The sequence below is a fragment of the Cibotium barometz genome, chromosome 20 (assembly GCF_041138505.1).
Source record: "Cibotium barometz isolate CiBa-2024 chromosome 20, ASM4113850v1, whole genome shotgun sequence".
In the NCBI taxonomy this organism is placed as follows: domain Eukaryota; kingdom Viridiplantae; phylum Streptophyta; class Polypodiopsida; order Cyatheales; family Cibotiaceae; genus Cibotium; species Cibotium barometz.
In genome coordinates, this window is record NC_141065.1 from 7,448,302 (window position 1) to 7,520,390 (window position 72,089).

Genomic DNA, 72,089 nt, shown 5'->3' on the forward strand with positions numbered 1-72,089 from the left:
TTATAATTAAAAAAAATCCTTTATGCATCTTTCTATGCATAAAAATCAATTTTAATAAGAATAACACTTTTATAATAAAAAATTCTTTATGTATCTTTCTATGCATAAAAATCAAATTTAATAAGAATAACACTTTTGTAATTAAAAAAATCAATTATGCATCTTTCTATGCATAGAAATCAATTTTAATAATTAATATCAGTGATATCCATGCATATTCATAGGTGAATATGTACATGGAGTAATTAGAATATTTCTTTTAGATGCAAAAACGGTGGGAATTACTCTTTTGGAATAACATAAAAACAAACTTTCTTTTTCACAAAATTCTGGAAATTTTTGCCATAACCTCTTTTGTATGGCTGACCATTTCTCATTTTTATCTTTCTTTATTTAACTTAATTAACCCAATTTAGAATTATAGAACTCTAATCTACACAATTTTCTAAATTCAAGAGAGTAAACAATAAGAAGAGTTTAATTAATCACTTAGTTAATCTTTTTAGGATTAAGAAAGGTTGGAATGTAAAGAAGAGAAGGGGGTGGCCTTTTCATCAAAGGCATAGCATTTGAATTTAATTCAACCATTTGCAAAACATAAAAAATCAAGAAAACCATACATTTTTCATTACAATTCATAAACAAATTAAGAAAATTAGCTTACATGGAGCTTGTAAGCTCTCCTTTGGCTTGAGGGATTGAGGGTTCTACTATTGTTTGAAGCAATAGTGGCCACCAATTCACTTTGGAGAGGATTAGGCCAAAAACAATTGAATTATTAAAAAATTCAATGTAGATGGCCAAGAGAGAGGAGTAGAGTAACAGTGCATAAACACCATTAAGCTTTTACAAAGGGAGAGGCTTCTATTTATAGGAAAAAGTGAGCCTCTAACCAAGCAAACTGATTCTAGAATTTTCCAGATCAATTTGGTCAATTTTAGACCATTTTTGGGTCAGTTCAGCTTACTTTTTGGATCTAGTTTTGAAATAGGAGAGAGGAGAGATGAAAATATCTCATTTTATTGATTAAAAATTGGGAGTAATGATGAGAAAAAGGTACCTACTTCATGAGGGGAGATCCCCACACTGAGGTGTCAAAATTCAGTTTTTTAATTCTTTTCTTTGGTCCTTAGTCCACTCTTCATCTTATGTGAGCATTTACTCATTTTTGGGGGGGTTTTCTTTTATTCTTCAATTTATCTACTCCCTACACTTGGATTGATCCTATTGGCCCATAGGAACCTTAATTAGACCATAATCTAAAAATTTCTGAAAATCTAGACCCTTAGGCTAAGGTCCTTTATACCTATTTTCAATTAATTGCAATTGCACATTGGAAAGTTCTTTTTGAATTTTTGCTTCAAGGGAAACCATTTTAGACACTAGGAGGATTTTTATATCCAAAAATATCTCAATTTTTAATTACCTCCCTCTAGACATTTTCTCTCTCTAGGCTAAAACAGGGTAAAACAGGATCTTTCTTTTATTTCACAGAGGTAAATAATTATAAGATTAGAAGGGGAGGTTCTTACACCTGCATAACTCAAAAGTTGGAGGGAGGAATCTTACACGACAGGTCATCTTGAGTCCTTGCCAGTGAGTCCTTGCCAGCTACCGACGAGACCAAGTGTATGGTTCTATAGGGTTTGCCCAGTCTGTAGAGGCTGGAAGGCCGAATTCTAGATCATCGGCAGTATAAAGGAAAAGAATAAGAGAGCTGGTTTGGCTTGTATGGAATTGATTCTTGTATAAATTTTTTGTTTTATATATCTTGTCTTGAGCATTATTATGTTGTGGAAAGAGGGTGTTTTAAAATGAACCTTGTGAAAGGGCCCTAATAAAGGAACATGTTTATTTATGTCAAACAGTGTGGTAGGATTAATTAGAAAAGAAATTGATGTGTGAGTAGGGTGGAAAGAGGATGGAATGCCCCGACGGCACCATTCTACGGACGGGTGGACTTAATTAGTCGGGTAGCTTTCCAACCGATTAAGTGAAAGCCCTACGCTAGATAAACAGGTTCTCGGGCAACTCTATTCTAGAAGACTAGGCCATTGTGGTACGATAGATGAAGTAAATCCCGGATAAAAATTGCTCTATGGAAAAGAATCAACGGCTGTGCCTCTCCATGAGGGAAAAAGCATTGGTCTCTATGATCCAAGTGCAATCTTTTCCCTAATCTGACTATGGGACTTACGAGTTTAGTCAAATCAGTTCAGTTAGTTTTAAGGCTTTTGACTACATTAGAGAAAATTTATCTTGGAGGAATTGCCCGTGCTTTCCAGGCAAGGGAAGTTTTTCCGGGTTTGTTTTTGGAAGAACCGATGGATTAGTCTCTTGTCCGGATATCCGTGGGCGAGGCCCCGAGTGAGGGACCCTGCCCCGCGCAAGAAGTGCTACTTTCGTTGCTAGCACCCTTGAATTCATTGCGCGGTAGGGATAGGGATCTTTCATGGCCGACCCGAGTTCTCCAATGTTGGGTCATGCAGTGGCAGCCAACTACTTAACTTGATGTCCACTTGTGGACTCCTTGCTTTTTTTGTCAAATTTTGTACCTGTGGTCTTGAAAGAGGCTTCATATGTGCCCTCGTGAAGTTTGTGAGAGCATGTTCCCTTGAAATTGTCTTCAAAGTCCATAGCACTCCTACAACATTGCTTGAAGGAGGTATGGGCCATGGCATATAATGAATTGTGCAAAGGTACATCATCCAGACCTTCCAGGAATCTCCATTCGATTCTTTCATCAGAGAACTTGTCTTTGGCTTTACACCAAGAATGGAGATATCTGAAACTATTAATATAATCTCGGATGGTTTCACCACCATCCCTTTGTCTAACATTATGCAACTGCTCCACCGGACTGCATCTAGTGCATTGGCGAGAATATCCTACCTTGAAAGCCTCTTTTAAGGCTTCAAAGGTGACCTTGTCCAAGGACCTAAACCATTGGCCTAGCTTTACCATCAAGGGTGAGGCCGAAGTTACTCACCTTAACCTGATCTTCTACATGGCCCAAGGCTTCACAACTTGATTAAACATCTCCAAATGTGGGATGGGATCTCCAATCCCATCAACTTAGTGAGATAAGGTTTGAGATGTTGGCAGGTTTGTTCCACTCTAATCTTGGTGGAGGTGCAGGTTGCACTGGAGCCAGGGGCATGATGCCTGCAGGTTTGTTCCACTCTAATCTTGGTGGAGGTGCAGGTTGCACTGGAGCTAGGGGCGTGATGCCCGCAGCCACCCCCTCCCTATTTCCATGGCTAACATTTCTGGGGTTAGCCCTGCCATGGCTGGAGAAGGTGTAGGTTGAGGAAAGGTTGGAGGAGGAGTGGGGCTAGGAGGATACTATACCATTGGAGGCCCTTGTCTCATAGGTGGGTTAGATTGTGCCCCTTCTGGTCCCATGATGGTACCTAGGGTATGCTCCTTGTGGGGTACTGTTGGTATACAGACAGACTGGGTTGATGTGATGGACCTAGGTAGAACCTTTCTCTTTGGTAGGACATTTTTTGGTCCTTGAGAAGATGGACCTGGCCCTAGGTTTTATACAGGTCTTTGGGCTGTAAGAATAGCCACTCCTAAAACAGGCATGGCCCTCTAGACTGGTGGTTCAGTCTGGGTCTGATGACTTTTGCTCTACCCTACTTCCGCTCTAGGATCTCAAGATGTCATGGGCTCACTTTCTTGTGGATGGTCCATACCTCTCACCCTAGGTTGCGATTCTTCCAACTGTGTGTTTCCCAGGATAAAATCGTGGAGCCTCAAAGCAAGGCTTCTTTGTGAATGTGTGGGAGAGGTAGGAACTTGCTCTTGGACACGTGATCTATCCTCTCTATCTCTCTCCTCTACCATCTCTTTCTCTCCCTCTCCCACCCTCTTCTCTCTCTACGTCCATCTCTATGTCTCTCCCTCTCTTCTCTATCTCCTACCATCTCTTTCTCTCTCTCTCCCTTGTCTCTCTTCTCTCTTGTCTCACTCTCCCTTCTCTCTCTCTCTCTCTCTCTCTCTCTCTCTCTCTCTCTCTCTCTCTCTTTATCTCTCTCGTCTCACTCTCCTTGCACTCTTCTCAAGCCCATGGATCTTTAAGAGCTTTGACACCTCTTGGACATTAGTGGGGACAACAAGTTTTCCTAGTTAAGCTCAACCCTCTTTGATTTCCCAAAAGAATCTATTCACCTCACTGCCACAAAACTTGGCCCTTAGAAAATTCACATCAGTCTCGCATTAAAGTCCATCCATTTGGTTTCAACTATTCATGTGTAAGCTCTCTCTTAATGACAGCTCCAGCTCCATCGTGTTCTCCTTTCCCATGGCTTGAAGTTGGAAATCTCCATAACATTTCTATACCAGTTAGGCTAAAGTGCCTAGCAACAAAGTAGAAAGGGCGCTTGGCTTTGAACTGGGCTGCACATCCGTCGGACCACACCCAATGACGCTTTAGTGTGCAAGACCCTGATGTTTAAGCCATTGGTCACGTCAGAGAAAGCAATGTTGCACAAAGAGGGTGTCATGTGTCTTGCCATTTGAAATATAGAAATGGAGAGTTTTCCTAACATCACCTGAATTAGTGCGCACATATGTTATGTGCACGAAGATCGTAACTTGATTACAGTACCAATGCATGGACTATATTTCATTGTGCTCTTTAAAGGAATAATTCTCAGCAAAGTCAATTACTGAGACCACAACATCATTTGTAAAGTTCTCAATACAATCTCTGTATTATTGAGCCTGCCACACCTGCAAATGAAGTTATGCTGAATGAAACTCTTGATCTGCTATGTAAACAAGGATAAAAAATCAATGCATTTCATTTGTTGCACCACAAGATCCTTTCTCTTTTTCTTTCCACCGTCTTCATCAAGTTTTTTTGTATCTATATCTTGAAAGACCTTCACAAGGAGGAGCAAGTTATTATCTGTCTGTTGTCTCGTAAAAGGACATAGCACCATTCTTCTTGTGCCACATTCACCACACAGCCCCATCATGCATTTATAGTTGTGGAACAATGAGTCTACTAGCTTTGGGCATAGAAAGGATTCCCAAAGAGTTGTGACATTGTTGTAACCAGACTGTGTAGCTTCACACATAAAATTGCTCATGTCCTGAACACAAATAGAGCAGGCACATGTGCATGTTGTCCCCCCATGAAGCCTGAACTGTTTATGCTGCATATAATTGAATGATTCCTTCAAAAACATCATTTTCACATGTGAAATACATCAGCAAGTGTATCTATCCTTCAACTTGCACACAAAAAAGGGCTTGAGGCCTTCAAAGCATCTTTGAGAAATCTTGAGCTGCGGATAATGGGCCTTGAATCTTTTCAAGAACTCCACCTACCATAAAACAAGGTCGTTGTTGATAATGCACAGGTTGTTTTTAAGTCTTAAAGTACTTTTGTACCACTTAATGGTACTTTTGCATCACTTAATAGTACTTATGGACCACTTAGAAGTACTTAAGGACCACTTAATAGTACTTATGGACCACTCAATAGTACTTAAGGACCACTTAATAGTACTTATGGACCACTTAGAAGTACTTAAGGACCACTTAATAGTACTTCTGGACCACTTAGTAGGACCACTTAATAGTACTTTTGGACCACTTAGTAGTACTTAGTAGGACCACTTTATAGTACTTCTAGACCACTTAGAAGTACCTAAGGACCACTTAATAGTACTTCTAGACACTTAGTAGTAGTACTTAAGGACCACTTAATAGTACTTTTAGACCACTTAGAAGTACTTAAGGACCACTTAGTAGTAGTACTTAAGGACCACTTAATAGTACTTTTAGACCACTTAGAAGTACTTAAGGACCACTTAATATGTAAGATTCCTCCCTCTAGCTTTTGAGGTGTAAAGGTGTAAGAACCTCCCCTTCTGTTCTTGTAATTATTCCTCTCTCTGAAATAGAAGAAAGATCTTGTTTTATCGTGTTTTGGCCTAGAGAGAGAAAATATCTAGAGAGAGATAATCCAAAATTAAGATATGCTTGGATATAAAAATTAAGATATGCTTGGATATAAAAATTAAGATATGCTTGGATATAAAAATCCTCCTAGTGTCTAAAATGAATTCCCCTGAATTAGAAATTCAAAATGAACTTTCCAATGTGCATTTGGAATTAATTGAAAATGTGTATAAGGGACCTTAGCCTAAGGGTCTACATTTTGAGAAATTTTTGGATTATGGTCCAATTAAGATTCCAATGGACCAATTGGATTAATCCAAGTGTGGGGATGAGATAAATCCAAAAGAATAAAAAAAATACCTAAAAATGAGTAAATGCTCACATAAGATGAAGAATTGACTGAGTACAAGGTTTATTAGTTAATCTCTACATGGTCAAGGTGTCGATGAATAGGAAATTTTCTCCAAGTTAAGACTTAGTGGACTATCTTAAGTGTTTCCCCTATTTTAGAAGGGGGAATCTTACAATTGGTATCAAAGCCGATCTTAGCTCCTAGGAATTGCCATTTAAGGACTGTTTTGCAATGAATGTTTAACCTAACATAATGCTAATTAAAAACAACAAGTTGAATTGATGTTTGAGATGCCTACTCAAAGTTTTTAGTTTTCCAATGCATCTTCGAGACTGCTCGTCACTCCTCATCCTACAAAAAAAAAACAACAAGTTGAATTGATGTTTGAATGATTGTAGGAAGAGGAAGATGCCTACTCAAAGTTTCTAGTTTTCCAATGCATCTTCGAGACTGCTAGTCACTCCTCAAATTTTGAGTTCCGTGACACCATGGTGCAGATACTAGAGAAGATGTCCCTCCCTCATTTCTCTCGTATTGAAAGAGGATGGGGTAGAGATTTCTAGAGTCGTGGGCTGAGATATTTCTTCATCCGAGCAGATCAAATTGGGAACCTTACCACACCGACCTAAAGCGGATTCATTGGATTGAAAAGTTGAAGATGATCTGTTTATTTTGGTTCGTCGGTACCCCCAGGGCTGACACCTCTGTGACTATAGATGGGATTCGCATACCTCAGGATCGGTGGGTGTATGACCAAGTGATGCAAATCTTACCTGCTGATAGAGTAGCTGTGTTGGGACCTACCCCAATCCAGAGTCTACCACCCTTACCATCAGTTTTTAGAGTCTTATAGAAACTACAGCGGAACCCCCATATTTCACCTATGTGGACCGCTCTACCCTTATGTCATAGTCAAGCTTAGGAATTTCCCTTGATGGAAAGTAAGACTAATTATATTAGTCTCAGATCTTTGTAATAAAACTCATCCTTGTAAATATTTGGAAATAAAATGATTTCAGTGTTTTACTCTCCAAAATAAGCGTTGTGCAAGTATGAATCTTGTAATCTTAAAATTGTTTTTACAAATGATGGCCAAGATGATCACCCTCCACTTCCCAATGCGCTTTACACTGATATCCAGGAGAAGAAGCTCTTGCTCAAGAAAATGCAACCTCCCTCCTTTAAAGGAGAAGGTTCAAAAATTGAGAAGGATGCTGAAGTCTTGATTGAAGCGATGGACGATTATTTCTCTGCCGCCGGTACTGGAGTAGCAAATCAATCTATGCTTGCACGGTTTCGCCTCATCGGGGATGCTAAACTCTAGTGGAAACAGTGGTGCCGTGACAAGGGAGTCACCGAGCATTCTCAAACGTGGGAAGACATCAAGCAAGCCGTGAAGGAAAGACATCATCCCCCATCCCATGAATCCATAAAGATGAATGAGTTTTTTAGTCTTAGGCAGTGCAGCTTAACTCTTAAGGACTACTATTCCAAATTTGTCACTCTTCGGAAGTATGCCCCAGCTTTGACTACTTCCCAGCAAGTGGCTCATTTCTGCCAAGGGTTAAATGAACCGTTAGATTCCCACCTTGAAGCAATGAAGCCAAGCACATTACAGGATGCTCTCATACGAGCAAAGTCCCCCTATGAAAGAAATGAGGACTGACAAACCTAAGCCTCAAAAGAGATCTTACCCTGAGGCAAATCCTAAAGATCAACCCTACAAGAAACCCCAACAGAATTTCCCCTACTACAACAGAGGGTGACAAAGCAACTCTTTTGTCCCCCGCTCGTATGCTGCTTCTTCCAGAGAAGGCCCTCTGTGTTTTGAGTGCAATGAGCCGGGACACTTTAGGGCCAACTGTCCCAAGATGGCAACATCATTTCCCCAAGGTGGCAGAGGAAATCAAGGCCGTGGAACCCCTATCCACCAAGGTGCAAGAGGTGGTGGGCGTGGTAGAGGCCCCGGAGGAGAAGTTGCTAGGACCACCTATATTATAAGTGAAGAACTGACCTTGGAAGTGGCTGAAGAAGAGCGCGCCATCGTCCATGCGGCAGTAGAACACCAAGGTCCGAATAAACAATTTGGTGCAATCCAAACCCCAGCCACTCATCATGGTAAGCCATTCCAGCTTTTGATTGATTTTGGTAGTACCCATTCATTTCTTTCTCCTAGGTGTTTGCAAAAATTAAACTTGGGTCCAAAAACAGCTAGAAGAATGACTGTAGAGCTAGCCAGTGGGAAAGAAGTAGTATCTCACCACTCTATAGGAAACCTTGCTTTTGAGCGGGGTAATGAGTAAACTCATGGCCACTTTAGAGTCTTGCCATTAGGAATTTATGATGGAATCCTTGGGATGGATTGGTTAATTGTTGCAAACAAAGCTAGCATTCATTGTAGCCAGGGGAGTATCAATTTTGAAAATGAGCATGGCCAAGTAATATCCGTTCAGGGGATAACAGGAAAACCTAAATCTAGGGTAGTCAAGGAAAAACATCTTCTCAAGGGAACACGTAAGGGTCAACAAGTTTTCTTAGTCAAGCTCAACAAAGCCATTGAACCTAGTAAGGAGACAAAACCCTCTTGGCTCCAAGAATTCTCTAACATCTTCCCTAACGAGCTTACAGAGCTACCGCCTCCTCGAGAAGTCGATCATGAAATTGAGGTGATCCCTGGGGCTCAACCCATCTCAAAAACGCTCTATAAAATGTCCCTTCCTGAAGCCATTGAACTTAAAGAGCAACTTTCCCAACTCATTGAGCAAGGATTCGTACGTCCCAGTAGCTCTCCTTGGGGGGCACCTGTCCTTTTCCACAAAAAAAGGACGGAACTCTCCACTTCTGCATAGATTATCGAGGGCTGAATCAAGTCACTGTCAAGAATAAGTATCCTATCCCTCGCATCGACGAACTTCTTGATAGGCTTCATGGGGCCAAAGTCTTCTCAAAAATAGATTTGAGGTCTGGTTACTATCAGATCAAAGTCAAGGAAGCAGATATACCCAAGATAGCCTTCAATACCCATTATGAGTTTACTGTAATGTCATTCGGGTTAACCAATGCTCCTGCAAGCTTCAACCGCCTAATGCAAGATATATTCCGGCCTTACTTGGATGAATTTGTGCTTGTTTTCTTTGATGACATCTTAATCTACTCCAAATCAATGGAAGAGCATGAGGAGCATGTGCGTAGAGTTCTGCAATTATTGCGCAGACACAAACTCTATGCCAAGAAGAGCAAATGTACCTTCTTTACTCATCAAATTGAGTATCTTGGGTTCATCGTCTCCAAAGATGGCATTTCAGTAGACCCCGCCAAGGTCAAAGATATTCTGGATTGGCCATCCCCTAAATCAGTTCATGAAGTTCATGGGTTTTTGGGAATCACCGGATGGTATAGGATTTTTATCAAAGATTATGCCTTGGTAGCTGCACCTTTGACGGATCTTCTTAAGAAGGATTGCAAAATAGTGTGGCTGTCAATCCATCAAAACAGTTTTGATCAGCTCAAGGTCATTATTACTTCTGTCCCAGTCCTGAAACTTCCTGATTTCACCAAGGAATTTGAAGTGGTAAACTGATGCTAGTAGTCTAGCACTTGGTGGTGTCTTAGGCCAAGAAGGAAGACCAGTCGCTTATACTTCTCGTCGCAAGCTGAAGCAATATGAAGCAAATTATGCCACCCATGATTTGGAGCTCTTAGCAGTTGTTCATTGCCTCAAATTATGGAGACATTATCTCTTGGGGGCAAATTCCAGCTTGTGTGACTGACCACAAAAGTCTAAAGTGGATCTTCACCCCTAGCCTAACCTCAACATGCGGCAAAGGAGATGTATTGAAATTCTACAAGAATATGACTTCGACATCAAATTTCGCCCTGGGAAAGATAATGTGTTAGCAGATGCACTTAGCCGCAAATCTTTCTTGAGTGCAATTTCAATCCCAAATAATCCCATACTGGTCAAGGTGGAAGAAGTCTCATCTCATGATCCAGATTATCAGAGGATGATGAAGTTAGTAGAAGAAGGGGAAAATTCAGAGAAAGAGAAGAATCTAATCAAGGGATACTCCACTCATGAAGGAAGCCTCTACTTCAATCACAAGCTATGTATCCCTAAGGATCCTGCTTTAAAGAAACTAATCCTCCATGAAGCTCATGATAGTCCTGCTCTGCAGGACACCCAAGCTATGCAAAAACATTAAATGCTGTAAGAAGGAGATTTCATTGGGCAGGCTTGAAAAATGATGTCCTTCGATACTTGAAGCAATGTCTCTCATGCCAAAGGATCAAAGCTGAAAGGGTCAAGATGCCTGGGAAACTTCAACCCTTGGATATTCCCCAAATGAAGTGGGAGTGCATTAGTATGGATTTTGTCACAAGTCTCCCCACTGTTCAAGGAGGATATGACTCCATTCTGGTAGTAGTGGGGACTTACTTACCAAAGTAGCTCACCTTATACTAAACAAAGAAGACCTTCAAAGCTTCTGATGTTGCTCAAATATTTATCAAGGAAGTCCTCAAACTTCATGGTCTCCCAAAAAGGATAGTAAGTGACCGAGATTCTGACTTCACTTCAAAGTTCTGGCAGTCCTTATTTCAAGCCCTGGGAACTCAACTTTGCTTTAGCACAGCTTATCATCCAGAGACCGATAGCTAGACTGAGAGAGTCAATCAAGTAATTGAAGACATTCTCAGAGCATATTGTGGACGAGAACCAAGAAGGTGGATTCAATACCTTCCTCTGGTAGAATTTGCCTACAATGCATCTTATCATCAGAGCATAGGAATGTCACCATTCAAAGCACTCTATGGACAAGAATGCTTGTCCCCTCTAAATTTCTCTGATCCGACCATAAGAGTTGAGGCATCCAGGAAAATGCTTGAAGAGATGGAGGAACAAACCAAAGCAATCCAAAAGGATATTAAAGCTGCCCAAGATTGACAAGAACATTATGCTGACACCAAGAGGTCTGAAAGGATCTTCAAGGAAGGAGACAAAGTTCTTCTATGAGTGCGACCCAAACGAAGTTCTCTATCACTTGGGAAATATAAGAAGCTTAGCCCTAGGTATTGTGGCCCCTATACAGTTATCAAGTGTCTAGGTAAAAAACCCTATAAACTCCAACTCCCAGCCCATATCAAAGTCCACAATGTATTTCATGTAAGTTTGTTAAAACCTTATGTACCCAGTCTCGATCATATTCTTGATGATGAACAAGTTGTAATCCCTACTCAAGGAGTCCTTGAATTACAGCCCAGTAGCATCATAGATTCTAGGGAAAGGCAACTCCGAAATAGAACTCTTGTAGAACATCTAGTACAATGGAAAGATTACCCTGAAGAGGATGCAACTTGGGAAGATGAAGCTACACTCTTAAAGGATTATCCCGAATTCATGACGACATGAGGACATCTCGATATCTTGGAGGGAAGGATGTAACATACCCATCTTCACTAATAAAGAAATATCCATGTAATAGATAAATTTATGAGTTTTTACGATATAAAAATCAATGATTTTATTAAATGAGTCATTTCTACTTAGAATCTTTAAATTTTGAGCCCAAATTTGGAATTTGCGTGCGATTTTACCCTAATATAGGATTTTACAGCATCCAAAACGGACACCAGATCAAGCTTATACGTAAATTTCAGTCATTTTTAGTTAAAAAGCGACGACCTTTAAACCTTAATAAATGCATGACCGGGCATCCGATTGACGAACGGTCTGCACCCCAACGACCAAGAGAACCTCCTGGACAAAAAAAAAATCGTCCCCCGGGGCGGTCTAACATGCAAATCGAGACCGACGCCCCAAATTTGGGGACCCCGCCCCAAAATTTGGATCGTACACACTTACCAGGGTGCCCGTACGATGGCCGCACAAGAACCAAAGATGGCCGCCCACTGTGTGGTCCACACGTACCACTACGTGGACACCCATGCTGCCCCTGACCAAATAAGGTACATGCGTACCACTCCTTTCCCTGTTAACCAACATCGTACCTTTCCTCTAGACCCATGCAGGCCACTGATCTATAGCCTTTGCTGGTACACCATCCTTTTGTCCTTGCTTTGCGTAGTGCCCGTACCCGTACCCCACAGTTATATAAACCCCCGGGGTGCTCCATGGGCAACACGCAATTCTGCTATGCTCTACTGTGCCACCGTCCGTACCGCCGTCCATCCCTGTGCAGTGTACTTGTCGTAGTATAGCCGCCCCTTGCAGCCACCCCTCTCACACCCCCTCATTTGCTCCTTTTCAAATAAGGTAATTTTCCTCTATCCCCCTCTTGCTAGGAGGCAGTGTCCTTAACTCTTCTCCCCCCCTGTGAAGAGACTTACAGCAGCCCTCATCCCTTCTCCCCCTTAGCAAAACGTTTTTGTGTTAAGGACATCTCACAAGCCCCCCCATTTGCGTGGACTTTAGTAAGAGGTTTTAGCCTTAAGGGAGGGTTCATGCGCTGTGGTCTTTTGCTCATATGGTGAGCAAACGATCTCAGAATTGAGATCTGACTGGAGCGTTTCGACCGCGACAGTGAGCCCTATAAGAGGACGTCCAAGATGGCCCCTTCCCCGGAAATGTCAAAATATTACCTCGGGAGAAGCACGCAACAAAGAGATTAGAGAAGATGCTCCTGATGCGGCTTCAACCTTCCCTTTAGAAGATCCTCAAGGAAATGGTGGCCAGGTTAGCTTGGTTATCTTATAAAGAAGAGTTTTTTTTATATTAGTGTTAATAAATGTGTATCTTTTCCTTTTAAAATAATGACATAAAATTGTATGAAGTTACAAATTGTGTGATGCTGTATTCAATAAATTGCATTGAAATTGTTATCTTTAAGAGTGCAAGTTTTTCCTGGCTTCGACGCTAACTCCATTTCGTGCTTGTGTAGCCAAGCAGCATCGTTAGCAAAGCTTGAGAATGGCCCAAGGTATCCCTCATACCATTGGGAGAATAAGGTTCGTCGATTGAGGCAAAGAGATTATGATACTACCTAGTTCTGAGGGCCCAGGCTAGTGCAGTGAATAAGCCCACCCTAGTGTGCAGACATCCCTCTTAGGGGCGGGAGGATCGAGCGATGGAGCCTGAGAGGGCAATAGGCCGCCGGCTTAAGTCCTCGCCAGCGGACCAACGATGAGGTGTATGGTCCCGTAGGGTTTTGCCCAGCATGTAGAGGCTGAAAGGCCGAATTCTAGATCATCGGTAGTATAAAGGAAAAGAATAAGAGAGCCGGTTTGGCTTGTACGGAATTGAGTCATGTATAATTTTTTTAAAAATAAATTTTATCTTTGGCATTATTGTATTGTGGAAAAATATTGTTTTAACAAACCTTGTGGGCCTTAATTAAGGAACATGTTTATTTATGTCAAATAGTGTGGTAGGATTAATTAGAAAATAAATTGATGCGTGAGTAGGGTGGAAAGTGGGAGGATGGAATGCCCCGACAGTACCATCCTACGGATGGGTGGACCTGATTAGTCGGGTAGCTTTCCAACAGATTAAGTGCAACAGATTAAGTGAAAGCCCTACGCTAGATAAATAGGTTCTTGGGCAACTCTATTCTAGGAGATTAGGAAAGTGGTTGTGCCTTGCATGGATGAGGAAAAAAGCGTTGCCTCTAGAAATCAAGTCTAGTAGTTGCCCAATTTATGATCAATTACCCTATGGGTGATTTGATTTTTAGAAGATCACGCTCCCCCTGTGGGATAGGACTAGGTCTTACCTATGAATCGTATCCTTGAATCTCTACATGGTCAAGGTGTCGATGAATAGGAAATTTTCTCTAAGTTAAGACTTAGTGGACTATCTTAAGTGTTTCCCCTATTTTAGAAGGGTCCCGGGAACCTTACAATTCATGCACATATGACTACTCATCCATGCTAGCATCATCATCACTTGTGCCATCATACAAAGGTAGTTCTGACAAACCCTCTACCTCACACTCTACCACATCACAAAATAAACCTATAGACTCCACATGGGCATCCTCTGATGAAGTAATCCCCTATTTTAGAAGGGGGGAACCTTACAATTCATGCACATATGACTACTCATCCATGCTAGCATCATCATCACTTGTGCCATCATACAAAGGTAGTTCTGAGACAAACCCTCTACCTCACACTCTACCACATCACAAAACAAACCTGTAGACTCCACATGGGCATCCTGTGATGAAGTAATCCTTAACTTAGGTTCGCGTAATATCTCCAACACACTAGGGATCACTTGCCCTTGCATAGTACATTCACCAACCTTTGAGCAAACATACATATCTTTGCCAAAATCTGCTACCTCCAATTTTGGGTCTGCAGTTATACAACCTACACTCACTGTAGCCTCACAAACACATTGATCCATTGCCTTTGTGTACATTGACACATCACTCACACAGTGATCCACAACATGCACACTGCTTCTAGCATGACACACATCAAGCAAATCAAATGTAGCAACTCTACATGGTCTAGTGGGTGGCATACACAAAGCAGCCTTCCACCTCATCTTCCTTTCCTGGTACACAACAATCTTCACTGCTTCTACAAAAGTGAGTGGGTCCTTCACTGCCACCTTCTCCTTAATCTCCTCCCATGTAGAGCTTCAATGAATTTCTCTTTTTTTAGAAAATCAGGTGGCACCTGATTCTCTCCTAAAGCTTTCAGAATCTTTCTCCAAATAGCTCTTCAAACCTGCCAACAAAAATTGACATTTCTTCATCCTCTCCCTAATTCAACCTACAAAGCTCTATCCACAAGTCTTTTGGGCTGTCAGCTTTCCCATATCTTCTCTTTAGAGCTACCTTCAACCTATCCCAGCTTCCTCTTTCATCCTCTAAAGCTATATCTTCAAACCATTCTCTGGCTACACCTTCTAATAATAAATCTGCCATCCTCAACTTGTAGGCATCATCATCCCTATTATTGCTCAAAGCTGCCAACTCAATCCTCCTCCACCAAAAACTGAGTGACATCTTCACCCTTCTCGCCTTTGAACACATCATACCCAAATCTAGCCATAGGTCCTGAGTTGATCAACAAGTGGATTCTAGCATATTATCAACACCCTAAACAAAAACTTTTTGATCCTCAGTGGGGGAAACAAAGCATGTGAGGTTGTTGAGTGATGGCCTCTATAACACCACCCCAGCAAGCACACAAGAACAAAATGTAATAGGATTAGAACTAGGGGACACTAAGATCCCAGCTCCAAGGACACCAATCAACTTTGAACTTATCCTCAATCCTCAATCCTTTAGTTGACACAATTGGATGCCTCCACACCTTCCAATTCAACTCACCTGACTCCTCTAGCTATCCTCCCAAGTCAGTTTTGACCTCCAACACCTTTGACCTTTAGCCAAAATTCCCCAGCTGACCTCCTCTGACCACCAGCTGACCACCAGCTGACCAAATCCTCCCCAGCTAACACATAACTGATTGTAAAATGAATCCAATGTGGCTAATGCTGATACATGTCTGCCCGACTCTCCTAGAATGTTCTCCAATATCAGAAAACTTTAAAACCTTGCTTCAGAGCTTCAATGAACCCAACAACACTCCTTTACTAACTCTATAGTACTAACTCAAGTCTAACCTAGTTGACCCAACTGATATGCAGCTGACTCAAAACTAACTCACAAATCTTTCGCTTGTCCCCAGTTATATAAATGTCCTTCAGGCTCTCCAACCTTCCTCTAATATCAACTAACCTCAAGTTCTTACCCTTAGAGCCTCTCTAAACTTGATTGATTCAACTAACTGAGATATGATACAACTAACTGAGATAGACCTGAACTGATTCAACTAACTCATAGTTGGATCAGATACTTTCACTTATGTGTCCTCTGGCACTCTTAGATTCTCAAAACACTCAAATCACACAAGGATCAAACCCTATAGACTCTCAACTGACACTAGCTATCACACACCTAACTTTGAATCACTTTTTAACCCACTAACCTGTATGGCTGCTACTACTGACTACTAACAATCCTCTAACTATCAGATCAGACTCACAAACACTTCCCTCAAACCCATAGAAGCCAAACCAAGCCCTCTATACCTTCAGATGATCGTATCTGATGCTCAGCTGACCTTATCCGACTCTGAACCTTCTCATCTGATTTTGACCGAGTCAGCATCAGCTCACCAAACACCAGACTAACACACACAAGTGCTCCATTTCCATAAACTCAATCAAAACAACATCTTCATCACAATAGAAACTACAAAACAAAAGACTTTGCAATCATTCACAGCAGCAGAGCTGACACAAACCAAACTCTCTGTCTGTATAAAATAGATTAAAAACATTCCAATGTCTCAACATCCCTGAGACATGGGCATGAACATAAGAAGAAAACACCAAAAAACTCTCTCTATCTGTATGAAATAGATTAAAAACACTCCAATGTTTCAACATCCCTGAGACATGGGCACGAACATAAGAAGAAAACACCAAAAAACTCAAGGATCCCCCATAGATAGACCCCGACAATTGACTTTAACAGCTACAATTGAGGATGTATTAAGTTGAGCCAAGTCTCTAACAGAGATGCTACACAGAGAACCTAGGGACACACCTCCTAGCCAACTCTCTGGACTTTAGCACACCCTCTTCTTTGACTCATCCAATGTTCTCACACTGCACTGGTCTTCTCATTGCAATCTTGAAAATTAGCAGGTCCATCAGCCCTGTAAGCTTCAACCAAACAAAACTATCCTGCAGGAGTCCACTCCACTGCACTCACTCTCTCTGATGATCTCTCTAGCCACACACTTGATGAACCACACTAAAAACTTCCCCAATTCTCCTTCTTCAACTCTATCACCACCTCGCTTTCTTCCACAACGTTGCGTCACTCGGTTTACTCGATCGCCCATACTGTTTCTTCTTTCATTTTGCACTTGTGACTTTACACCGGGCCACACGTCACTTTTATAATCAAGGATCTACTACACACACCTTATATACATTTCATCTACCTTATACACCATGTTTGGTTTGGGCTTGGGATTTCCCTCATGATCACTGATGTAGGTGGTTACAAAGCTTCCATCCTCTCTTAAGAAATTATTGGCAAGCACACATGCAACCTCAACAAGATCTTTCTTCTAAATGTTCCAATGAGGGACTAGCAGAGTGTCCTTATCTATAGGCAACCCCATTGGAAAATCTACCCACACCATTGAACATTCTCCCAAAGATGAGGGTTGGCTTCTTATATTTCCAGACTTGTTTAAGCCCCCAACAAACTTGTCCAATCTAGTGTAATGCCTTGGAGTCAAGTTAATATTAGAACCAACTAGGAACTACTTGTAGTTATGTTCAAAATACAAGTTGGGGTTTTCATTCACTTACTGTGAGATATTTTAACACAACCACCTCTAATGCTTGAAATAGAAGAGGACGATCCGGAGGCTACACCTATTGACGAAGATGCAGATGGAGAGTTATTTTCTGGAAATAGATGTATTTGGAGCCATGGATCTAGCTGAGGATGAGAGAGTCGATGATGAGCTATAACATTTTATCTCAATTTTATTTACCAAAGAAGTACTTGGTTTTTGTCAATGTTTTCCTTTTTTGCACAATTAATTTTTTAAGAATTTATTTTTTTAAATAAATAAATTTCAATGTCTATTTAGACGCTTATTCCGACTCTCATTTCGACACAGATTTTGACACTCATTTCCACGTATATTTCGATGTTTATATCAACACATATATCGACGGCGCATAAACTGTCGATACCAAGCGTCGAAAATGGGTCATCCTGTAGTAGTGAAAATGTCTTATATACATGAGCTCATATTTACAATGTCCGACCGCCCAATTACACCAATTACAAGTGGGGGCCCAAAACTAGTCATCCTAGTTTTACTAGCTCTATGTACATCAAATCCTCATGACCGACGTTACACATGCCATAAGCTTACAATTAGCGCATTGCATGGTTACAAAAAGATGAGTTACAAAAGGGCATAGTAGCCACGCGAAGGTCATGTTAACCAGAGTGGTTAACAAACGGTTCATTGGTTCAAAGATTAATTTGTTTGAAAGGGGAAAAGGTGTAGATGAACATTGGTCAAAAATTTATGGTTATTATGGGCACATTTGGGGCCACATGTTTAGAATATTTGAACCATGAAGCTTATTGGAGCTATAAGTAGTTGTACCTTGGCTCCTGAATGAATGAGAAGTATAATGTCTAGCCTTGATTAGTGTTTGTTGCTTAAGCTTATTGTAATCTTATTTTAATAGAATTAATCTATTTATCATGAGACTTAATCTATTTATCATGAAGATTATCAATAGCTTTGATCCTCCCTAGCCCCCATTCTTTGTAAAAATTATCACATAACTCATGATAAATGTGCACATATTAGACTTTAAATGAGATATATAACTCATGATGCATGCCACATGTCATAAAAGGGAAGGGTCTATTTTTATGAATTATATAACTTTGAGAGGAAGCACACTAAATACCTTCCACATGCTTCTATATTTTTTGTTTTGAGGTGTGTGTGAGCGCATATGCAATCATGTGTGTGTGTGTGTGTGTGTGTGTGTGTGTGTGTGTGTGAGAGAGAGAGAGAGAGAGAGAGAGAGAGAGAGAGAGAGAGAGAGAGAGAGAGAGAGAGCACAATACATGACTCACACGTGATGTATGACCTACATTAGACATGGACATGATCGCATAACATATTACACTAAGGTAGAGATTGTTTTCATGTTGGTTTAAATTTATTAACCACAAAGCTCAATGTTAATTTGTGTAAATTTAATAATTGCATGTGTTGATTTCATCCATGTACATGTGTAATACCAAAATATTTGATGGCAAGAAAACAATAGCTAAATCATATCATCAGGTGTTAGTTAATCCCAAGAAAAGGGGAAAGCCAAGGGCAAAAAGGAAACAAGTAGACTCTTGGGTTGTGTTTTTGTGATTGTTTAGAAAAAAGACATTAGGACTACCTCACTCAGGCAAAAAGTTTGGTTTTGAGGAGGCATGGCAAGTGCAACTACGATGAAAATGTTGTGACAATACATCATTTCATATTCTTGTGAGAGGTTTGGTTTGAGGAAAGCATACTAGTTGTGAAGCATTTGGTATTTTGGAAGTAGTCCACAATGACAACCAGCCCCTTGTTTTGGTAGAAGGTTCATTCCTAGGAGGGCATACCAATATTACTAGTTTGTAGTGTGCAGTGTGATCAAAATTTTATGAAAATATGACATTTCGTATCCTTGAGAAATTTGGTCCAATGGAGGCACATCAATTGTGAAGCACTTTATGTTGGCACTTTGGGTTGGAAGCAGTCTACAAGGGATATTCAAAGGCCAATCCATTGATTTGGCAAGACATCACTATCATGTATTTAAAAGTATATCACTTTTGAAGTTAGCTATCCACTCCACAAACTCGATTGCATCATCTTTGAAAATCTTGCATATCTTGGTTGAATGTAAGTCTATACCTAACCCGTACGTGTTCAATCCTAACCACGCATCCTACGATAATAGTAAGCTAGGCAACTTCTAAGGGACTATTCTCATGGGAGTGCCGTGCCATCTCCTTCAATGTCTCTCAAAAATAATTGTCATTATGGAGATTAAACCTATGCTGGACCTATTCACTCCTTGGAAATTTGACCTCGCTCATACGAAAGACGATTCAATCTTGTAAATGGTAAAAACTTTTGTGATATATATGAAACCTCATTTACATGAAATAACCCTTCAACTTATGGGTTAACTTGTGGGCCCTATGATAGATTTATGTCTACATAGCTTTCATAACTTGTAGAGATTTAACCATGGTGGAGGCTAGCAAGATTGCCCCATAGATCAATACTTGATGTTATCCAATATGCTTACACATCTCTCTTAGGCTCTCACGCCTTAGGGTTTTATCTTTGGTGATTGCTTGAATCTTGCCACCTTAGTTTTCATGTGACCCATCTGGTAATCCTCGTGAATGCACATTGACGATGACATTCTACCTGTGTGTTTGTTGGGTCGCTTCAACCCCTTCACAATCTTCCTTTTGATGTTTTTTATAGCAATTTTATTCACAAGTCATCTTACTTGGTTTGAAGCGATGATTTATAGATTTGTGTTGGACATCATAGCGTGAAACCACTTACTATGGACAATAAAGAGTGAAAGAAAGAGTAATGCAACACACCTATACTACCACTAACAAGGGAAAAATTGGTCCATTTGTGATGCTTCATGTGGCTAGAGGTGCATTTGACTTTCTAGAAGCACCACTCGTGTTGCCACCACTGCCTTCAAAAAGCTTGTATATTCTCAAAGGAAAGCTTACCAATTCTATTACATCACTCATTTTCAGACTATAGTTTTCACCTTTCCATATAGTCAAGGTTAATTGAATGCATAAAGAGGAGGTTGTTTTTTTCTAAAATGAGGTTGGCATTTGATTGCACTCCCACTTTTGTGTTATCCCTACTTTACCAAAGACCATATGTGGGGTCGTGTAATGGAGCTACAAGAATTCTCGGGAAAAAAAATGGAGCTCCAAGAACTCACGATGTGGGCACTTGACTAACAAATATGCATCCAATTGGTGAGGAGGTTAATTCGATGAAATTTTCAAAAGGGGCCTGCCAAGAGTGGCTAAAAATAGAACTCGTTTAATGTTGAATACTCGATCAAATTGAAGTCATTCAATAGTTAGCAACATTGCTCAAAAAAGATGTTTTTTTCTAGTTAGACAAATATATGCAGTCCTTAGGATTTCATTAATGAAAACTACCCAAATTCATAAACTAATTTGCAATTATAGATATCTTAAATATTTTACTTTTCCTTTCCTTCACGCTTAAGGCAAGGCCAAATTTTAGCTAGGATCTCTAAATTATTTCGAAGGAATGAACTAAGTTTAGAGTTTTTCTTGAATTGGCTAGCACTCGCCTCTTGGTTTTGCATTGACACACAAATGTTTCAATTTTTTTCTAGCGTGAACTTTCAACTTTGCACACAATCACTTGGGTAAGGTAGCATTACAAGCACAAGCGCACGCGCACGTGCACGCACACGTACACGTACACGTGCACGTGCATGCACGTGCACACACACACACACACATGCACACGCATGCACAATGACACACCCTTTCTTCAAAGAGGCAACCCCACCAAATGACGCTGAATGGAAAACGTCAATGATTGAGAAATGCGCACGTGAGGAGGCCAATAAAATAATGCAGGGGACCGATTTAAAGTGGGATATAAAACAAAGGGGTCGTTGAATTTTTGGGAGCATGGTCGTCCACTTTAGGAAATCGAGGGAGAGCTTGCGTGAGCGAGTGGGCAATCGTCCAAATTCAACTGAGATTATTATTACCAAACAACAAAAGCCCACGATGCTTTTAGCCCTCCCCACAAAAACCCACATTCCTGTTTGCCCTTCTCCCCTCTTCCAAGCTCACATTTGGGGAGAGAGAGAGAGAGAGAGAGAGAGAGAGAGAGAGGGGGGACTAGCTCTATTCAGGGCATGGTCGCCCATTTGTGTGTGTGTGTGTTATGGCGGACTGAGGCTGCCAGTTTGGTGGTGGTGGGCAGGGCTAACTTGCTACTTGACACAGAGAGGACTGCTGCACAGCATACACAGCTCTTTGTCAGGAATCTCTTCCAATAGTGTAAGTTTCTTCATACTCAGCATTTCTTTTCTGTAGCAAACATTCAAACAAGCCTGCATAAGAAGTGAACCAGTTTTTTTTCTTCATTCAATCTATTTAGGGTAATTTATTGCATTTCAAACCTTATGTAAGGGCTGAAAGCTTGGGAAGCCAGCTCTTGACTTTTCAGAGCATGAGACGCAAGGTTCTGGCTCTAGATTTATGACATGTAGAAGTGAACCAGTTTGTTTTCTTCATTCAATTTATTCAGGGTAATTTCTTGCATTTCAAACCTTATGTAAGGGCTGAAAGCTTGGGAAGCCAGCTCTTGACTTTAAAGAGCATGAGACAGAGGGCATGCCTTAGAGTGATCGTAAACTTGACACACTTTACTAGATGACGCTTTTGAGAGACACATGAGGACACGGCCGGCAAATCACTAGACCAAGTCACAGCTTGGATATCAGTAGTCATGGTTATTTGATGTTTCATACTCTGCAATGTCTTGTGGAGCCAGTTTTGTATCAGTCTCAGTGCATAAATGCGGCTGTCAAGAATGAATTATTTGCCCTTTCTTTGTGGGCTTTTGCCTATATTCTATTTCTCGCGGTACGCTTTGTAATTGCCCTCTTGTAGATGCCAATTGTATTCCATATTATATCACATCTCTCTATGCACAACCCTTAAGAAGGCACCTTACCATTTCTTCCTTTGTGTGAAAGAGATCCTTCTATTAGTAAGAAAAAACAGATCAGGCTGTAAGCACTACAACAATAGTTCTTCACTGAACAGGTCACACAAGGCTGGCTGCTTTGGACGGAAACTACGTATTGAAGAGAGTAAGAAAGTGTATACTGGTAGCGAATTGTGAAGTTCTTTTGGCAATCATGAAAGAATAGAACCATGTTGTAGGTCTCAAGGAAGCCTTTTAGGGATACTGGGCTGCTCTAAGCCACAGTACAGGGGTGTTTCATGCCACCAGTGGGCGTGGAACAAGCTCAGTCCAAATTGTACTGGCCAGCTTCATTGGTGGGGTGCAGACTTCCTCCGTGTCCTCTGCTAGTCAAGCACACCTGCTGAGCATCCACTGGGAATCCAAGCAGGTTGGAGGAGCCTCCTGTCTGTTTGCAAACATTTTGGTGTTTGTGGGATGTATTTGGTTGTACCAATTAAGAAATGTCAGCTCGCTGTAATGTGCCATGACATGGTTGAGGAAATAGATTCCCAAGTGATGATGGTGGGGCTGTGCTGAGTTGTAGGGCTAAGACATAGACAAAGCCTCTGCATCTTTAGTGTGGTTGAATAAGAGATGCTAGGTTGTGCAACAAGGTTTAGCAGAAGGACCAGCCCGTGTTGTGAGCCTCATCCTATAAAGGGAGAAAAGAGGCTAAATGAGTGTGAGAGGCAGTCGTCAAGAACAGGCAACCAAATTGATGCAAGTGTAAATGCAGTGAATGCAAACCGGGCAAATTTATGCAAATAACAAAAAACTCACGTAAATATGTTTAGCTTTTTGGAGGTCTATATGTAGAATCCCCTCTCTCCCCTTCCTACGCATTATCTTGAAGAGTGGCAGATTCAGCCTGAACAAAAGCAATTATCCCAGATCAGTTATGGCTGCAGAGTTTGGCAGATAGGACTACCCAGGGTCATTTAGTTACCATTTTTGGGGGTCCGTGTGTAGAACACTTGTGCCTATGTGCTAGGTTTTTCCAGAGATAGAAAGGAGAGTGCGGCAAAATCACACATATGGCACACAAGAGTCCTAAATTACTGCCTTGTATTATGTACAAGAAAGAAGTAATACAACTCAAATTCAAGTACAAGATGTGGCTGAGAATGAAGATGTCAAATCACAGCCCTGTGACCTATTGTACACTCGTGGCTAGCACTTCGCGTACAGAGAAACGCTTTGTGAAGTCACCGAGGCAAGCAAATGAATATGATGATTTGGCTACCCATGTATATATATGCACCAATGCTCCTAGTCGGCTAGTAGCACTACTGCTGTCGGCCAGGTGTACTTGATTGCCACGTCATCAATACCTCCTCACCACCGCCAGGTCATCACCACTGCCAGTGTCGCCTGCGATGTTTGACTATCTATTGGTTGCTGCTTGATGTTTGGCTCTGCCCTGCACACTCTTAAGTGTGCCACATTCTCCCCTACTTGCATCGCAGTTGTCTTGAGATGCATTGTGTCCATATACAGTGCCCTTTCATGAAAGGAAAAGATCCAAGCGAAGCTCATCCAAGATACCCAAGATCCCGAACGCTGCGAGACCACTTTATGTCCACTGCGAAGGCTCACATTCCGTCCTCGCCACGTCAGCATGAAGACCTGTAGAGAAACTTGTGAATGACCAACTTCCACCCGATAAAGAACTTTCCGTTTGTCCAACCATCCATGAAAAAACATTGCAAACCTGTGAACATTCTAGAAAATGGTTGAGCAAAACTCTGCTATCCAAACTCTAGACACTAATTGTGAGGATTACTGGTATTACTTAGTATTTCATCCACTATCTGTGTATTTAAGACTGAAACTGAAAGTAGACTTGAACACAGATGTTTGATTGATTGATTGAAATTGTGATACAACAGGCTCCTTATATAGGAGTTCAAGAGACACGAATGAAAAGACACATCCCATGACCAATAGTCATGACTCTAGGCGAAGAGACACATCCTTTGGACGAGTAGCTGCAACCATTGGGTGAAGAGTTGCAACCCTAGAGCGAAGGGGTGTGACCAGTCGTCGAAGGAGTGTGGCTCTTGATGAAGAGGCATGTCTCTAGAGCGAATAGTCGTGACCATCCAAGTGTAGGGGTCCTCTGTAATCATGTCACTTCAGTATCTGTAATCATAAGGAGACTGTGTATAATGAACTAAGTCACAATCGTGACATTCCCTCCCATTTAAAATAAAACCCAGGGGTAGTTGTTGAGACTCTGGAAGAAGGGAAATGATTGAATTGCTTCTGCATCCAAAGCTCTAGCTGCTAGATCCCATGTCATGGCATTATTGTTGACCATAACAATCTTGCATATACCAAACTGAATATTAACTGCATCTGCAACTTGTCTCATCTTTACCAAAAGCATGAGAATCATATCTGTAACTTGAATAGAACTTTTGTTAATATCATTGGTAACTTCGAGCTTTGTCCAAGAAAAGATTGAATCTTTATCTGCTTCAAGTGAAACTATTGGTAAATTATCTGATTGTGTCACCACGCTTTCCGGCTGAGAGGCGACAACCACCTGGTGGATGTCTGAAAGGGATTCCACTGATTTTTCTAGAACACAAAAGTCTTCAAGTGTTGTCGTAGGTTGAGAAGAAATATCTTCCATATGCTTTTCTATGCTCAGAAAGTTATTCTCGGGACAAGTTATGTCCAAAGATTCATTTGCACCACTGAAGGTAAGGACTGGAGTCTTCATTTTTGAAGAATCATCATTCACCACGGCGTCCGGTATCTGGTCAGAGGCAAAGACTCCGTTTTGCACAGGCGGTGACGAGGCTATTGCTTCTGCCTGGGTCACGGCAAGAAAAGGGGTTGTGGACATTGTATTTGTCACACATGTACCAGAATCTTCTGAATCTTCAGCTTTCTTAGCAGGTATTAAGGCTTCCAATGTAGAAGGGGGAGGTTGAGGTTTTTTGCGCCTCTTAGACCTCTCAAGGATCCTCTTGTACAACATGAGAATGAGTAAGTCTTCAACACTGCCACCAAGAGCTTGCAAGGACTTGAATGTAGGGCATTGCTCGCGAGGGGAAACTTGTCCAACGTCGCGGCGTTCACGACCGAGTACTCGACTAGGGTCGGACACACGTGCCACTAAGTAAGCCCATCTTGATATGGCTGATTTCTTTCCGAGATGTGATCCTTTGGAAGCTTCATGTTGCTGCTTCTGTTGCTGATGATTCCAATGAGAAGTTGGTTGCTTAGAACTGTAACATTTCCAAGAATATCCATGCTGAGGCTTGCGTTGCTCGCACGAAGATACTTTGTGTCTGGTTGTCTCTGAAGAACCATGCTTAGGGTGAGAGAATTTTTGTTGAGAAACATGTTGAAGCTCATCGATACGAGCTTTTGGTTGTTGATGGAACATGGCTTCAAACCGCTGGAATGCAGCTTGTTGCTGTGAATGTCATAATAAATAGTTTTGCTGGAGAAGAAGCACCAAGGTCGTAGTCGTCAAGCCGCGGAAAACACCATCATAGACCGCAAGAGCCTAGCAATGAAGAAGGCTGCTTTTGAGGAAGGGAGGCGGCAGCAAGTTGGCGCACAGAAGACCAAGGTAGGCGCCATTTCGTAGGAACCCGTAAGTGTATGGGTTTTTTTTTTGAAAAGACGCTGGTCGGCTATGTTCGCTTCCTCTTTTTTTTTTTTTTTAATGTGCTGGTCGGCTGGCGGGCTTCCTTGCGCCGGCGCTGGCCGTTAGGTGTTGGCTGCTTTACGTGGTTGGTAGAGCCACGTGTAATAAGGCTTAATTGTAAGCCTTTAGTTATAAGGCGTTGTTATTATTTTTTTTGTGTAAAGGTGACGGGCACGTCGCCGTGAATCGATGCGCCGCTTCGAAGAGTCTCGCCGACTGGATTGCGCCGCGTTGAAGAGCACCGGCAGCGACTAAACGAGGAGAAGGTGCTCGTCGGCAGTGAGGGCTCCAGGCCGACAACTGGCAGCGAACGAGGCGAAGAGGGGGGGGCTCCATATTCAGCAGCGAAGGGCGCCATTTGTGAACGCTTATCACCACCAGTCAGCAGGGAGGGAGGGTAGTCCGGAAATACAGCAGGGGTTCCTCTCTGCTATACACACAATGCGTGTGTATGGGTGTGAGACCTTGTGTTCTTGTCTACATTACTTTGAGCAAGGATTCACGCCAAGTCCACCATCGCTCTGCTTCTTCTATACAACACCGGGTAGGGGAGTAGAGCGGAGAGGGTGAGAGGCTCACAACCGTAGGCCCGGGAAAAATTTTTGCTCTGATACCACTGTGAGGATTACTGTTATTACTTAGTATTTCATCCACTATCTGTTAAGACTAAAACTGAAAGTAGACTTGAACACAGATGTTTGATTGATTGATTGAAATTGTGATACAACAGGCTCCTTATATAGGAGTTCAAGAGACAAGAATGAAAAGACACATCCCATGACCAATAGTCATGACTCTAGGCGAAGAGACACATCCTTTGGACGAGTAGCTGCAACCATTGGGTGAAGAGTTGCAGCCCTAGAGCGAAGGGGTGTGACCAGTCGTCGAAGGAGTGTGGCTCTTGATGAAGAGGCATGTCTCTAGAGCGAATAGTCGTGACCATCCAAGTGTAGGGGTCCTCTGTAATCATGTCACTTCAGTATCTGTAATCATAAGGAGACTGTGTATAATGAACTAAGTCACAATCGTGACACTAATACATCGGTTTAGATGGAGTACAAGAACTGCTTGCATCGGCTCCAAAAAGCAAAACCAAGAACAATACTCCTTAGACACACTGCACCAAATCTGTATCCATTGGTATTACTCGGCACTTGTACTTCTAAATCATGCATGCCCTGTGGAGCATACTTACATCCGTTGATACACCGAAGTCAAAACCTCAATTGTTGTCGATACAGTCTCCAAGAAATTTGTGTGTTGTGAAGATACACCAACTGGGCCATGCTCCCAAGACGAAGACAAATTTGATGGCAATGTCCTCTTGTGGTGCCTTCATGACATCAGACACTGAAGATACTGAATGACCCCAAAAGCGACCACCCTTGAGGTCACAGATTCTCCACTGAGTGCAAATGGCAACTGTGAAGACTCTCCCTCAGAGACCTCCCTAAAAACTTCGTCTGTTCGTACCTATGGCTTGATGCAATGAAGCACCTTGGCATATGCACAACCAGAGAAATGAAAAAAGTTGAGACGCGCACATATGCATCTCCTTCTTCACACTCATCCTCCGGTTTCGAAGAAGCCGCCTCCTCCGATTGCTCCTCTGGTTCTAAAGAAGCCTCCTCCTCGGATTGCTCCTCTAAGGTCCTCGGACAATCTCTTGCGATGTGCTAGATGGATTTACAATAAAAGCACTGTCCGACAGCTATCTTGGTGTCAAGAGTGAGGCGAGTCACCAATGCTCCCCACTTGTCTTTTCCTTACCATCATTGGCCCTTGACTGGCTACCCTTGTCTTTGCCTTTCTGCTGCCCATGTTGAGTCCCAGACTTGGAACTCTCCCGCATCTCGAGAGTTACAGCAAGACGAACTGCATTTGAAAGATCACGGGGATGATGTGCATGAACGCTTGCGTGCAAAGATGGTTTCAACTTTCAAACCATCCACAAATCGCTCAACTTGCTCCGACCGTTGGATGGTCCTTGGGAGCAGCAGCAATGTTAAATCTGCAACAATGTGATGAGCTATGGTGGATCAAATGCAAGAATCAACATGATTAACAAAGAGATTAGACGATGATTAAGACGTGATTAGTGAGCAATTAACTGATAGCTTAATGTAGGCATGGATAATCAAAAACCAGCAAATTCTCATTAGGCCAATGCCTCAATTTATAGAGTTTACATCCAAGCATCTAATCCCACTGATCTCTCGTTGATTCACTCTATCTCTTTTGCTTGATTCTCTCCACCTCTTCCCAGAATATCTCCACACATCCTAAATCTTCTCATGCTACCCTTTATTCTCTCCCAGTAGATATCTCTCACCTTTTCACAGCTTCTCACTCATTTACAGTTTCTCTTTTACAGCCTCTTGCTAAGGGCTTGTTCTCATACACACCCTATTCACTTGTATATTTCAACACCTCCCCTCAAGTGAATAATTCTAGCACACCTGGACCCTATACCAAGTTTCCCTCTTACTTGGTAGCCCGCGACCAGTGACTTAAGTCCCTAAACTTGTAGTCCTTGACACTCTCTCTCTCTATGTATCCAAGGCTACTACAAGTGCCCGTGACCTTGACTAAAGTGCTCACACATACATATACCACATGGCCTACATCATCGGTGGCTCAGAGGTGGTTCTCTCTCTCTCTCTCTCTCTCTCTCTCTCTCTCTCTCAGAAAAGATGATCTGACTCCACTTTGTTAGGAGTCTCCATGAAGTTCGCCGATGTCGTTCCTTCTCCACTAGGTTTGCTGTAGCAGTCTCTTGCCATGTGTCCTGGCTTCCCACAGTTGTAGCAAGTGAAGGTTCTTCCTCCTACTCTTCCTCGTCCTCGTCCTCGTGAGAATCCTCCTCGGGTGTAGAGCTCCTTCTATCTCGTGCAGCTTCAATTTAGGTACATTCTTTAAGGTTGCTACAATGTTTTCATATTCACCTTTGTCCACACTCTTCAGAAGCACTACTAGTGCCTCATCATCTTCTACCTTCTTGCCAATGGCTGCCAGTTGTTGCTTAATGCTTTTATATTTGTTCAAGTGTGTGATTAAAGGTTCACTTTCCTTCATATCAAGTTTGCAGAATTGCATCAATAGATTTATCTTTGAATTTTTTGCTTGAGTGCCGAATAATTTATCGAGTTCATCCCATGCATCTTTTGCCCATTGTATCCCTGTGATGTGATGAATGATTTCATCATTTAAACTGAGTGCGATAAGTCCTAATGCTTTCTCATTCTTACTCTTTCACTCATTTTTCCCACTCACCTCTAGGCATTCATCTCTTCCCTTAACTAGCTCCCACGGATTTTTCCTCATGAGCAAATACATGGTTTTTGCTTGCCATGTATAAAACTGCTCCCCATTAAATTTGGCTATCTCTTGTATCGTGCTCATGATGATGTGAAGGGGGTCTTACCTCTTGATCCAATTTCAAGATTCAAGGGCAGTGTCCACTCTTTTACAACTCAATCTGGTGTTTAGGTGATGATTACAATAGATTTATCAGCATAAATTCACCAGAAATTACATAAAGCCAAGGGTAACAAATCTGTACTGAATGGTTGGAGTATCAAACAATCTCCGAATTGTAATCTGAAGTTATAGGGATCTGTATCAGATACCCAATGGTTAATTTGAACCCTCAATTGCACCAAAATATAGTGATTAGTGTTGATTAATCACTGATTAGCAAAATAATCCTCTGTTTTGTGTGCAGAAAACAGAGGTTGCGGGGAGGCCAGATCTGGGACCTTAGAGTTCAAATGAGCTCAACTCCTTTCAAAGTCATCAATAGCAGTTAGTCTAGTAGAGGATTAAGCCAAGAAACACAAGATTTGACCAAACATTGAATGCTTAATCTCTGTTTTACCAAAGTCACCTGCATATTTGATACAGAGCTTGATTCCACTTCTCCTTGAGGAATTTCACAAATCTGACATCACCAGCATGTAGAGCATCCTTGAAAACCCCTGGGACCAAGAGGAATTAGATCAATTGCTTTTGGTGTTGAGAAGATCTTAGTTTAGCTTCAGAAAGAAGGCGCTTGAAAAATCGCGAAAATCTGCAGCTGTAGCTGGCGGTTTGACGATTTGAGTAGATAGGCTGGTGCGTGGGGAGTATGGCTAGATGTGGCTAGAAGGGTTTGGGCTAATGTTATGGCAAGAGGGAGATCAAGCCCCTCCACCAGCTGGGGGTACAGAGGTCCTATTCACTTGTATATTTCAACAAGCAAAAGCTTCTAGCAACGACGAGTGAGATAGTCGGTTATTGATTCGCCATGTTGCTGCATAAAATGCTCCGAGCGTTTCTTCGATTCATACTCGTAATCTATGGGAATAAACTGCTTCAAGACCGCCTTCTGCGGTAGTCATCTCAACGAGTCACTGATTGGTGCCTAAGGTGGTCTTCCCACCACAAGAGAGTAGCACCTATCAAAGCCATACACACCAAATAGAGCTGAAAATTATCTGAACCACCGGCAATCATCTTGCGGGCCCAATTGGCGACGACTTCTTCGTCCATCTTCTTGTTGAACTTGGGAGGCTTCAAAAGCTTCAATAATTGAGCTTGTTCCTCATGAGGCATGGAGGAAGAACCCGGCAAACTAGTAGTCCCCCAACGTTGAACCGGTAAAGGTGAGTGGGAAATGTTCGAAGAATCCGATGGAGAGGGACTTCGTGAGGGAGACCGCCAGTGATGAGAATGACGTCTCTCCGGCCGACTACGCACATGCGTAGAATGATGATGCCAGATTGGGAGTGAAGTGCATCCAGGACATCCTTGCGTGCATCCAAAGTAGTGAAAAATCCTCCTCCATAAAGTTTTGCCACTTCGTCCAACACTTGCTCCGAAGCACGGGTCCTTGTAGATTCCAGATTTGGAATACTAGGTGCTCGAGGTGTTGACTCTTATCTTGTCGAGACGGGTACATATAGCATCTGAAACCGGCCTCTGATAGAAAACCAGAGTGCGGTAGACTAGCAGTCACCCGTCCACTTGTAGTCTAGATGTGAAAACAAAACAGATTGGAGCTAGAGTGCCCAAATCTGAATACAAAGCGACACCTGTTGGCCCCAAAGCTTGGCGCCCCTTGCGGTATTTCTTTATTCAATTATAATAATATGAATGGCTGAGTACAAAAAAAATCAGCCAAGAGTTTACACCTGTATGTCCAATCTGACGGCCCACAAAACCTTCTTAGCACAGAGGATCTATGCACACAGATCTGTGTTCCACAATAACACACTGGGCCTCCCTCTGATCAGCCAAGACCACTAAGCAGGGCAGCCATGAGCATACATCTGGCATAACTCAAGTGCATGATACATCATCTCAGCTCATATATACATATGCTGGCCAAACTCTGTTTCAACCCTTGTCAATCTGCCATACCCCTCCTCTCACAAGGGGCCAGATAACTCATCTGCAACAGACATCAAGCAGTAGAAAGAGAGATAGATGAACAGAAACGGAGCTTACCAAATTCAGCTCGTGAAACAGCACTGGAGGAAGCAATGGTACCAATCTGTACTTGCAGGCACTTGTTTCCACAACCCTGCTTCACACATGTGCTTGTACTTGTCTGTACCTTCCTCCTTGTGTTCACCTCTATGCTGTCTTTGAATTTACAGATCTGAAAAACAGTCCCGTACCCGTCTTTACTACCTCGGGATACGTGCCAGGAGTTGTACTTGCACACGCAGCCTGCTGTCCACACTTGTACTCGTCTGGATCTGCGTAATCAGGCCTGTCCAGCAACCTGTCCAACGCCGCCTGCAGCTGTACTTGCTGTACTTGACTGTCCGTACACTGTACGGCAGTCGTACAGTGTTGTACTGCTGTTGTACCTGCTGGTACAGCCTGACCAGACCCTGTGTGCAGCAGAAATCCTTGCAGCAACTCCTATGCGCAGCCAGCAACAGAAGAGAGAGAGGGTACTTGCAGCAGATCTGGCCGTACAGTGCTGTACGGCTGGTTTGCACTCAGAAAAACAGCAGCAGCAGCACGACTTCTCCAACGACCCTTCTCTTCTTCTTTTCCACGCTTGAGAACATGCGCATGAAAGCTCCACGACTCTCTTCCCCAAAAGCTAGAGAGAGGGAGAGGAGAGAGAAACACTCACTCCAAAAGTGGAGTGGCCCTCCTCCCCAAAATAATCCCTAGGGCCCCAAACTTTAAAAGTCCCTAGGGGCCACTAAGGCCTAGGGGCAAACTTTATAAACATTAAAAGTTTAATGTTCTAGTTCCCCCCTTCACACCTAGGGATGTCCACACATCTTAAACTCTGTCCGGGCACCCCCCATGTGAATCATAAAATATTCTGACTCTGCAACCACCATGCCCACACTTGTGCTGTTCCATTTTCACAGGGCCATGACAGCCTCCATTTGAGCCGTCTGCACGTCCATGGATGCCTTCATGTTGAGAAGCAAATCAATGAGTTGTGACTCCATGACAAATATCAAGTGATCAAGGACCATGTGAGGAATTCAGCCCTGCGCAATGAGGTAAGGGGTCTGTGGGGCAGGAAGCACAATATACCCCAATTAAGTTATTAACCTAGGTGCAATGAAGAGAACCCAAATATTCATTTTCCCCAAACTTGAACTTGTGCACGCTTGGAATCTACCTTCTCTACCCTATCCAAGCAATCAATGCACACGAGTGCCAGAAAAGAAAAGAAATTTGTAGGCTCCCTAGGCTCTGATACCAACTGTAGAACACTTGTGTCTATGCACTAGGATTTTCAAGAGAAAGGAGAGCGCGGTGGAATCACACATACAGCACACACAAGAGTCCTAAACTACTGCTCCGTGTCATGTGCAAGAAAGAAGTAATACAACTCAAATTCAAGTTCAAGATGTGGCTGAGAATGAAGACATGAAATCACAGCCGTGTGACCTACTGTACACCCCTGGCTAGCATTTCACCTACAAAGAAACGCTCTGACATCGAGGAAAGTAGATGAATATGATGATTTGGCTACCCACGTATATATACGCACCAATGCTCCTAGTCAGACAATAGTACTGCTGCCGGGCCAGCTACACCAGCTGCCACGTCATCAGTGCCCCTCATCACTGCCACGTCATCATTGCCACATGTCACCTGCACAGTTCGAGTGCCTGTTGGCTGCTATCTGATGTCTAGCTCTACCTTGCATACTCAAGAAGGTGTGTCACACCGTGTATCCCTCAAACGTGGTCTATTGCTTCCCACAACTACATTCTCTCCCACTGCTCATAGCTGCTTGAAAAGCTCAATTTGGTCTGTAATTCTGTATGTAATTTATTTTTTGATAGCTAACTTGTCATTGCTCTCCAATTTGTCAAAACTTAACAAGTTATTGCATGAGTTGAACATGTTTTCTCTCTGCAGTCTTTCCTCTGGTTTTGTAGGAGGCTCCTGAAAGGTTGATCTCATAACAAGGCAAGTTTGGGAAGAACCATTACAGGCTTACAAAGTGCATTTAAGGCTTGCCTCCGGAAAAATGGACTTGCAGTCACCTCCAGGACGTTACTTTCAAACGTGGGTTGGCAACAGTTTTGGGGTGGCAGAAGCTTCCACAAGTACAGAAAGAGAGGCTAATGATGAGAGTAGGGTGAGCTATTATTTCCTTTTTGTTTATGATTAGTCAGGCCTACCCATTCCTCTCTTTCCTAAGAACAGCCAGACTGGGCTTAAAGCTTGTGTGCATATGCTTCATCTGCAGAAGCATGATAAGGTTGATATGTTGATAGCATCGGCTCCTTCAGATCGTGAACATGCAAAGCTAACAGACTCTAAGGTAGATGAATTCCAGTCAAGGTCTAGGTTTTCCATTGTTTTGGGTGTGCATAGCCTATCCAAGCTTTGACATTTTAAATTTTATGTTGTATTTTATAGCTAATAATATAGGAAAAAATAGCCAAACTTAATGATGCATTTGAAAATCTAGAGGATGCACATCTTATCCAGCTTATTTTGTATCCATACACAGGTTCTTAGGCGACTAGCTCAAAATCGTGAGGCGGCCCGCAAAAGCCGGTTAAGGAAAAAGGTACCTCTTTAAGACTCTCAACTCTTTCTTATTGTGTTTTATGGTAGTTTTGTGGCTCTGAAGTGAATCCACTTTTTTGCTCAGGCTTATGTCCAACAATTGGAGACAAGCCGTGTGAAACTCAATCAGCTTGAACAAGAACTCGATCGTCTGAGACAACAGGTAGGAGGAGCTGTCTTTGCAGATTTGAAGTACAACCTGTCTACAAAGTGGTCATGAAATTTTCGCTGTGGGTCACAGGGATTTCATGCTGGAGGCTCCTCCAGGGGAGACCAGAGTCATCCAGGTATGATGGTGAGGGTACAGGTTCCTATTGGCTACTAATCAGTTCTACTTGGTCATTTATCCATTTTACACTTAATCTTTTCAAACTTCAATGAAATTTTGATTTAGCAAAGATCTAAACTTGATTAGGTTCTTGGTCCTTTATCCATTTTACACTTAATCTTTTCAAACTTCAATGAAATTTTGATTTGATACTCTCTAGCAAAGATCTAAACTTGATTAGGTCTATGGTTTTTTAGGCAGGTATGGCTTCTGTCATTGTATTAGTAAAACCAAATCTCTCTCTCTTTATATATATTTTTAAATATCATCTGTCTGCCTATCTATCTGACCTCGTGTGCTTAAACCTTGACATGGGCAATCTCTGCCTTTTTTAACTGTATTTTACTGCCTTTGTTAATGCTGATTTCAATCTAAACCTACTTTTTGCTCATAATTGGCAAGCCAACATTTGTTCTAAGAACTTGTGGCCCTGCTCTTTTCTTTCATTTCTGGCTGGAATTTTTGCTAATTGTTAAGCAAAGTTGCTCCTAAGTCTAATTGAGATCATCGTATGCTTTTCCAAACTCCCTTAGCCATATCTATCCAGGTTAATCCCAATGTTTCGACAAAGAAATTGCATCCAATATGCAAAAATTAGATGTATGCACCCTCCAAGTGATGTTTGTTAACATTCTGCTATTCCACTTTGATACTCTACCATGAGCTACAGCTGATTTTTGCTAAGAGATTCCTATCAAGAATCTCAGCAATTATGCCAAGACTTTTTGTCTGGCATGTGTCACCATTTGGCCATCCAAATGCTTTGTGGTATGTTATTGTTGGCTGTTTTGCAACGATTATGGTGATGATGGTCTGAAACAATTTCTCCAATGGCAGTGTTTGACTTTATGTGAAATGTGAAATGGATCTAAGCACCACCGCTAGTCTTTGGGCATAAGCCCTACACACACGCAAACTCCTTTGCAGAGAGGAATTATAGGACGCTCCACTATTTGACAAAGCCAGTGCCACAATATGCAGTTCACATAATTGCTTCCATCTGACTAGGTTCCTATCATTTGACATGTGAGACAGGGCAATAGAATGGCAGTATCTCAAAGAGGTGCGAGGTGTGCTCCACAGGTGTGCATGAGACTGAACAGCATAACTTTCTGGAATACCCATGTTTTGCAACTGTTTGCATGTATCCTTGAGGGAACTGTCACCATCCATACTTTTCTTTCACAAAAAGGGGAAGACCAATGCCATTGGAGACTTATCAAGAAGGTGTTAAAACACTGATATGTTACAGGACTGAGTATTTTACCTCTTTTTCCTAAGCATTGTAATTATGTTTCAAACCTGTTTAGCATTCACTAATCATGTTTACATCTCTCCAGTTTCTTGTGTTTGTGTGGCCATTTATGGATCTGAGTGTCCAGGATCCCAGTTTCTCGTGCCTGTTTTATGGCCAGTTTGTGGATCCGTGTCTGGGATCCCTGTTTATAGCCAGTGTGTGGATCTGAGTGCCCGGGATCCTAGTTCCGTGCTTTCCAATGTGCCAAGTTTGTGCCCTGAAATGCCAGTTTTGTATTTGTTCCATATCCGGGAGATTTGCTCATAACAAAGTGCAATTTGCATGCTTGAAACTGTTTTCGTGTGACCCGACAAAAACGGCATCAATGGGCCCTTTAATTCCATTCACAACCCTTGTTGTAGCTGCTTATTAATAATCTGCGTTAGTAGGTGCCAAAAAAGATACCCAATATAGAAGATAAAATCCTCTTAAAATACCCATCACGGGAGAAAATCCTCCTTAGTTGTGCCTGTCCCAGCGCCTACATCATTGAGTTCCATAATCCTCATTAAGATCACCTATTTTGCTTTGTCTGTTCATATCCAAACTTGGGCTTGACTTTTCTCTGCTGCAGTTTCCATTGCGTCTTTGCAGTTACATTGCCCAACTTCACTAGCATCACACATGGGTAATGGTGAGAGCTGTTGCCTTCTCACAGAGGCCATGCTTTCTCCCCTCTTGAAGAGGTACAATGGAAGAAAGCAGCCGAAAATCACCCTCAAGAAACTATGGTTAGAATTTAACCTGAGAGGGCTTTCAATACCCAGAAAGATTACTGTGGCACTGCCTTGAAGATAGTCATGAAATCCCACACTACGACTGATGGGGCCATGCTTAATAATGTACCTCACCTTACAGACTGGCTTCCCAATTTGCAGGTAACCCCACACGGCCATCTTCTGTAGGCCCTGTACCAGCCTTACATATAAAGAAAGAAGGGCTTGCCTTGCCTGCTATGAATGTTCAGTTCACGGGCTTGGGATGCCTACCCGTGAACTGTAACTTGGTTGAACACAATGCTAATCAATACACTTAAATACACTAAGATTCGATGGACACTTGCTCAAAATACAAGAAGTAAATTGCTGAATTGACAAGAGACACACAATGAGCCGGAACGGCCGACCCCTCCCTCAAATAAAGTATATTAATCTTGGGAGAATCAAGTACATAGTGTCATGGGCATTTCTGACGAAATTTCCATACCAATGCATATGAATACAGTATTGCAAACAAGTGGTTGTCGATGTAGACTTGCAATCCACACTACCCTCTCAAGTGCCCATGTTCCCTACCATCTGCTCTCTATTGTTCCACCAACACATGGTAGCAACAATCTGCAAGAGAGCACGTAGGACAAGAGAACACTACACAGGGTATGTGATCTTGTAATCCGGTTCCTTCCTCCTGCTACTTGCTCCAATATTTAAGCATAAAAGCTTACCAATAGCAAGTAGAGTCGATGACAGCGGAAGTCTTCACGATGGAAGTCCTTGGAGTGTTGAGATCTTTGATTTGTCGCCTTTGTTTGTGACAAAAGTCTTCAAGAGGAAGAAGGGAACCTTGGGAAAGCTTCCCCTATGGTTCAACTTGAGAAAGGAAGGCTGAAATTAGGCTTTCCAGCAAAAAGACCAGAAATTACGGCAAAAATGAGAGCTGTTTTGCTGAATTTCAGCTCATTGGGAGTGAGTAGGAGAGTGATTAGCACTTGGAAACACTCTTGGAAGCTTGAAAAACACCCTAGCAAGTTGGGTATGGCTATGGAGAGCTTGGAAATGGAGAGAAATGGTGGAAAAACAGAGTTTTCAGCCTCCAAAAATCTTCATGAAGAGAAAACACGAATTTTCTCTTAATAAGTAAGTGAATTGGGGTCCAATCAGGTGAAGGTGCCCATTTATGAGTAAAAGGGGAGGATCAGGTCTTGGACATTGAGTCTTGTCCGCCTCGGGACTTCAGTGAGTGTGAACTTGGAAGTGGTCATAATTTATAAGTGACTTTTGGGTGCCCAAACTTTAATGAAGTGGGAACGCACTCACTTATAAATATTGGCTAAGTCCTAAGGGCTATTTGAGCCTAGATTGGGTAATACTTACTACCTGTTCACATGCCACACAACCATGTCAGCAGACAGTTTCACACGCACGGTTCACGGGCGGGCGTCTCCTTACTCGAAACTACACATTGGTCAAGCAAGCATGAAAACAGCATGCAATTTTAATTGCAAGCAAGCACATAAAGATGCTATGCAATGCAGCATTGGTATGGACAATCCCCGTTCATGAGACTATACCAAAATAGACGTGCTCCAGGCAAGTACACGAGGTACCAGACCCAATGGAACACCAATCCATCAAGCATTTTCGGGCATGTACACGGAGGCACAAGTCCCAACGGAAAGCCAAGTCTATAGTATCACATGAGTGGCATCAATCCCCGGCATAAACAACTGCCATGGACACTAGTCCAATGTACATACATGATAAGAAAGCACAGGTGGACCAATTGGGTGGCCAAATGGTGACATCCCCCCCCGGCTTCTAAACAGTTGTTCGCAACTGAAAAGCATCCAAATATGTCTGAAGCACATGTGGGCAATCTTTGAAGAACTCTTCATCTATCTATTTAGCATCAATGGAAAGATAGTTCCTAAACTTCACAAGGTAACGCCTCACAACTTTGCCTGCAGCAAGCTTGTGTTCCTTGTGATACACAATCTACTCTGGCTGCAAGATCTCCTCCAGCTCATCCACTTCTGGTGGATCCTCAATGACCATTTCACTGGGCTCTGGCCCTACATACTTGCGAAGGAGACTCACATGAAAAGCATTGTGTATGTGCCAATGACTAGGTAATGCCAATTTGAAAGCCACTTCATTGATCTTCTCGATCACTCGAAAAGGCCCATAGTACTTGGTTGCAAGCTTAGGATATGCATCCTCTATGCCAGGCCTCTTTGCAAGTCTTGCTTTCTCAAATTTCAGCAATACCCAATCATTCTCTCTAACATCCAATTGCCTTCTATGCTTGTCAGCAGCCTTTTTATGCTTGTCTTGTGACCTTGCAATGGCTGTCCGCACATGAGCAAAAGCAATATCCAAGTCTCTTACATACTCATCAGCTGCTGCAAATATCTCATTCTTTGTGCGAAGGATGGGTGGCAAAACCACCTTACCATAAACAATCTCAAATGGGGCCTTTCCCGTAGATGCATGCACCGTGTTGTTGTATACAAATTCCACAAGCGGTAAGTACTTCTCCCAAGAAGACTTCTGATCCGCCACATAACATTTCAAGAGATCCAACACGGCTGAATTTGCAGCCTCACTTTGCCCATCCGTGTGAGGGTGATAAGCTGATGAGAAGTCCAATTTGGTGCCCATATTATCAAATAAGGGCCGCCAAAAGAGACTTGTAGTCTTGGGATCTCTATCCCCCACAATGGACTTCGGCATTCCATGATGTTTGAACACTTGTGCAAGATATATTTTAACCATATGCTCAGCTTTGATGGTCTTTTTGACCGGCAAGAAATGAGCTTGCTTGCTAAACGTGTCCACAATTGTCCAAATTGCATCATTACCCTGTTGGGTACGTGGCAAGTCCATAATGAAATCCATTGTAATACTTTCCCATGGCTGCGTGGGAATAAGCAATGGCTGAAGCAAACCTAGTGCCTTTTGCTTATCAAATTTGACTTTTTGACAGGTGATACATGCACGTACATGTGCCTCTATGTCCTTTCGCATACCTGGCCAAAAGAAATACCGCTCAATCATGTGCGTAGTAGGCATTATGTCTCTATGACCAGCATATGGAGGAGCATGGCACTCATCCAAAACCTTTTGCCTCATGTCAGACACCACACATAGGCAATTATCTTTCATGAGATAACCCTCTTTGATCACATATGAGGCATGTGCATGACCAGTCATCAAATCAGCCCAAATAGTGGCAAAATTAGCATCCGTATGATACAAATCACGCATGGTAGACAAGTCCCCATGAGAGGCAACCGAGATAGCTGCTACATACGGCTTTCGTGACAATGCATCGGCCACTACATTCTTCTTTCCTGGGGTGTGCAAGATCTGAAAATGAAACATAGAGAGAAAATTGGCCATCCTCATATGCTTCTCTGACAACTTAGTTTGAGTAAGAAAATACCTCAAACTCTGGTGATCTGTCTTCACAGTGAAATCAGCCCCAAGAAGGTAATGTTTCCATATAGTAAGTGCATGAGCCACGGCATGTCCCTCTTGATTAAGGGCAGCTCCTGTGCAATTTCCAGATGCATCACATTCCACACAAAAAGGCTTTTGCAAATCCGGAATGATCAACATTGGACCATGAGTAGTTGCATCTTTCAATTTGAGGAATGCATCTCTCTCTACATTAGTCCATTTGAACAAGGCCTTCTTCTTTGTCAAATCATGTAAAGGAGAAGCAATCCATGCTGAGTGCCGAATGAACATGCGTTAGGAAGAGCATAATCCAAGAAAACTACGGATCTCATGTACCGAACTCAATTCGGGCCAATTCCGAATTGCATCAATCTTTGCAGGATCCATCCGCACCCCATCTTTGGACACAATATGCCCAAGATAATGTATCTCTGACAAGAAGAACTCACTCTTCTTTGCATTTATGAAGAGTTTATGCTTATGGAGCTCTTCAAAAACAATAGCCAAATGAGCTTTATGCTCTTCTTTGGTCTTCGAGAAGACTAGGATGTCATCAAAGAAGACACCTGTAAATTTCATGTACCCACGGAATATGCGATCCATCATTCTATTGAATGTAGCCGGGGCATTTGTAAGACCAAAAGGCATAACAAGATACTCATAAAGCCCAATTGCTGTCCTGAAAGCAGTTTTGTGTACATCCTCAAACACTACACGCACTTGATGATACTCACTCTTGAGATCAATTCGGCTAAAGCATGCCGATCCATCCAACTTATCAAGGATGTCGTCTATGCGTGGAATTGGAAACCGATTCTTGATTGGTAAGCTTATTCAAAGCTCTATAATCCACACACATATGAAAGGATCCATCCTTCTTTTGAACCAAGAGGACGGGTGAACAATATGGGGAAGAGCTTGGCTGAACCAAACCCTTCTCAAGAAGCTCATTCACTTGCTTCATGATCTTCTCTTTTTGGGATGCACTTACACGATAGGCTGGCCTATTAGGTGGTGAGCTACCCGGCACAAGATCGATGCAACGATCTTCTGGTCGTACAGGTGGTAACTCATTTGGTAACTCATCAGCAAAACAATCATTGTGCTCTTGCAAAAATTTCAGCCTATCATTACTAAGAGTGTTCACATGTATATTATTTTCCTCAACATGATCTCGTACAAAAATCAAGTACGCAAAAACACTCTTTTTCATTACTTTCTTAATTTGTACATGAGATACAAGGGGAATGGTATCACCCTCTTCACCAGCATCAATTACATGTTCTCGGCCTTTATGCATGAAGGTGATCCTGTTGGTCTTGTAAGCCTTGCACGGATCAATACGTGTATGCCAAGGCTTTCCAAGCAATACATCACAGCCATTCAAAGGCGCCACAAGAAAATCCTCATGATCCACATAGCCTTGAATTTGTATGCACAACTTGCCAAAAATAGGCATGACCTGCACTTCTCTACCAACAAAGGCAGCCCCTGGTTTAATTTGAGGACCTATGTCCTCCACTTCAATACCCAAAGCAGCTGCCATCTGTGTGGATATGAAATTTTCAGATTCACAATCATCAAACATGAACAAAGCGGGCTGATCTTTGAGCTGTCCTCAAGCTTTACATACAACCCTATCTTTGCTATCATGTGAAGTGTTGCCCTGCACATCCGGAACCATATACACATTAGGCTTTGATGCATTTGCATTATCACGCTTCTTCTTGTTTGGGCATGCCTTTGCAATATGCTCGGTGCTACCACAAGTAAAGCATTTCCCCTCACTCATATATTGCTTTTTCTGTTCCGGAGTGAGACCATAGTTTCTTAGTTTGAAGGGATGCTTCTTGGTAGTGTTATTTTGAGCCTTTGAACCATTTTTATCTTGGTTTTGGTCCTTTTTAGGTGGTTGTCCATCATTTTGCAGGTTTTGGACAGCCCTCTCTTTGCCTTGAAATGAGGGTTTAGCCTTATTGGATCGACTCAATTTAAGTTCCAATTGCTCGGTGGCGGTGGCGGTGGCGGCGGCGGCTGCGATTAATTGGTGTAAAGTATGACCAGGATACATTTGTAGTCCCGCTTTGTACACGGGTTGCAATCCCGATTGAAACCTTCTCTTCCTTTCCGCCTCGGTGACATGCATAAATGGAGACACCTCCAAAAGTACTTTCCAAAACTTTTGTATATATGCATTTACCGATTCCCCCTCATTTTGCTCTACCCAATCCCACTTCATTGTTATCTCATTCAATGCATTGGGAGGCAAGAATTGAGCATAGAACCTCTCCTTGAACTCTTCCCATGATCTAACAGGATTCGGTGAGAGCTTCTCCGTGAGCCACCATGGGCAGCAATGCCTTTCATGAACATGCTTACATGCCGGATCATGGATTTCTGAGTGAAATCCTCATCACTGAAAGCAATATCAAACTGGACAATAAAAGCAAGTGTCTTTGATGCATCATATTCCCCATGATATGTGTCAAACTTCACAAATTTGTCTCCGGCTTTGAAGTTAGGAGACTTTGATGCATGTGTGTGCATCTCAACATGTTTTCCCCATGTTTGTCCATTGGGAAAGTCCCTGTGACTGGCATCATTTTTGGACCAAAAGGTGATGCATAAGGCATAGATACATGTGCCCTGTAAGCATGAGGCATGGCTGGCCCACTCGAAGGCATGAGTGGTATGAGAGATACGTGGAATACCTGCACCAATAGAAAATTGCAGCCCATGTTGCATGTGTTGTGCATGCACATTTTCAGCCGGCAATGGCATTTGACATACATTTTGACCACTGCCATAAACATTGTATTCTTCACGGGCTACATAAGGTATTCCTGCATGGCGTGAAGTCACTAATTTGTTCCTCTCCCATAGCATGGAGATTCATCCTCTTAGACATAAGTTCTTGTTCGGGCACTTGTGGGGATTCCAAGACATGTGGGATGGTTGCCTTTTCTGCATAGGCATCCTCAGTACGAGCCAAGTATGCACGTGCTGCATCCCTCAGTTGCATGTGCAACTCTTGAACAATCATTGCCATTGCATGATCCATATAAGATTCGGCTTTCTTAGCCTTCAAACGGTCATGTACCAATGGATCCTCGCGGCGATAGAGATTCAATTCTTCTTGTTGTGCATGGAGAAGAGCTTGCATACGAGTAAGTTCAACCCTCAAGACTATGGACTCTTCTTCATGCATCTTCTCTTTGCCACGGGACGGCTGTCCCACATATTCATGTTTCCTATTGTGCACCACATGAGTTTGCTCATCCTGTAAAGCATTGGAGGCATGCATTTCATTGTCCCTGCCTCTTGTATTAGCATCTCCAACATTCATTATATGGCTGTCCATAATGTTCTTAGTGTAGAGATAGCTAGTGTTCACGGTGATCGTCTCTCACGATAGAAGTGAAAGAGAACCGTATGCTCTGATACCAATGTAACTTGGTTGAACACAATGCTAATCAATACACTTGAATACACAATGTAACTTGGTTGAATACAATGCTAATCAATACACTTGAATACACTAAGATTTGATGGACACTTGCTCAAAATACAAGAAGTAAATTGCTGAATTGACAAGAGACACACAATGAGTCGGAACGGTCGACCCCTCTCTTAAATAAAGTATATTAATCTTGGGAGAATCAAGTACATAGTGTCATGGGCATTTCTGACCAGATTTCCATACCAATGCATATGAATATAGTATTGCAAACAAGTGGTTGTCGATGTAGACTTGCAACCCACACTACCCTCTCAAGTGCCCATGTTCCCTACCATTTGCTCTCTATTGTTCCACCAACACATGGTAGCAACAATCTGCAAGAGAGCACGTAGGATAAGAGAACACTACACAGGGTATGTGATCTTGTAATCCGGTTCCTCCCTCTTGCTACTTGCTCCCATATTTAAGCATAAAAGCTTACCAATAGCAAGCAGAGTCGATGACAGTGGAAGTCTTCGCGATGGAAGTCCTTGGAGTGTTGAGATCTTTGATTTGTCGCCTTTTTTCGCGACAAAAGTCTTCAAGAGGGTGAAGGGAACCTTGGGAAAGCTTCCCCTATGGTTCAACTTGAGAAAGGAAGGCTGAAATTAGGGTTTTCAGCAAAAAGACCAGAAATTACAGCAAAAATGAGAGCTGTTTTGTTGAATTTCAGTTCATTGGGAGTGAGTAGGAGAGTGATTAGCACTTGGAAACACTCTTGGAAGCTTGAAAAACACCCTAGCAAGTTAGGTATGGCTATGGAGAGCTTGGAAATGGAGATAAATGGTAGAAAAACAGAGTTTTCAGCCTCCAAAAATCTTCATGAAGAGAAAACACGAATTTTCTCTTAATAAGTAAGTGAATTGGGGTCCAATCAGGTGAAGGTGCCCATTTATGAGTAAAAGGGGAGGATCAGGTCCTGGACATTGAGTCTTGTCCGCCTCCGGATTTCAGTGAGTGTGAACTTGGAAGCGGTCATAATTTATAAGTGACTTTTGGGCACCCAAACTTTAAAGAAGTGGGAACGCACTCACTTATAAATATTGGCTAAGTCCTAAGGACTATTTGAGTCTAGATTGGATAATACTAACTACCTGTTCACATGCCACACAACCATGTCAGCAGATAGTTTCACACCCACGGTTCACGGGCGGGCGTCCCCTTACCCGGAACTACACATTGGTCAAGCAAGCATAAAAATAGCATGCAATTTCAATTTATCAAGCAATTGTGGTGGTGATAGAGCATTTTTAGCCAAGGACAAGGAAAAGCAACAAGCTTAAAGCATGGAGGTCGCCAACCCTCTTCTGGGGGTGATTCGTTTGAAAAAGGGAATGCTAGCAAGCCCAAAAAGAAGGGAAAATGTTACTACTTCATAATCATGGCTGCTTCATAAATAAATGTGGAAAGCTGATGACAAAAGAGAAGAAGAAAGATACAGGTAATGCAGTAGCTGACACCGGTGTTCAGCAACCAGATCAATGAACCAATCAACTTCCGGTAGTGCGAGGCATCAACTGGCTCACAAGGATCAGTAACGGTTAACTTTGTGTTCGGGTCCATCGTCGAAGTAATAGGCTTGCAGTTCTCCATCCCAAAGGCCTCAAGCAACTCATGAACATACCGCTGCTGAGAGACGAAAAACCCCCTCTGGGTCTGCCAGATCTCCAATCCCAAAAAGAAGTGGAGTAAGCCTAAGTCGGTCATCTTAAACTCCTTTGACAAGGCAGTCTTCGTCACTCTAATGTGCTCCACATGACCGCCGATGAGAATGAGATGATCCACATAAAGGATGATAAGCGTGACCATGCCGCGTTCCCGAAAGAGATACAGGTTCGGATCTGCAACCGATCTCTGAAATCCAGTCCGAATAAAGAAGGAATCAATCTTCTGATTCCAAGCCCTGGGAGCCTGCTTAAGACCATACAAGGCCTTACGTAACCTGTAAACCATCCCTTCAGATACTGGAACAATAAAGCCTGGAGGCTACTCAACGTACACCTCCTCCTACAGGTCACCATTAAGGAACGCAGATTTTACATCCATTTGATACACGGGCCACCTCTGAGAAGAAGCAAGGGCAAGAACGAATCATCAGACTCCTCTGGATCTCCAAGAAGTGGCGGCTCCTCGACAGTGGATACTGGAACATGCTCATCAAAGACCACATCCCGGCTGACAACAATCTTGTTCCTGTCTGGATCATACAACCTGTATCCCTTGGAAAGAGAATTATACCCCACAAATACAAGCTTGCGTTCGACAACTCCATTCTTCGAAGGCAATCCAGTATTGGCCAGTTCCCTTTTGATGCCATGATCTGCACAAAATCTGAGAAATACAGTCGAGGAGAATTCACCTCCTTTATCAGCCCTGAGAGTCTTGACCTGAAATCCAGACTGTTTCTCCACCATCACGTGCCAATCCTTGAACCGTGCAAAAGCTTGGTTCTTCTGGGAAAGAAAGTAGACCCACGTGAATCTGGTACAATCATCAACAAGCAGCATAAAATAGAGAGATCCTCCCAAAGATGGTATCTGCTGAGGTCCACACAAGTCAGTGTGAATCAACTCCAATGGTTTCGAAGCCCATTTGGAAGCCTGCTTCGGAAAGGATTCCCTGTGCTGCTTACCACGTATGCAAGAGCTGCAACGCCCTTGCCTACTACCAACATCTGGCAAGCCAACCACCATCTGGTCTCGGAAAGCTCGCCTCAAAGCATCCACATTTAAGTGGCCAAAACGGAAGTGCCACAAATCTCCGACCTGAGAACCTGTCAACGAGGAGAGTGCAGAGAGCTTGTAGATACCATTCTCCACACCGCCTTCCCAAACAACGTGGCCAGTCTCACGGTCCCTTAGAGCAACTGAATGCTCCTCAAATTCCACCCGAAAGCCAGTCTTGCATACTTCATGCACTGACAGAAGATGAAAACCCAGAGCAGGGACATAAGAACACGGGAAGCATGCTTGCCCCCCTTGCCGTCGGGAATAATCTCCATCCGGCCCTCATTATGTATCGGAATAGTGGAATTATCGCCAATAAAGATTCGACCTGACTGCCGTTTTAGATCCAGAAAGAAGTCACGGGATGGAGTCATGTGCCTGGAAGCATCACTGTCAAGAATCCATTCCCGGGTATCCTTCGCGGTGAAGCCAACTGCCTCCTCGCTCGAAGATGATGAAGCATCGGAGTCCACCATCTCTAAGTGCACAAATGCCGGAGTCTTTGCAACTGAGGCTGAGGAATCAGCACTCTTCCCTGTCCGCTTAGGGCACTTCCTCCAATAGTGGCCTTTCTCGCCACAATCATTACAGGATCTTTCGGCCTTCAGCTTCTCTCGTTCTGAATTAGGCTTCTTCTCATCAGAAGACTTCTCCGGTGAAGCCTTCCCTTTGCCCTTGTTGTTATTCCGGCCTTTCGACCGTTGGCCAGTTAAGGCCTCCGAACCTCCGTTGTGAGGAGGGTTCGTGAAACGTTCCTCCTGGTCCAAGACCATTGGCACAAGCTCCTCCCAGGTAATGGTGCTGAGCCTGCCACTCGTAATCAACGAGGAATAGAAAGCAGAATACTGAGCAGCCAAGTGGGACAGCAAAGTGATGGCCATGTCTTCAGATGATATCTCTTTCCCAGCTTGTAGGACTTCCTGCTGAAGGGCCTGTAGCTTGTTAATGTGTTCCCGCATCGTCGAAGACTTTGTAGGGTTCATAACCCGCATCTGCACTTCCAAGGAGATCCGTTTCATGGGTGATACCCTGTTATACAAAGAAGCCAAGTGCTCCCATATGCCTCTCGCCAGCGTCATGTGCTTCACATGATTGATCACTTGTGGTGTGCAGTTGAGGAAAATAAATGACCGGACCCTGGCGTTGACACGATCCCACATGTGTGCCTGTGCCTCTCGGTCCTTCCTCATCGACAGTAACTCCCCTTCCTCTGCTTCTGGCCGTGGAACCCCGATGATGATAAAATCAGCAAGGTCATATGACTCCAGCACTGACTCCATCATGACCTTCCAGATGCCGTAATTGGACCCGTCCAACTGTCGATCCACTGGGAACGTGGGGAGAGTCGGAATCTTCACGTGCTTCTCAGCCATCTCTAGTAAATCTGCCATCACGGGGAGTAACTTGAAAGGGTGGGTGGGTGGGAAAAAAAAATCCCTGTAAAACCTGCAAGTGGCTGTCCAGCCCCTTTGGCCCGCCTTTCTCTTGCACCTTCTCTTCCCGTACAGTCCAAAACAGTCCACCAATCAGCAACCTAACGCTCCCCCTCTTGCTCAGAAAAACTCCCAAGATCTATCACGAGCCTAGGGCTCTGATACCATGTCAGGATATGCAACGGAAATGATAACCAAACTTGGGTAGACAAGAGCAAGTAGAATGCAGAAAATAGACAGCACAAGAAACACAGAGAGATAGGTGTGTAAACTCTTCTCTATACACAAGATCCCGCAGAAAACTGAATGAGGAAGTGGTGGGGGCATGGGGCCTATTTATATGCTCCTATGAGAGCAGTCGGCCAGCACTGAAGGGCCTCCACGACTGCATGAGCAGTCGGCCAGCAATGAAAAGCTCCACGACTGCATACATCCAGTCGGCCAGCAGTCCAAAAGCCCACGAATGATGTGTGGGCAGTCGGCCAGCCACAGGACTGCAGATGGGACAGTCGGCCAGCCCTGAAGTGCTCCTGCCAACCTCTGGCATCCCTCCCCACCACTAGAAAAATGGAAAAAAATAGAGAAAAATACGGGGAGTGAGGAAAAATGATAAAACACCTTATACAGGGCGGGCACACCCACAACAGAGGCCCTGGTGTATAAATATAGAGAGGAGATGACTTCTAACATGTTGTAGGCACTCATGAACCTCGTATGGTTTTTGTGGGAGAGCCGTCCTGTGGCAAAGAGAAGATACCATTTGAGGAGTCCAATGCATTGAGGGCTAAACTTGAGCTTGCACAAGTGTTCAAGCATCATGGTATGCCCAAACCTATTGTGGGGGATAGAGATCTCATGACCACGAGGCTATTTTGGAGGGCTCTCTTTGATAACATGGACAAAAAATTAGATTTTTCATCGACTTATCATCCACAAACGGATGGCCAAAGTGAGGTTGCAAATTTAGCTGTGTTAGATCTTTTAAAGTGCTATGTTGTAGACCAAAAGACCACATGGGAGAAGTACCTATCGCTTATAGAGTGTGCCTATAACAACATGGTACATGCGTTCATAGGAAAGGCACTGTTTGAGATTGTTTATGGCAAAGTAATTTTGCCACCCATCCTTCGCACTAAGGATGAGATCTTTTTTGTCGATAAATATGTTGCCTTTGCACAAGTGCAGACAACCATTGCCAAGTCTCAAGATAAGCATAAAAGGGTTGCCGACAAGCATAGAAGGCAGATGGACATCAAAGAAGGTCAAAGAAGGTGATTGGGTATTGTTGAAATTTGAGAAGGCAAGACTTCGTAAGAGGCCAGCGTGTCCTAAGCTCTCTACCAAGTATTATGGGTCCTTCAAGGTGATCAAGTATATCAATGAAGTTGCTTTCAAGTTAGCATTACCTAATCATTGGAAAATTCACAATGCCTTCCATGTGAGTTTGTTGTGGAAGTATGTGGGGCTAGATCCATAGGAGTATGTCACAAAAGGCCCACGAGAAGTTGATGAGCTTGAAGAGATACTTCAGCCAGAGCAGATAGTTTTCCACAAGTAGAGAAAGCTAGCTGGTGCAAGCTTTCCAAGTAAAGTTTAAAAACTATCTTCTTATTGATGAGAAGTGGGTTGATGAGGAATACTTCTCTGACTATCCATAGCTTCTTCAGGTGTACGTCGATGCTTTTTAGTTGAGGATAATTGTTTAGAAGCTGGGGAGATGTCACCTTTTCATCACCCAAATGGTTCTCTCGAGTTTCTTGTGCCTGTGTGTGGCCAGTTTGTGGATCCAAGTGTCCGAGATCCCAGTTTCTCGTGCGTGTTTATAACCAGTGTGTGGATCCGAGTGGCCGGGATTCTAGTTCCGCGCTTTCCGATGTGCCTGGAAATGCCAATGCAATACTTGTTCCATATCCGGGAGATTTGCTCATAACAAAGTGCACATGCACACATGTTTGCATGCTTGAAACTGTTTTCGCGTGAATTGTTTTCGTGAATGGGCCTGGGACGTCTACTCGTGAACCGTGTGATTGTCCTATATTCTGATGTGTTTTGTGCATAGTTGTCTGCGAAACTAGTCCCGCTCATGAGGTACGTAAAAAACGGTACGGTACGAAACTGTGCAAGCGAAACTTTTTTTTTTTAATGGCCTTTTTTTTGTTACTTTTTTTATGCATGTTTTTTTTTCTTCCTGTTTTGTTTCTATGTTTTTTATGGTTGTTTGGGCAATGGAGGCTTTCTACCTTGCCACCTTCTCTCAACTTTGCATCTCTAAATGTGTACAAATATCTATTTTTCAAGCGTTTTTTAACGCCGACCGTACCTTTATCAAACTTATTTTTCCGTACCGGTATTGTTTTTTCGTACCTTCATCTCATTTCGTACCTTCGTACCTGAAACTATGGTTTTGTGGCTTGTGAACAGGTGGTAAGTGCACTCAAAAACCCTTGTATTAGTCATTAAAATGCTTTTGTAATGTTCATAATCTTTGCAAGTTCACATTAATTTAAAAATGGAGAACATTTTCATTAAGTGCCTGGGGTCTATTGAAGCGGTGAGATCACTTGATAGCATTTTACTTTACAGAGGCAGTATGGCTTGAACATGTTGTCCAAGTATGGTATGACAGATTTTGTGTACCAGATTTTACTGAGATTAGGAAAAAGATTCTTTATGAATAGCCAATAACAGGTCATCCAGGAATACAATGGACCTATGAGTTAGTAAAACGGACGTTTTATTGGCTTGGCTGAAGTCTAGGACTATGTGGTGAAGTGTCCATCCTCTAGACTCTAGAGATCCGTTTTGGGAAGTGGGAAAGTATTTCCATGGATTTTATTGTTGGAGCTGTCACATAGCTGTAGAAATGCTGAGCAAACAACATAAACCATATACCTCCGTGTGGGTACTGATTCTTCTCCAAAAACCACGGGTCTTCATGCAATAGAGCTGGTACAACAAGTACAACTCTCCATTCAGCCGGTACAACAAGTACAATGGTTGGTACAGTAGGTACAATGGCTAGTACAGCAAGTACAAGGGCTGGTACAACAAGTACATGGGCTGGTACAACAAGTACAATGGCTAGAAATCATAATAAACCGATTAAATACCCTTGCCTTCAGTATTTCTTCACAATGGAAGTCTCCAAAACAGTCCCCAATAGCTGGTATTCATGGGCAGTCTTCAAGAGAGAGAGAAGAGAGTAGCCATCATTAGGGCAGCCTGTAACGGTGGTAGAGGCTAGTGTGCAGCAAAAGAGCCTCCTTTAATGAAGAGAGAGGGCTCCAATTTGTAGATTTGGGCCTCCCATGAGCTAAAATGGCAAGAGAAGGCTGCAATGATAAGTGGAGAGCCACACAATAGTTGAAGTGACAAGTGTGAGGCCGCTTGTCTCACTTTGATCCACTTTCTAACAAGTGTCAGGCCACTCGTCTCACTTTGGTCCGCTTTCTTGCCACATGTCCCAATCTAAGAGATGGGTCCTTCCAGAAACTTTCTCTCTAAAAATATCTCAACTGGTAGACATTCTGTCATAGGCACTTTGCCAACTCTCGGTATCTGCTCAATTCCAGATGTAATGACGCGAACAGAATTTCCATCGGAGTCAGGCCAAAAATAGTAACCCTCCTAGATTTTAGGAGTGTGATCCTTTGTATTCCTAGATAATCTCCCATTCCCAAAGCTTGTACTTCAGAGGTCCTGGACTCCACCAGACCCCTTTCATACTGGAAAATGTCCAGGTTGGTGACATAGATTCTGTGTACTGGATTCTACTAAGATTCTTTATGGACCTATGACTTAGTAAAACGGACGTTTTATTGGCTTGGCGGAAGTCCAGGACTATGTGGTGAAGTGTTCATTCTCTCTTAGTAAAACGGACGTTTTATTGGCTTGGTGGAACGTCTAGAGATCCCTCTTGGGAAGTGGGAAAGTTAGTGGGGATGTCGTAGTATCTAGTCCGTACTATGCATAATGGAGTTGATAGTTATATAGTCTTGTGGGTTGACCACCATGAGTATATAACATGCTCTTTCCTAAAAGGTGAATTTGGGCATGTTCTTGGATTCATCTAGGTATATATATATATATATATATATATATATTTCCATGGATTTTATTGTCGGATTGCCACAGACCAACAGAGGGTATGTTGCTATTTGGGTGGTGGTAGACAGATTGACAAAGATGGCGAGGTTTTGACCTACAAGGTCAAACGTTATTGGCTCAACAGTTTGTTGAGTAGTTGTTGTGACATAGTGAGTGACAGTGACTCGAAGTTTTTTGGACACTTATGGCAGGTAGTTTTCGAGAAATTGGAGACTATGCTGAGTATAAGTTCCTCTGATCATCCTTAGTCAGATGAGCAGATAGAGAGGGTGAATCAGGTTGTGGAGGATATGCTTCGTGCATATGTCTCCAATTGACCATTTGATTGGGAGATGGTTGAGTTTGCCTATAATAGTGCTAAGCATTCGGCTACTAGTTACAGTCTGTTTATGCTGATGTACGGCTACCAACCTAGATCTCCGATAACTATATCGGGATTGAAGGGTATAAAGATTGATGCGGCTAGAGATTCTTAGCGGGTATGCATGAGATGCTAGTCAGTGTACGGGAATCTATCAGAAGTGCTTAGGATAAAAAATGGTTTTATGTTGATAGGAAGCATTCACTGATGGAGTTCTCCGAGGAAATTCTTGTATATCTACAGATACTCAAGAGTTTTGAGACATTGCGGACAGGGAAGGTTGGGAAGTTGTCCCCTAGGTACCGTGGACCTTGTAGGATCTTGAAAAGGGTTGGTGAGGTGGCTTATAAGTTAGAATCGCCTCGTAATGGGAAAGTTAATCCAGTTTTTCATGTGAGTAGCTACACTCATGGAGAAATTGGGAGCTGAGGATAATATTGTTACACCTCAAGAACTGGTAGAGGTTGAGGACTTGTCCTTTGTTCCACATGAGCGAGAGGTTATACCGGACTTCAAGGAGAGGAAGTTGAGAAATAAGGTACCATGTATCTGAATTGTCCTCATCAAGAAGAGTTGGTACAACTCCGCCTCGCGTTTGGCCAAGAATGCATGCCTTTTCCAACAAAAGGTGACAAAAGGATCTTTGATTCTTGAATATAAGATTAAGTGGAAAGACAAGGTGGTGGAGGACTCAACTTGGGAGACAATTGCTAGTTTAGAGCGGAGATTCCTTGACTTTGTTTCTGAGAGAGGAAAGATCTTAGGAGGGGAAGTATGTTATATACCTAACACTAATCCTTGGGATTAGGTCCTAATCTAGACAGAGGTGGTCTTGCCAAGGGTCCCTTAGGACAGGCTTTGGTAGGGCTGACTGGCTTGGCTTGTGGGGAGTGGAACCTTAGCCCTTGGCTTGGGGGAGATTTTGGATGGAATCTATGGTTGGGAGGTGAGCATGCTTGCACCCTTCTATCCTGCACTAATCTTGTTTGTTTAGCTTGTGTATCAAGTGATCCTACAAGAGGGATGTAACATGCGGAAGCTTACAGACAGGATTATACTTTCGATAGCGAATATTCAGCACCTTGGTTCCTGACGATTGCACAATGTAGGCGGAAATGAGAGTGCAAGAGAGAGGGAGAGAGAGAGAAGAAGCACAAGATACACCAATTGGGTCCCAAATACCCTGTTCAGGGCCCCCACCAAGGATCGGTGTATTTGCTTTATTGAATGATGAGAAGAAGACTTGACTTTGATGACCTTCCTTGGCTGTAAACCTGCAGCCTGAAGATGACCTGGTTCTGACCTCAAGTTCACCTTTGCTTGGGAATTCCCTTGGCTATCCTGGCCCTTGAATACCTTCAACACTTTGTGAATATGAGATGATTATGACCTTCGGCTAATCCATGCTTTTATAGTCTTCAAGGATGCTGGTCGGTTTGCTCTAATAGTTGTCGGCCTGTTTATTAACAGCCCACGACGTGTCTCTTTATGCTCATAAATTAGGTGCCTTTTCCCATGAAGCTGGCTGCCTAGCTGTGCAGCCTCTAGGGCTGGCCGACTGGCCGCCTGGCTGCCTAGGGACTGGCTGTGCATCCCCTTCCTAGGGCTGGCCGACTGGGCTACAGAGCATGTTCATGTTGCCATGCACATGACATCCCCCACTACTAAACTTGATGATGGGCTTCCAAAATCCTTGACCATGGATACTGTCATCATCCCTTTTGACACTGTCATCCTTCAATGCCTTGCAACCTTTGTACTGAAACCCTTGCAATCCGCTCCCCAGTCTGGTGTAGATCTGTGCTCTGTCCCCTTGTCCTTCATGCCCTGTCCCTGAACACTTCCATGATCTTTTTTCTCAAGACTTATTCTTGGTTTCCTTGCACCCCTCCCCGTGGATGATCATCATCCCTTGGAACCGTTACTGTGAAACCTTTTCCTGCTATGCCCCAAGTTGCATCCGACTGTGAGGTCTGCCATTCCTGCAGGTTATGCTGTACAACCTGACCAACCTCATGGTTTTCTTCCATGTTGGTGTTACTTCCATTGGGCCTTGTTCTACTTGATCCTTACTGTTCGTTAGCAATTCAGTACACTTTTCATGCAAATGGGTGGAAAGGGCATGAGAGGCCTAATGGTGGACCGTGGTGCTGGGTAACAACCTGCCAACGGTGGGTCCTTGAGGATGCTTGGGCATTAGTAGTCACTAAGGTACTTCTCTCACTGATTATTGTAGCCCTCGCTGCATTGTACAAATCAATGGGGTTTTCTCTCAGGTGCCATTGTGTACGGGGAAGGTAGTGTGAACTTAATGCTGGAGTTCACATTGGAAGTGTTAGGCCTCAAAATCATAGTAACAGGAAATGGGCATTTTTAGACTCGGGAATGTTGGGGATGGCAGCATCTTCCCGTTCCCATTCCCGTCCCATGTCACTCTATAGTCACAGGGAATGGCCATTCTCAATCTTTTCCGTCCCCGTTCCCCGTCCCCGTTTTGCATCCCATGTGACTATGCTCAAAATCCTACTCGCTTGAAAGGATGGTAGGCCAACGTGAGGTCTTGTGAAGGTGTAAAGGTGGAAATCCAGGATACCACTTCCCTAGATTTTGTGGTGATCAGGCTACCGGAGGTATGAGGGCAGACTCCTTGCTGATTGAAAGGCCTTAGTTGAGGAGGGTCTGTGTACATTGTGACAGGGTATGCGACAAGATGTGGTTTCCTTAGGATCAACAGGATTATCCTCAAGGAAGAAGGGGCTATTCCAAATAATGGAGACTACTGAGAAATACTGGAGTGGCTTCATGCCGTGGATGGTCTCAGCAGCTACTACACTGCTAACGTATTGCCTAGAAGTGAAGGATCATTACACCGAGGATTGTTTCACATAGGGCAAGTACCTCCTTGGTACCAGTATGGACAGAATTTACATTTTCCTCCTTTCCAACCACACGGTCAATCTCCATAGCGGGTAACAAAAATCACCTAGTTATTTTGAGGGGCACCACTTCCAGTGTGAACTACATCACTAAGTTGACACACCAGTCCCCGTACACGATGGCACCTAAGTGAGAACCCCATTGATTTGTACAAAATGCTGAGGCCTACAATAATCAGTGAGAGAAGTACGTTAATGACTAATGCCCATGCACTCTCAAGTACCCACCCTTGGCAGGTGGTTACCCTCCACTATTATGCCTTTCCTTCCATTTGCAAAAGATGTGTACTGAATTGCTAACAAACAGTAAGGATCAAGTGTATTATATCATACATCACGTTGGCATTGTTTGAGCTGTTCTGTCAAAACAATTGTATTTTGTTGGTTACTTATCGGTTGAGTAAGCAGGCTGGTTATTTCAGATTTCAGATTTAAAGAAGAGCCGTTCTGTCATAACAACTGTATTTTGTTGGTTACTTATCGGTTGAGTAAGCAGACACTTCCTTTCCTTGCAAGTCAGATGCAAATGCTCACTAGGTAGTCTTAAGATTTTCATCCGAGAGATTTTTATGCTTCATAGACTTTGAAAATGGATTTTTCTGGACAAGGATCAAAAGTTCAGTTTGGAAGGTTTAGTGTTGGTTAATTTTAGGCCAGATTTTTGTTAGATTAGAAGTACAGAGCCAAGATGGCAATTCAAGATGTGCTCAGGTTGCGAGCTTCCCATGGCAAAACATGACCTGTTTAAGCAAACGGGCAACCTATCATGTCAGAGACAGGGCTACCCATAATTTAATTAAAGAGGCAACCCATGTGTGATATTACAGGTGAGACTTGAAAAGGAACAAATATTAAGGTTGCTCACCAGCTTTGGTACTACCTGAAACATACACACAGGATTAGGGATTCTGACCTGTATGTGCATAAGCAGGATCTCTCAACCAACTTAAACTTGCAAGACATAAATGTACATCAGTTAAATGGATCTGACTGCCTAGCTCCTTGAGCCTGAGACTAGACCACCACCATGCCTGACGACTCATTCTGCTATGTGTTGCATATAATCACAGGGCTTGAGCTAGACCTAGGCCTGATCTAGGGCTTGATAACCATGGTCTCCACACACTTGGTCATGCTATCAATGCTAATGCAATGGTGTGCGTGTCCTTAATTTTTAGGCCACTTTACATTAGCTCATTAATAAGTAACTCATTTATACTCATTAAGTGCAAATGTCCCATCTAATTAGCATCAGCCTAACCTCATCAGAATCACCAGTCTAGCTGTCTTTTGGGGACATAACAAGTAAGAACTCCAGATTTCAAAGTTTTACTAGATAAATCTTGTTTCAAGTGTTGAACTAATCTAGACTACATTTCCTAAAGAGAATATATTGTTGTTAAGAGTCACTGAGGGGTGTGTGCACGCATGTGTGTGAAGCGTTTTCCTATATTTTCAAGCATAAAGTATGTAGTACACGAGGGGTAATATATTGTTGTTAAGAGTCACCGAGGGGCGTGTGCGCGCACGTGTGTGAAGCGTTTTCCTATCTTTTCAAGCATAATGTAGTACATTAGGTGTTCTAACATATCTATGGCTGCTAGGTGTTGCTGCATTTGATATGGATTATGCTCGCTGGGTGGAAGAGCTAAATCGGCATCTTTACAAGCTTAGATCTGCATTGGCTGCTCACGTGACAGATAGTGATCTCCGTGTTCTTGTGGACAATGGTACAGCACATTATGATGAGCTATTTCGTCTCAAGAGTAGTGCTGTAAAAGCAGATGTTTTCCACATTGTGTCTGGAATGTGGAAGACACCAGCAGAGCGTTGCTTTATGTGGATGGGTGGTTTCCGCCCATCAGATCTGCTGAAGGTCTCTCTCTCTCTCTCTCTTTTCCATGCCATTATGCCTGCTGACTGCACTTTGTGATGTACTATTATGGTCTCATAGACCCTCTTTTTTTTTTTTTTTGTTTTTTTTTTTTTGGGAAAAAGATCCTTCTATTAGTTAATGAGAAAACGCCATAGGGCTACAAAGCTCACCTCGCTAGGAGGGATAAAAACACAGTGAACTCCTGAGCTCCACCCCCGTGGCTGGCCGCTCTCTGGGGGGGGCTACCTAGTAGTACATATGGGAGGTGAGAAAAGCCAGACTGGAGGCCTGTAGTGCCAAGTGACATCGACCCTCTTTTTTGTTAGAGGGTGATAACTCTGTTTGTGTGTGGGATCCACAGTTTTGTTGGAAATTCTTACTAATGTGAGTTGTGTTTTCTTGCCTTAGCAGATCTTGATTCCCCATCTTGAGCCACTTTCTGAGCAGCAACTGCTAGCAATATGCAACCTGCAGCAGTCTTCGCAGCAGGCAGAGGATGCATTATCTCAAGGGATGGAAACTTTGCAGGAAAATCTGGCTGATACACTGTCTGATGGTTCTCTTGCAACATCCAATGTGGCAAATTACATGGGTCAGATGGCTATGGCCATGGGTAAACTTGGAACACTTGAGAACTTTGTTCGCCAGGTGCATCTCAGCACCTTTTATTATACATTGCATTGTGCACGTATATTTTCACACAATGTGGACAATTTCTATTTTTACTTCTCACTTCAATGTCTTGCTGCACAGGCTGATAACCTCCGTCAACAGACACTTCAGCAACTGTATCGCAGCCTTACGATCCGTCAGGCGGCCAGAAGCCTGCTTGCTATAGGAGACTACTTTTCTCGCCTCCGTGCTCTCAGCTCTCTTTGGTTATCCCGACCACGAGAGTGAGAGATGGCCAAAAGATTGCCGTATTGTTGTTCATCTGCAACTTGCATCGAAATCTTGCAGACATTGTATCATGAGCATGGAATAGGGTCTGTCAAGCTGACAGCCAACCAGGTTGCTTTGTGAAGATTGTCTATGTGATGGATGGCAGTGATGTGGAAGGCTTTTAGGCCCTCCAATGTGACGGATGGCAGTGCCATGGAAGGCCCACAGGTCCTTCGTGATATATGTATGATTGTTGGGGGGGCAAAAACAAGACTAACATAGTACCATTGATGTCCATGCATGTCTACCAAAAATTGCATTTGTACCACTTGAGTGGAGGTTTCCAAACAGAAACACTATCAGAGGCGTAGGCCCATGCAGAGATGCCTCGCTCCTTGGCATGTTTATGTAAATTCTACGTTGATTATTTTACTAATGAAATATATTTATTGTATTCAATTATGTATGTTCTTAAGTTATAATGTAAGGATTGGGAGGGGGGGGGGAAGGGGATGGATGGACGTTCGTACATACGTACATTCATTCTTACATGTATGTACAAAGCTATCATTTTGCTTACTCTTTTGTGAACTCTAGTGATCTGAAGAAGGGTTCTGATATGAGACACATGGAGTACAGAATGTCCATGCAACCTGACATACAGCTTTTTCACAGGTCACATACATCTGAATCATTCCAGGTGGGAGAATCATGCTGTCATTCTCATTCACAACGCACTTCATTCGTACAGCCTCGAGTAAACCTCAACTGTGGCCAGCGGCAATGATGTATTATTATCAATACCTTTTAAACAGGTTAATATGTGAGGAAAACATGTCCTCCAGAAAGAAAAAGTTAAAACTTTAGGGCACATCATCCTCACTGACATTATGACGTTTTTTCCTAGCTGAGTTGTAGGTAGGCCTCGTCCTCCCTGCTACCCATAAAGACCAATCCGTTCCTGCCCCGACTCTCGCTGGCGGCTCCACTCCTCATAAGTAGGCCATTCCTGCTTTTTTAATGAGATCCAAGGATTAACCTTTGAAGTTGAAGTTACCGGGAGGATGGGACGGTGAAAATTATGCTCGTCTCTTTGAGACAATTCACAGGCATAAGGGAGACGAGCATGAGGCAGTTGGATTCTTCTTGAACCCTTTAAATGAGTATATGGGAGATTGATCCCTTGAGATGTGATTCTTGCTGCACCATGTTTGATCAACCCAAGTAATCAGGGTTCATGGTCTTCAGAAAGTTGGCCTATCTTGTGCCATGATAAGCTCAGCAGCTTTCAATATAGAGATGGCAGTGGCAATATTGATCCAGGAATGAAAGTGAGGATGACCAATTTTTTTTTGTCATGCAACGAAATAAAGCCAATGCTAATTGTAATACTCAGAAAATGCCATGCAAAGCAATATATTGAAATGATGTGCACTTGATATCCTAATCTTTAAATTGTAAACTTAAAGCAATCATTGAGATCAAATGTTGTGAACAAAAAACATGGATTATTGTACCAACAGATTTAAAGCAGACAAAAGCATCGAGCAATATATACACAACAACACTCAACAGATGCTGTATGTAGCTTGCGTAGTGTAGACTTGACCTACCGACGATTAAACAAAGAAAAAGTTCAGAGTTCAATCCTGCTGCAGCTCGAAAGAAGCTGTAAAACAAAAGACAGCCATATCGGAGGCCATAGTAGCTCAGCCATACCAGCTCTGACACAGAGAGGGAGAGAGAGAGAGAATGCCTTTTTAATGTCATAGGAACACGCTTTTTAATGTCATAGGAACAATCCCAAGAGATCACAAATGATCTATCGACGGAAAGAGAGAGAGAACCCCTTTAATGTCGTAGGGGCAATCCCACCCAAGAGACCGCAAACTATCGACTCTGAACTCTCTGAAGTCTGCAATTTTCAAGCACTTGGCTGACGACTCCGACCGAGATCGAAGACCTAGACAGCATTGCCTTCCATGTAGGAGGTGGCCAGCTACTACTGATGGCTTTCTTCTACAAGAACACCACCTTGTCATCCTCCAGATTGTGATGGCAAGTCTTAGCTCTGTCCTTGAACTCTAATATTTGCGCCTCAAACATGGAAACCCTCTTCTACTATTCTTACTTGCCCCTTGCAGTGCTTATGATGAAGCAGCGCTCCAATGCTTCTAAACGTTGATTAAAGCAGATTCGTATAATTAGATGTTAGATTCGGCATGCCTTTTTGTGGTTGTTGGGGCCTTGAGTGTACACTAATCACACAATCACTTGGAGAGAGAGAGAGAGAGAGAGAGAGAGAGAGAGACTTGAACCCATCACCTAGGGACTCTCAAAGTCCTTCCTTACCATTGCATTGAGGTAGGCCCAAAACAAAATTCCGCATGCTTTTCATTCATCATGCATTGAGGTAGTCCCAAAACAAAAGATAATGCATTGAGGCAGTCCCAAAACAAAAGATATAGCACATATGCTCACCCACCCATTTGCCCCCAATATTTGGCTTTATTATGCTTTTGAAAGAAACCAAAAAACTTCAATAACGTGATCGGCAATTTCGAAATTTGCACACCTGCTAATATATATATATGCTGACTCTTACAACTTGCTAATAAGTAGTACAATGAATACAATAAAAAGCATCAATGCTAATGAAATCACACAAAAGGTAATGCTTTGCCGATGTAGAACCATGCTAAATTGGTACCAAAATTGGGTGTCATCAATTGTGTACTCTATTTGTTTCCTCGAAATTGTAAGGCCTATTTTCTTGTTTTAGTCAATAGAAAATTTGAGACCGCACACCAAGATAGGAAATCTGAGCCCACTTACCAAGGTGAGGTTTTGTATGTCAAACCCGATTTCATGCATTCTCTAAGACCCTCTCTCACCACTTCCTTACATTCTTTGGCATTATCTAACGTAGATATCATCTTCTGTAAAATTTGTGTCAATTCGTCAAGTGCAATCCACATAGTTTTCTTTGCTAATCCATGTCCTTCCTCCATTTCTCTGATTGGGAATAGCCATGTGCAATTTCTTCCATGCATCATACTTCACTGGTTGTCAAACTAGCAAGTCACTATTTGCATTATGGTGCACATAGAAATTTCCTTGCCTTTACCCTCCAAAACATGGTTTACAAGGTAAATTTCCACTCACTCTTAACTTCTTCTCACCATTCTTGATTTACACTTAGCCTGAGTGCACTCTTACCTTAGACAAAACTTGTTCCACTTTCTTACATGTTGCTTGAGCATCAGGAGTATGTTGCATTTTATAAGTAAAACAAACATACTCGTACACCAATTTCTCTACCATTTCCACCAATGCATGCAAAGTAAAAAAGTGTACCTTTTGGAAGGGTATGTCAAGGATAGGATCTCACTTAGGGTCCACTTGTACCACTTCCCTCCATGATGGCACACAAATTGGTCATGAGGATTGGAGCACCATCTTTGCTTGTCTCTATTTCTTTCCATCCTTTCCCTTCTTTCTAGATTGCATATAGTATAAGCAACGAAAATATGCATTTGCACTAGCAAGATGTCATTCTACCTAGAACTCACAAGACCTTCAACATGAAAAACTTCCCAGGCATTTTAACGTCATATGACATTTGGTATATCTATGTTGTGGGGAGATTTGAGAAGCTATTTATTAATGCTTATGATGTTGCATGAATGTGTTCAATGGTCATTATTCCTCCATAAGGAATGGGGAGGCGAGTTAGTAATTATGCAGTTAGTAAATGAGGTGTGGATTTTTGTGAGAGATTACTTCTTCTTCTTTTTGTTTTTTAATCTTTTTTCTCTCTCTCTTTTTGGAATCCCAAGAGAATTTACATTGTTTACTTTAAGTTAACAATGATTCTAAGGCTTGTAAAGCAATCCTAAGAAAGTTTACATTGTTTACTTCAAGTTAATAGTGATTCTAGGGCAATGGAGGAGAAGAGATGAGGGTCCGAAGGAACATTGACACAAACAAGAGAATGAGATATGGATTCCCAATTCCTCATTTGATACATTGAAGCGGTGCAAATGTAGTTTCTTGGATGTTGTTTCCCTATTTTACAAAACTTTATTAAAGTATCTTCATCCCATGTGATTATTATATATATATATATATTGTGTTCTTACAAGCAAATATATATATATTGTGTTCTTACAAGCAAATATACAATGAAGTGCATTAAAGTGAGTCAAGCAGACTCTTGATGTAGCTACTAAGTTGTTGAAGTCAAAATCATTGGAGAGGCATGAAATAATACTTTTGACTTGAAAAGTTAATTGAAAAGTTCTTCACCTTCTTGAGATTATTGCGGGATTGTATGGTGAAGAGATTATTGTTGAAGGGGTTTGTTGTTGGCAAGGTTTGAATATGCTTTCACCCACCATGGCCCCCCATCCAAAGATGTATGTAGAAGGATATTGATGATGAGGCTATGGTGCATAGACTTGTATTTTCCCACCGGTGGGTGAATATTTATGTTTACTTGGTAGTAACAGAGTAACAACAACACAGCCCTTTTTTCTTCTTTTTTTTCCTTCCTTAAAAAAGAAAAGTTAGAATAGGTTGATGAGTATTCTGCATTCTAGGCTTTTGAAATTTATGTTGTGAGTGTTACCTTGAGTGTTTTCTTGGTTGGCGAGGTAGCCAAACCTTCATAGTAGCCTTGAGCTACTAATCTTCTCTACCCACCTTTTAATACCATTAAGATATCTTGACATTTGACTTATGAGGTGGATATACCTTCTTTTGTGGGGACTGAAGTTCTTGGCATTGCCTTGAAATGGGGCATTAAAAATTGTTGGTTTGGGCACCATTGATGATGAGGCTTGGTTCTTCATGAGAGTAGTTGTCGATGGTGAGGTTATTTGGATGGATTTAACTTTTTTAGCTCAATGATGTCCCTTTGGTGTTGTTGCTGATAATCTAGGCTTATTTTCAAGAGGGGCTGTCGATGATGAGGTTTTTGTGATAGAAACCTTTGACTCCTTAGGCGAGGTTGGTTTAAAGAGGGGCTCTCGGAGTAGAAGCGTCATCATCATGAGTTACTGCCCATGTGGAGGGTAGGTCTTTACTATCAATGGCAATCATTGGAGAGGCTATTTACTTGGGCTGAGGGTCTATTAATGTTAAAGGTTACATGGAGTTACCCTTGCCAAGAGGTTAAATATGTTTTGTTGGTGTCGACAGGGTATAAGAAGTGTCATATTTTTTTGATGATGAGGATGGAGTTGAAAGGATAGAGACATTATCGGAAAGGGCTTCTGATGCAGAAGACGATTTCATAAGTTGAGGAGCTTTCTGGGAGGATCCTTATAACCTTTTGAGAATTAGCATCATATAGATCCTTTAGTGTCAGATCCTCTCTATCACAAAATGGTAGCACCATCTCCATGTTGTGGATCTTTAAAATAATTATATTTCTAATGAAACATGACTTTGCACTACTAGCAATAATCCATTTCCATCTTAAAAGTAAGTCTGCTTCTAACACAAACTTAACCACAAATAACTTGCTATTAAGGGGGTTAGTTTGCATGTAGGTTGTATGTTTAAAGTTGTATGTTTAAAGTACTCCAAACATGGCATATTCATGTCCTTTGCATGAAAGTAATTCACTCAAGTTAACCTTGTAGTGCAGGTTAACCTAATAATTTCCATAGTTCAAGGGTCATGAGATTATGTTCATGCCATGGATAAAGTTGGGCTTAAATTATGATAATATTTCAAAAAGCTTTAAATCCTACATCAAATCTTGGAATATTTAGAGTAGGATCAATTTTAGGCTAGGGTTTCAAGCTCCATGGGTTTAAAGATTCGATTTCTGGCAATGGCTCTTCTCATAAAAGCATTATGAGTGTTCACTAGGTAGGTTGTATGTTTAAAGTACTCCAGACATGGCATATTCGTGTCCTCTGCATGTAATTCACTCAAGTTAACCTTGTAGCGCAGTTCAACCTAATAATTTTGATAGTTCAAGGGTCCTGAGATTATGTTCATGCCATGGATAAAGTTGGGCTTAAACTATGTTAATATTTATAAAGCTTTAAATCCTACATCAAATCTTGGAATATTTAGAGTAGGGTCAATTTCAGGCTAGGGTTTCAAGCTCCATGGGTTTAGGTGTTGTAAAGATTCCATTTCGGCAATGGCTCTTCTCATAAAAGCATTATGAGTGTTCACTAGGTGGTTTCATAAGGTGATAGTTTGCATTGATTGGTCAATAGAGTATAGAGAAATATCTATCCAAAGGTCACCGAAGATGATTTCTTCAAGGTCCTCAAGAGTAACCTGGCACTCTCATTTTACCTCAACCCCTTCAATGGGAAGAGTAATATAGCCCCATATTTCCATGTATTCCCCCCTATTAGCATCTATTACATTAATATTTCTAGGGGTGAGTGTGGGGTTTCCTAAGGATACTTAAGTTTCTCCTAATATGAGGTTGTGGCTAGCTTACTACTCTTTTTTTGTTCACATTCTTTCTCATAGGGAAATGTAGCCAATATTTAATAGACTCCTCAATTAGGATCATGGATGCCTGAGTTTCTTTCAGTTCTAGTTTTGGTTTTAATATTCCCAAAAAGTTTCCAAAGATTTGGTCTAAAGAATAGTTTTCCTCCTTTTGGTTTTTCTTGTGAAGACCTTGGAGGTTCCTGTGTGGCATCATGGTTTGATGGATCGATTTTGGTAGGTAGTGCCTCTTTCTCAAGGAATCTTAAAAAGGAAAGTGGTACTTCTCTTCTAGTTTTTGGGAATCCTCTTGAAAGGAAAGTGGTATCCTCGGGTTTAACAAGATGTGGTTCAACGTCACTTCAACCAGTTTGAGCATGGTCTCTTAAGAGTGTTTTTTGCTAAGGCTCTTGTTCTCATCTTGGGGGGTGGGTCTAGTGAGGCTCATAGAAAATGATTATAGGCATGATTAATGTAACTAATAAGATAATTAAGAAAATAAGCAAGATATTAATAACACAATGATAATGCTCACGAACAACTACTCAATCTCCTTCAATCAGGTTGATCCAAATACATCATTATATAGCTCTCATGGAGTTCCATCCCACAATATATGTGCACCCTTGTGCCATCCATGTGTCCATAAATGCTCACACTACATGTGCCACCTTGTGCTCTCCATGTGTTATCTTTTTGACAATTGACTTTACCTTTTACAAGTGACCATACAAATCAACCTTTGACGTCAAACTCTTAGTCTATTCCTTTTTCTAATGTGCATGCTTCTTCTCTTGTTCATGTGACTCGCTCCCTACTTGTCTTGTGCTCCATGGCACCACATCTCTCACTAGATCTCTCAACATTTTCTACTAGTAGCAATAATCCATTCCTTTCCCAAAAGGAAGTCTGCTTCTAACACAAACTCAACCACAAAGAACTTTCTGTTCAGGGGGTTAGTTTGCATGTAGGTTGTATGTTTAAAGTACCCCAAACATGGCATATTCATGTCCTCTGCATGAAAGGGATTCACCCAAGTTAATCTTGTAGTGCAGGTCAACCTAATAATTTCCATAGTTCAAGGGTCATGAGATTATGTTCACGCCATGGGGATAAAGTTGGCCTTAAATTATGTTAATATTTCAAAAAGCTTTAAATCCTATATCAAATCTTAGAATATTTAGAGTAGGGTCAATTTCAGGCTAGGGTTTCAACCTCCATGGATTTAGGTCTTGCAAAGATTCCATTTATGGCAATGGCTCTTCTCATAAAAGCATTATGAGTGTTCACTAGGTGGTGCCATAAGGTGATAGTTTGCATTGATTGGTCAATAGAGTATAGAGAAATATTTATCCAAAGGTCACCGAAGATGATTTCTTCAAGGTCCTCAAGAGTAACCTGGCACTCTCATTTTACCTCAACCCCTTCAATGGTGGGAAGAGTGAAATAGCCCTATATTTCCATGTATTCCCTATTAGCATCTATCACATTAATGTTTCTAGGGGTGAGTGGGGGGTTTTCCAAGGATACCTAAGTTTCTTCTTATACGAGGTTGTGGCTAGCTTACTACTCTTTTTTGTTCAACATTCTTTCTCACAGGGAAATGTAGCCAAAATTTAATAGACTTCTCAATTAGGATCATGGATGCCTGAGTTTCACTTTCAGTTCCAGTTTTGGTTTTAGTATTCCCAAAGAGTTTCCAAAGAGTTGTTCTAAGACATAGTTTTCCTCATTTTGGTTTTTCATCATTCTTAATAGTACCCAATGTGGTGATCAACATAAACAATGGCACTGAAGGACCCCTTAGTGTGTTCACTGAAACTTGTGAAGACCTTGGAGGTTCCTAGGAATGTGGCATCATGGTTTAATGAACCGATTTTGATAGGTAGTGCCTCTTTCTCTTGAAAAGGAATCTTGAAAAGGAAAGTGGCAATTCTCTTCTAGTTTTGGGAAATAATCTTGAAAAAGAAAGTGGTATCCTCTTGGGTTTAACATGATGTGGTTCAATGTCAATTGGTGGCCCAGTCAACACTTCGACCAATTTGAGCATGGTCTCTTAAGAGTGTTTTTTGCTAAGGCTCTTGTTCTCATCTTTGGGGGGGGGGGGGGTGGTTCTTAGTGCTTAGTGCTTTGATTTCAATTGCACTAGTTGAGGTGTTAGAACTTGTTTCTTCATTTGTTATTTCTTGGATCACTAGCAGGTTCCCATTGTTCTTTCCCATGTGATGGTGGAAACAAGTGTCGCACATACATTGGGTCCTTGGTGTTAATGGTAGTGCATTGTATTGCTTTTACCTCCCTTGGGTTTATTATTTCTTCACACCTCTTTCCCTTGTCTTGAGGTCTAGACTTAGCCTCTTCTTCAATTTGTGTAACTTTTGTATCTTAGTATTAGGAGGTTGTGAATCTTGTTTTGTTCTTATTTCAAGACATTCTCTTCTACCCCTTGTGTAGTAGAGTGTTCTTTTGTAGGCTTTTTGACCTTTGCTTGCACCTTGGCTTGCAATCATGTGAGCACATTGAGTGGAACCATGGACAATTGTTTATTCTACACACTTAAGATATTGAGATTTGGGTATTGCAAGGGAGCTTACAATAAAGCATCTCTCCTCGAGAACTCTATGAACAAGTAATCGTGTGCCGATGGCAAATCATTCACACATGGGAGGAACTAAAGGTGCATTCCATGTTGGGAAGTTTGCAACCTTGTTTGGTCCACGATAATAGAAGCACTATACTATTTGTCTACGTGCTTCCTTAGTAGTTTTTTATCCTTGGTTTTGTTTCTTTTTGAGTCAAGGAGACTAAATGTGTGCAGGGGGCTCCTTGGTTTTGAGGTGATGGTTGTGCACTTCTTGCATATGAATATATACATTGCGAGATGTCATGATTGAAAACCTTGCAATAACTGCAATATAGAAAGGCTCACTCAGGGTACATATGTAATGTGGATTGGGATGGTGGTGCCTATAGTGTACACAACACATTAGTTCTATAATAGAAAGGGAATGTAGAGGTTGCTGACAAATTAGGTCATTTCCTTTCTTATAGCGACTTCCTAAGTTTTCAATTAAAGTATTATAGAATTCTACATTTGACACCTACTAAGAGATCAATGTCTCTTTACTACTTAGCTTCAATGGTTTAAATAAGGAAGAGTTTATATCAATGGTATCTTCCATCACGTTGTTGTCCAAACAAATTGCTTCTTTATAATATTGATAAAAAAATCTAGATTTGAGAGTGATCCGATTGTGCAATGTTTTTCTTCAACCCCATGAGGAAACAACACTTCGTTTGTGCATCATTGAGTTTCTCCTAGTCCTCACGTTGTGAGTTCAAGGTTTTAATGCATAAGATGTAATCCCGTATGGTTTCCTCAACTCTATGCTCTACCATGTACAATGCACTCCACTTATGACCTTGTCTCAAGAATTCATAGATAAAGGTAGTGGTAAGAGTTCTAAATTTTTCCTTAATCAAACAGGCATTAACATGATAAATCATCTACTTGCCTTGTCCACTAAGCATAGATTGAGTGCACACACCTCAATAGTGCATTGCTCATAACAGTGCAATTTGCATGCTTGAAATTGTTTTCATGAGACCGGACAAAAACGGCATCAATGGGCCCTTTAATTCCATTCACAACCTTTGTTGTTAGCTACTTATTAATAGTTTGCATTAGTAGATGCCAAAAAAGATTCCCAATATAGAAGATAAAATCCTCTTAAAATACCCATCACGGGAGAAAATCCTCCTTAGTTGTCCCAACGCCTACATCATTGAGTTCCATAATCCTCATTAAGATCACCTATTTTCCTTTGTCTGTTCATATCCAAACTTGGGCTTGACTTTTCTCTACTGTTGCAGCTTCCATTGCATCTTTGTAGTTACATTGCCCAACTTCACTAGCATCACACATGGGTAATGGTGAGAGTTGTTGCCTTCTCACAGAGGCCATGCTTTCTCCCCTCTTGAAGAGGGAGAGTAGAGAGTAAGAGTACACTTAGATTATGCATAAGATAATACTAGAGAATGAGGGGTTGGCTTTCCTTTTGCCTGATCTCCTTCGTTTCTAGGGTTTACACCATTTAGGCACCCAAAGTTAAAAATTAGGTCCTAGCCTTCATTAAGCTATCTCACGGCATCATATATAATTGGTGAGCCCTGATGCAAAATATAAAAAATATACAATACATAACCATTTAAGTGAAATCTAGCCTTTCCAATGCCTATAACTAAAGATAAATAGGAATAAGGCACCAACCCGCAGAGACCACGACAAGAGGGATTCACAAGCCATATCTTATGGTATCATGTGAGTGTAAGGGAGGGGGGGACAAGGGAGCAAGGGAGAATGAAAGTAGAGGTTTTGTTTCTTCTTGTAGTCGTGATTTAGTGCTGTACTAAGCTAACCACACATGGAACAATTTTTGGAGAGATTACATGTAGGTCTTTGTGCTTCTAGCACTTACATCCATGCTACTTACATGGACTACAACTTGTCACACTTATAATATCAATATATGCTATTTGGTTTTTAAACCTTAAATAGGGGGGGGTACTTGAATTTGATAATTGGGATTCACATGCTTAGAAAGGGGTATAGTTTATTTTTTAGAGAAAATTAAATAGGGGGTTTTCATGAGTTTAATGCATGCAAGTGATGTCCCCTTTCTATGGAAAGTGAATTCCCTGAGGAGGGCAAGCCTAGATACCTTTGCCACCAAGAGTATCTAAGGACCACCATGAATCTCCTGATTTACAAGACGATGGCTTAGCTTTTTCCTTTTATTAGCTTATCGGCAACACAAGTTCCTATCCCATATAAGTGTATATGATAGTTTCGAGCCAAGAACTTTGGTATTTTTGGTGTTGATACCCTCTACTCTCGATTTTATTTTTTCAAGTTGAGGTTTACTCTCTGATTCCATGTAGCAAAAGAGAGTAAATTATGACTAGCACTTGTGTCAACTAGTGCATTGTAGAAAACCTTACCCATAAGGGCTAGGTAATTCAATCAATGTCCTAAGAGGTGGAATATGATCCTCCTTTCCATCTACTACCATGTAGCAAAACCTTACCCAACTGTTTCCATGTAGCGAAAGAGAGTAAATTATGAATGGCACATGTGTCAGTAGTGCATTGTAGAAAACCTTACCAATTCAATCGGTGTCCTGAGAGGTGGAATATGATCCTCCTTGTCATCTATGACCTCTCCAAATATATGCTTGTGCAACAGGTTTGATAATTGCTTCTTGACGTTGTTGAAGTTTGATTTGTCTTTCCATGCTTCTTGTTGTTGTGGATCTTTTTTAGTGCAATGTGTTCCTTGGTAGCTACTTTATCATCAGAAGTGCACAAGATCACCCCACTGATTATGTTACCAAATGGGCTGAAGAAAGAGATTTAAGGAAAGAGTATGCTATGGCAATGGCCAAATTTCTTTATGAAAACATCGTTACACGCTTTGGATGCCTATTTGAGTTAGTGTGAGTGATTAAGGTAAACATTTCATCATTGATGTCATCAAACATCTCACTAGTATATTCATGATTGCACACTACAAATCAGCACCATATTATCACAAGCCAATGGCCAAGTGGAGAGCACAAACAAATTCCTTATTTCAATCTTGACTAAGACTATGGAGGCTTGACGTCGTATTGATTGGAAATCTAACCTCACAGCAGCTTTGCAGGCCTATCGTAGCTTGTACATGGTTACAATTAGATGTACGCACTTTAAGATGGTGTATGGACTCGAGAGTATGGACTGGAGAGGTACTAATACCTTAGAAGTTCATGATTCCCATCTCTTGAGATTGGCTGACTGAGAAGCTTGATGGTAATGAACTGGCTGAACAGTTGTTGGTTTTGGAACAACTCAAGGACGAAAGATGACTTGCCATACAGAATATGCTAACTGAGAAAAACCATAGAAACAGTGGTTTGAACAAAACCTCAAAGATAAGGAGATCAAGGTAGGAGATCTTGTACTTATATATAGGGTGCGTAAATAATGAGAAGAAAAAGCTCAAGTACATGAGAAAAGGACCATTTAAAGTTTGTGAAGTTATGCCATAGGGTACAATATATGCATTGAGACTCTTGATGGAATTAAAACCATGGGTTTCCTTAATGGTAATAAATTTAAGAAATACTATGGTTCTTTCACCACTGCAGATATTTGAAATGAGAAGTCACTTTCTTCACTTTGGTAAGCTCGCCAAGAAGGAAAGGCATGAAAATAGACATCCCAATTACGAATCCAATTCTTAAGTCTTATACAAGTGACTCCTTCACCATAGAATGCAAACAATATTTGTGCAAATGGCTCTTCTCTTTTGAACCATAAACTACTTACTTGAGTAGATATCGTATACTCAAGAAAAGCTTACACTTTCATTGATTTGAACAACCTTGTATGCAAAAGTGCATACATCATACATCATAGAAAATATAAACCTTGCTTTTACATCATAATGTTCCATAATCCTTATGTCGTCAAAAGCATATTGTCCTTTTTCTTGACTCTCAGTTGATAAAGGCCTTTGATAAGCATTTCCATCCATTTCCTTTGAAAATGAAAAATCTCCAGTTGGCCTTGCCTTGAGAGAAGCCTTGTCCTTGTACACCATATATGCTTGAAGAAGGTTGCTTGGAAAAACATTGCTCCTTGCTTGCATGTCACAAAATTCCTCTTGCCAACCATCATGCAAATTATCTTGCAAAGGTGTCGTATCATGACTATTCATCCTTGCACCCTGATGAGGTGGTTGATTAACACTGTTCCTTGATTCACTTCTCAACAATGCCATCTCACTTTTGAAAGTGTTGAGAAGTTGATTTTGCAAGGTGAGGAGTTGGTCTTGAAATTTGGATTGCTTGTCTCATCATTAAAACTGTCCACCAACATTTTCCTCATCATGCACATCATGTGATACATGTCCTTGGAGACGGGTGGTACTTCTTTAGATTTAGAAGATTCTTCCCTTACATGAGTGACATCATCACATACTCCTTTGCCCTTCGATGCACATAGCGGAAGTCAAAGAGTTTGACCAAAGTTAAATTGAAAGTCAACTCTATTTTGACTTTTGTCAAAAAGTCAACTGTCACTTTGAACTAGCAAATGAAATCGGAATCAGAGAGTTAAGGGCTTGATTGGAAGGTCTAATGAAGTACTAACAAGATATGTAAAGACCCATGCAATACAATCTAGGGTCTATGAGATTGAATTAGAGTTTGGTGATTTTTATAAAACCCTAATTTCACCCCCCAAAACGATGTCAGAATCAAGATCTTTAAGGCTTGATATGAAGTACTTATGGAGTATTGCAAGAGGGTATAATGCCCTAGGCAAGACCTAAAAACCCTTATGACTAAATTTAGGGTTTAGATTATAGGTATGCACGGAAATTTAAAATTTCGACATGACCTTTGGCCAATTTCTACCAAAACTCAATCCAAAATGTGATCACAAATGATGACCAAGCATAGGCAATATGCAAATACCAACAATTGTAATCTTTTTTCCCTTTTCTTATTGCATTGCCTTGCTCCAAATGCAATTACCAACAATATGATTGTCGATGCCACTTTGCTTGTGCTATTTCTTTTCTCCCAATGCAATTACCC

At 42.0% G+C, this 72,089-nt stretch overlaps 1 protein-coding gene across 1 annotated transcript; it reads left to right on the forward strand.

Moving 5' to 3' along the window:
• The first annotated feature begins 21,685 nt into the window (after positions 1-21,685).
• LOC147627502 (transcription factor TGA2.2-like) lies at positions 21,686-58,443 on the forward strand. The gene is made up of 9 exons (XM_086814412.1): positions 21,686-21,948; positions 33,696-33,918; positions 34,030-34,104; positions 34,297-34,356; positions 34,441-34,518; positions 34,597-34,642; positions 56,828-57,099; positions 57,511-57,747; positions 57,853-58,443. The coding sequence occupies exons 2-9, from the start codon at positions 33,808-33,810 to the stop codon at positions 57,997-57,999; spliced, it is 1,026 nt and encodes a 341-aa protein (XP_086670538.1). The 5' UTR covers positions 21,686-21,948; positions 33,696-33,807; the 3' UTR covers positions 58,000-58,443.
• The last annotated feature ends 13,646 nt before the right edge of the window (positions 58,444-72,089 follow it).

What these genes read in the sequence shown, in the direction of transcription:
- LOC147627502 (XM_086814412.1), top strand. Translation starts at nt 33,808, where the DNA reads ATGGACTTGCAGTCACCTCCAGGACGTTACTTTCAAACGTGGGTTGGC. An exon ending in CAAAGCTAACAGACTCTAAG is followed by an intron (nt 34,105 to 34,296) that starts GTAGATGAATTC and finishes ATCCATACACAG; the next exon opens with GTTCTTAGGCGACTAGCTCA. An exon ending in GCCCATCAGATCTGCTGAAG is followed by an intron (nt 57,100 to 57,510) that starts GTCTCTCTCTCT and finishes TTGCCTTAGCAG; the next exon opens with ATCTTGATTCCCCATCTTGA.